This window comes from Rhamphochromis sp. 'chilingali' (assembly GCF_963969265.1).
Source record: "Rhamphochromis sp. 'chilingali' genome assembly, chromosome: 19".
In the NCBI taxonomy this organism is placed as follows: domain Eukaryota; kingdom Metazoa; phylum Chordata; class Actinopteri; order Cichliformes; family Cichlidae; genus Rhamphochromis; species Rhamphochromis sp. 'chilingali'.
Genome location: NC_137946.1, coordinates 18,480,709 through 18,549,308, shown reverse-complemented (window position 1 = coordinate 18,549,308; position 68,600 = coordinate 18,480,709). Strand labels below are relative to the sequence as shown.

Here is a 68,600-nt window from a genome sequence, read left to right as displayed (position 1 = left end):
TTGTTTTCCAAATTACGGTCAGTGTGTGATTTTCGCCAAGCAAAGGAGGGCATCGATTGAATAGTACTGCCATTACCAAGTCATCTCTTAATCATTTTCTACCTGCTTGATAATTATCCAATATATAAAATGATAAAATGTTAGAAGAACTGATTGCAAACTCAAGACGATTGCTTCTAATTGCTGTGTCATTTTAATGTTGAATATATGTTAGATACATGGCACACGTACACTCACAGCCACCTTATTAAGTACACGTTAGGTATACCTGACACAAGTATCTAATCAGCCAATCATATGGCAGCAACTCATCATGATATGGTCAGGACAGCCTGCTAAAGGTCAAACTGAGCATGAGAACGGGGAAGAAAGGTGACTGTGAATGTGGCGTGATTGTCGGTGCCACAAATGCTGGTCTGAGTATTTCAGATTTCAGATATTCCCACACAACCATCTCTAGGGTTTCCAGAGACAGGCCAGAAAAGCCAAAATATCCCATGAGCAGCACCTCTGGGTGAAAATGCTTTGTTGATGCCAGAGATCATAGGAGAATGGCCAGACTGCCTTCAGCTGATAGGAAGCCAACAGTAACGCAAAAGAAAACACTTGTTACATCAAAGACATGCAGAAAAGCATTTATGAAAGGACAACATGTTGAACCTTGAAGCGGATGGCCTATACCAGCAGAAGACCACACCGAGTGCCACCTGTGTCAACTCTGAAAAGGAAACTGTCACAATAATTTCACAACAGAAGATTGGAAGAATGTTGCCTGCTCTATATTTTCTTGGCACACTTAGGGCTTCTTAGCACCAGCAGAATATCACTGAAACACCACAGCCTAGTATTGTTCTAAAAGGCCATGTCACAAAGCTCAAATAATCTCAAACTGGTTTCTTGAACATGACAATGAGTTCAGTGTACTCAAATGGCCTCCCAAGACACCAGATCTCAATCCAGTCGAGCACCTTTGGGATGTACGGGAGATGCACATCATGGATGTGCAGCTGACTTTTCTACTGCAGCTCTTAGATGCTATCATGTCACTATGGACAAAGATCTCTGAGGGATGTGTCCAGCACCTTCTTGATTCTATGCCACAAAGAATTAAGAGTGATCTGAAGGGAAAGTTGTCCATCCTGGTACTAGCAAGCTTATTAAGTGAAGCTGAAATGCAGATATTTTCCATTATGATCCATAAAAGAAACATCTGGTTGTAAAAGGTCCACATACTTGGCTTGCGTGCAGCCAAGTTCAAGGTTCAAGGTTCTTTATTTGTCAGATGCATAGTTATACAAGCATAACACACAGTGAAATGTAACCTGACACTCTCCTCGACATGTGCAAAAAAATGGGGGGGGGGGGGGGGGGGGGGGGGGGGGGTAGAGAAAGAACATTATATTTATAGTATATTAGGTGAATGTGCAGTAGTAGCAGCAAGCAGGTGAATTCTGCACAAGTTATCAGTTCACTGATTATGTTATTATATCACTGTATGTAGGACTTTCATGGGGTGACATTTTATTATTGTTGCATTGTGGTTAGAGGTTGAGGTTATTTGCATTATATTAAAGCTGTACATAAGCCTAATGTCACATGGTATTTGATCTATGCCTTCTGTATCCAAGCCTGGATGCAAGACTTTCTTCTGCAGATGTGCTCCAACCAAAATGTCTTATATCTGGCCACGGGCGATCGTGGCTCAAGAGTTGGGAGTTCGTCTTGTGATCGGAGGGTTGCTGATTCGAGCCCCGGCTTGGACAGTCTTGGTTGTTGTGTCCTTGGGCAAGACACTTCACCCGTTGCCTACTGGTGGTGGTCAGAGAGCCTGGTGGCGCCAGTGTCCGGCAGCCTCGCCTCTGTCAGTGCGCCCCAGGGTGGCTGTGGCTACGATGTAGCTTGCCATCACCAGTGTGTGAATGGGTGGATGACTGGACGTGTAAAGCGCTTTGGAGTCCTTAGAGACTAGTAAAGCGCTATACAAATACAGGCCATTTACCATAAATAAATCCAAGCATTGGCGAGCGTTCAGAGTCTCAGTGTGCCTGTGCAGCATGTGTTTCCCTGCTCAGCACTTGTCTTTGCTTGTTTGACAGTGCAGGTCTGTGTAATATAAACTGCCCGGTCACCTCTGCAGTCCTTTACTTCCTCTATTCAAAGTCTGCTGATCAAATAGAAATGTTACATTCAGTTTAAAGACAGTACACCTCTGTAAGCCTCTGCCCGGGCTCTAGACTGTTCTGCTGTCTCACTCAGGCCACACACATACAACGACACATTTATGGAACTACAATGCTTGGCCACGACAAGGAAACAAATCCTTGGTTGCTTCATAGGTCAAAGGGCTTGATTAGAGATTAAGCAGCACAGTGTATCCACTTTCAGAGAAGATCTCTTTCCACTTCCAGTGACGCTACAAAACAGTTGTCGCATTTCAGCTTTGAAGGGCAGCACTCAGCGGTTAACACTGCTCCATATATAAACGCTGACTGTCAGCCTAGCAGCGCTGGGATAGTCCTCTACCAGTGCCCTCTGCCTCTCCATGTTTCCCGCAGAATATTAACATGCGCCGTGTGTCATCAGCTATTCTTAGATCCTGAAGTAGATTTTGAGCTTAGACTGTGGCTCAAAGATTGGGAGGGGGGGGTTTTCTCTGGAAACTACCAACGCAACACAACACACCCTCACATGTAACACCCTCAGACTGAGAGGACAATCCAGTTTGTCTCTCCCAATGGAGGTATGAGCAATTATTTCCCTACCACGGGCACGGAGTAACATCTCCTTCCTGCTAATATGCTTTCATGCTCATCAGTCCCTCACTGAGAGAGATCAACAACCTAAACAATTGTGTGTTTTTTCCAAAAAAACATGTGTTTATCCAAATAATGAGCAAAACCAACAACCAGCCAGTACAAGGAGCGTTTTATAAGAACAAAAAGCCACTGAATTCAACAAGTTCTTTCATTTTAAATAATCCCCCTGTCATTTTTGTTGTTGTTGTTTTTTGTGTGTGAAAATCTCCAGAGAATCTTTTCCCAGACTGACAACTCTGCTACAAATATCACCAATCCCAAAAGAGCTGCCATTATTATGCAGGATCAGGTCCCCCTCAAAAGCCATAGTCTAAACCTGAGTTGGATTAGGCTCAGACTTACCAGGAGACACCCTAAGCCTGAGCTTATCTACAGCGAACTATTGTTGTGCAGATCAAGCGGAGGTGGGTACACCTCTAATCTGTCCACCTGTCTAACACACTTAGTGTTAAATCAGCACAGGCATCTGGCCTGACATCCCCCTGACAGACCTTTGCTGAAGGCTAAATCTAGTCGTGTCTGTGATTTCAAGTTACTTCATTTATCTGTTTGTTTTGAATCGCTGTCGAGTGCAGTTGGTGGTTTCTCTGGAGTTAAGCGGTACATGCTCGTCACAGTTAAAACCTCCCCCCTCCATGGCTATGAAAACATTTGTCATCACCGCACATTTTTGCCATCTGTCTACCACAGAAGGGGAGTAAAATAAACACTTGGCACTTGTATTTTGTATCGACGTGCACCTGCTGCAGGGAGTGTGGAGCCTTATTTCCACACTCTCTGTTTACCTGTGAATGTGAGTTATTCAGCATTTATTCTCTGTGTTTGTAAGAAACGTCCCATAGAGGCACTGTTCAGTCCATCAGCTGGCTTTGTGCTCTTCCCTTTCTTCACTGCCTGTTCAGCTTGTTCAACACAGTAAGTCTGTAGTGCTGCATGAAAGTAGGCATGTCAGGCACTGCCTGCCGGAATTAGGCGTAACAGGTTTACTCATCAAGCAAAAAAAAAAACGTCCTTGATGTTGGATGTGTTTTGCATTACTCACGCTATGAGGACGTAAATCTGCCATCCTTTGGGGGAAAAATGGACAGGTATTTCCACATACAGTGTTTTTCATTCAACCTGATCACGCAATGCACTTTACCCTAGAAGCCACATTCACAGTGCTTGATTGGCAACAAACACATTCACACATTTGGTTTCACCTGGACTTTAGTATCTCACCTGAAGACACTTAACATGTGTCCTGGAAGATTTGAATTAGACCTGAGTTCAGCCTTGGTCTGAGTAGGATCGGAGTAAGGTTTTGGCTAGGACAATTAAAACAAGGCAGTGTTAAATAAGAGCCAGTGGCATGTTTGCCTAACAGGTTTGAGCTCAGGCAGAGGCACAGATACCCTAGAGGTTGTAAAAGGAAGAGCACCTGATCTAAAACTGCCACAGCTACCTGCTGTGGTGAAATCTTGTGAATAGGTGAGAAAGAATGTGATGTCCTCTGATGCTGCTGCATGTTGTCATGGTACATGCTCGATAATCCAGGGTAAGGAAGGTTGGTTCTGTTGTGTTTTTAGTGGGGGAAACTTTTCATCATTTATCCAAGTATCTTGTTTACTCTAAACTGACTGCATGTTTCCCAGCCTTATAAACAGTTGCGCCCATATATATATATATGATGAAAATATAATACATGAGCTCTAATCAGAACAAGTTAAAATGTGTAGAAAAGCAGGACAAATTTGGAAGTCATCCAATCAGAAGAAACCTCGTGTAGTAACATTAGATGCACACACATGATCTTCCAATACAACAATACAACTAGCTGTCATGCTCTTTGTTTCTCATTGACAAAATGTCAAAGCTCAGGACCAAGAGAAAAGAAGACATAAGGACACATTTCACATTCAATATTAAAAAGCTTTATAAACTGTGGCGCAACTGTCACAGGTAAACACCGGTAAAACTTGCTGTTGACATTGACACTGATATAGTGTACACAGTTAAATGCCACAATGGTGCCATTGGGAAAACCAAACAACCTGGCTAAGCGGTTGGCTCAACATAGAAAAGCTGTCTGGTCAGGACAGGATTTCACAGTGTAGTTACACCTGAGGCCATGGGACACTCTTTCTGAGGATGCACACTTGTTTGAGGGGGGAGTCAAGGGAGGCCATTTATGTGGAAATGAAATAGCCAATGCTGACCCGAAGAGAGAGCCTAAAGGTACATCTTTTACCAACTTACAATGCTACCACTCACAAACTGAAGAGTAGCCATTGATCAACAATCAGTCTGAATGTTAACAATCATGAAACTGAGCTTGTGGTTCAATATTAGGAAATAGTGCACGTTTCTGCCGTTGTGCAACTGTACTGTTTATAAGAGTGGACAAACATACCGTCAGCTGAGACTGAAAACGCTAGGTCAAATGAACAGAATCAGCTTTCTGGGGAGTATATGCAACACCACGTAGATTAAACATTCATGATAGAGGAGATTTATACTGATGAGTTAAATCTACGTCATATGTACATCACCAACCAAAAGTTTTACTTATCGTTATGATGATTTTTATGATCATCTGACGTCTCAATTTTCCCCAAATGTGACACCCAAAATTTCAACTCTGAGGACAAATGTCACAAATTGTTGCACAAAAAACTTTCACAAATTCACGTCATTTGCAAACTGTTTAAGTATGTTACAAAATCTCTCTTCTGACACCACCGTCTGGTCAGTTTATACATTCATCCTATTTACAATGAGTGTTTGTGCGGCCCCACGGGGTTGTCACTGTGACTCATCAATCTGTAACTATCATTACCTGTCTGCTATTTCTGGAGATACATTCATACACACACACACACGCATATATATATATATATATATATATATATATATATATATATATATATATATATATATATATATATATATATGTATATGTATATATATATATATATATATAGAGAGAGAGAGAGAGAGAGATAGATATGCAGAAACACACACACTTTAATGTCTAACATTGGCATGAGTCCCCGTGGGTCAGTCCCCTCTGGGATCATGAAACACCGGCACAGCAATGTTTCACCAAGGTGTGGCCGCACCGCTTTTAGAGCAAACCACAGGCAGTACCAGCCTCCACCTAAACCTCCACCCTCTCCAGTTTTTCCACGTTTCACTCTGCTCTCTCTCACGGTGACTAAAGTAGAAAGGTGAGGTGCTGTTATCAGTATCACTTGAATAACGTTATGGCCACTGTGCGATAAAATTGCTACGGAACAAAACAGCAGCGATCAGATGAGCTGTGGCCCTCCACAGAGAACAAAAGCAGCTGGAAGACAAGTCCAGGGAGGATTCTTTGGTCACATAACAGAAAAGTAGCTTATGTCACACAAAAAAAGGGATCATGTCATCTGCTTTATTCAGTCTTCATCCAACAAACACATGTAACAACAAGCAAATAATAGGATTATGTGTTATTTTTACTGAGCTCAGTCTGCAAGTAGCCGCTGTTTTTCAGGTGTTCACTTGTTTATTTGCTCTGTGAGTCAGCTGGTGGGAGTGCTGTGCTGATGCAGGGTTTATTTTTTGACAGAGACAGGATAACAGATTAATCAACGCTGAGTGTTTGCAGAGCTTAAAAGAAGAAGAAGAAAAAAACAAACAGACAAAGACAGCCTGACTCGCCAAGAACATAATCTGATGGGTTTGTTTGAGGATACAGGAGGGAGGGGGCTACAGTAGTTCTGCAAACTTCTGGCTCCATTCAGTATTTCACACGCTGAAATAGTACAGACAACATCAAGACAACAAGCCAGCTTTTAACGTGTGCCACATTTATTTTTAACGCTTTCTTTCTGGCCGAGTTTTCTCAATAGTGTGTCTTATAGACCATGAAACAGCAGCTACCGTAAATACAACACTATATCTACAACGATCAGGCAGACCGTTATGACCACTGACAGGTGGAGTGAATAACACTGATTATCTCTTCATCATAGCACCTGTTAGTGGGCGGGATATATTAGGGGGCAAGTGAGCAATAAAAGAAGGTGGCCTGGTCTGATGAATTTTTTTCTTCTGCATAACATGATGGTTGGGTGGGTGTACATTGGTTACCTGGTGAACACCTGGCACCAGGAATCACATGGAGGCAGTGTGATGCTTTGGGTAATGTTCTGCTGGGAATGGTTTGAGGAGCACAGACTTAAATGAGTTTGAATATTGACTTGGCCTCCAAATTCCCCAGATCTAAATCCAATCTAGCATCGGTGGGATGTGCTGGACAAACAAGTCTTTGGAGCCCCCACCTCACAACTTACAGGACTTAAAGGATCTCTTGTTAACAGCTTGGTACCAGAAACAACAGCACAGCTTCAGGGGGCTATTGGAATCAATGCCTCTGGGGGTCAGGGCTGTTTTAGTAGCAAAAAGGGGACCAACACAATATTAGGCAGGTGATGCCTAATAAATCCCATTCAGTAAGACAGTTTCTTCATGGAGAGAGGCAACTTCCTGCTTTGGTTTCCATCAGCTTACTTTTATTGACATAAAGCTATAAAGGCACACAATAAAACACAAGGCTGATTAGGCAACAATGTCTAAAAGTAACTGAGTTATTTAGCTCGGTATTAAATGGAATAATATTGCATTTCCCCGTGATTAAACAAAGAATAAAGCAGCTTTTAATTAGTTGAAGAAACAACACCACATGCCAAGCAAAGAAAAGCCAGCATATCTTTGATTTAATACTATGTTTGTGATAGACGAATTTCATTATTCAGGCCTGTAGTGAAATTGCATCATTGCTCCGTCCTTAATATGAGTGCACTGTAATCATCTTGGCTTTTCCCTAACATCCAATCAAGTTCTAAAATGTAATCAGTGTGATGATTTAAGCTGATAACCATTCTGTTAATGAATGCGCTAAATCTGCATCCCAATTCTACAGTGAAGACCTTCATTTAAGAGATTTCGACGCTGTAAACCGCTGGCAAACGCTTTGAAAAAGCACACTTATTGGGTTTCTGATAGCATCCTACTTCTCAATCTCTGCTCCCAGGTCACTAGGTCTTCAGCAAGAGAGGATAGGCAGATGTTACATTGACACTGAGGCCTTTAAAGTTATCTTACGAATCTTTGCACAAATGCATCATCACAAAAGCCATGATTTGGACACGCACCACAGTGTCTCATTACAAAGGTCATCACTTCATGCTTGATAAGCGCTCAGTGTTTTTTTTTTTAACGGGTTTTACATGTGGACAAAGTCTAACCAAAAGAATCCATAGAGGTTTACAGTACAGCAGGACAGGGGTGTTTAATGTTTAACGCTCTAAATGTTATTGTGGAAACAATGCCTGCACATAATTAAAGAGGAAATGCAGCACCTTGACTAGTGATACAGGTGATACAGGTTTAACTTCTGCTGGCTGCCTTGCGCGCGTGTCTGTGAATGTGTGTGCGGTTTTCTTCCATCACTGAAGACAGATGGAGGACAGTTGGCAAATCAGGAAGTGCAGAGGATTAATAAGGAGGAAGTGAGGGCAGCTATGTAGAGACTGAAGAGTGGAAAGGCCAGGTGGCATACCTGGTATGGAGATATCTAAGGGAGAGGGCAGTGAAGTTTTGAATCAGACTGTTTAACACAGGGTGATGTGTAGGAGCTGCACTGCCTTTGCAAATGAGAGGGAAACAGGTGTAAGGTGGATGAGTTTAAATACCAACAATTCAAAGAAAGACAGCACAAGAGAGCTAAAGAAGAGAGTGCAGGGGGGATGGAGCAGGTGGAGATGAGTGATGGGTCATTTGTGACAGAAGGGTAGCAGAAACTCATTGTCAGTGTTTACATTTGGACAAGGATATGAACGATTTTGTCTTGGAACATCAAAGGTGTGCACCTTTAACCCCTATTTTGACATCAGACTGTGCTCCATGTCACTGTTTGTTGTTGTTACAACGACGCTTGTGATTGGTCAGCGGGGTTATATCTGCACTTTCTATTTTTAGCATGCTCTTGACATAATTTTATGGCGTTTTCATGTGGACAGAGATATTTTTAAAAACATTGCTTTGCATATGGGACCTTTTTATGAATGTGGAAAATCCCGCTTTTAAGAAATACTCAATTTCTATCGTAGTGAAAAACATCAACTTTCTCTCATTTAACCGTTTATCTGTTACTTAATTTCTCCACTTTAGAATGATTGGCCACAGGGGAGGTTTTCAGGAAAAGCTGTAAAACGTATGACAATACAGTTAGAAGTCAAAAATCTTTGCTCTCCACATTTTACAAAGCAGTCTAGTGGGCCAGATTGAAGTCTTTGGCGGAACGATTCGAGATATTTGACATTCCTGCTCTACACCATAACCTGACAGATGATAAACAATTCAAATGTTGTTAAGACATCTCACTGAAAACCACAAATTTTAATCGGTAACTGGTGCTCATGCCATGAGTTCATAATTTTTCCCATAATGACTGGCGTGTTGGATCAGTTTTCGTAAATCTACATGACGTAACACCGCCATCAGATTTTGGAGTTCCTGGAGGTGTTACGTCTTCAACGGGAAAATTGTGTTTTCATTACAAATCTGTTTATAAATTCTGTTTTCTCTGTATTTCACCTCTTCCATCTTCTCCTGTGCACTGGCTACAGGTAAACATTGCTTGTGCACATTGTTCACATAAACACAAAGAAATGCATTTCTTCACTCGTGTTCTCACGGCCAAAATGCCAATATTGTTCCACACAAAAGACTTGGGCGCACACACACAGGGAGAAAAGACATGTGAGATGATTCACTCGATACAACCACGAGTGCAGGATGACAAATTCTGTTTTACAAGAACTCAACATTTGTGTCACCGCCTACTTGATCGTTGGCAACACTTTCCACACTTAAAAACAAAAGGACATGCCAACACACATGTAACTGCTGTCACCAAGACAATTTAATACACACATACATGTGTGTTTTAGAGCAGTACCGATAGATTCGTCTCCCACTGTGAAAAGCCTTCACATACTCACATAGTTCTTTTCTTTGGGCTTCAGTGGAATGACGCACATTTTAAGCAGTTTTATCTCAGTCTGAACTATAGAAATAAAGAAAATAAAACATTTAACACAAAATTAATGGCTGATCTTTTATTTTTCTGGAAACCCTTTCTCAAAAAAAGGGGGAAAAATCAGATAAGAATAACGTTTTGGTTTTTTTTCAATAGGGTTCTAAAATTAAAACATTTGCTACCAAACGTTAGTTTCTTTGTTTAGATGTTTGTGTGCTTCTAATGCTTGCTGTAACCGCCACATTTATTCATCGCCCAGTTGTAATTTCCTGCCATTGTGCTTTCAGCATGTATCAGATCATTTCAGGAAAAAAAACTATAGAGCAAAGACGTGTCTGGGGAGTGCTTTGATGATAACTTTGGTTTTCTCACTTTGTGGAGGCAGTGCAGGGATGTATCGCAAGTGATTTCGTGGGATAGATGTGAAACTGGCAGCGCTGTAGCCTACAGTGACAAAGGATTCAGAGGGGAAAGAAGACTAAAAAGAAAACCATAGAGTGAGAAATTACACTGAGATCTTTTATTCTTCTGATGTGTTATTCATACAGAAAACAGGAAGGCTGGGACGAAAGGAAATTCAACAATTACACACCTTTGCAATAGCTCCACCAAGTGGAGATAGAGTTTATAACTAGACACTGTTTGAGTGAGAAGATCGTGACAGAATCAAAGTTAGTTCCTTTTAAGCAGTTCACTACAAATATACTGGAATATACCACAATATCCAAATTCTTCAGCCCTCCTTTGCTTATATTTTGCTTTCAAGGAGCCACACTTGAAATGTTTTAACATGCTCTTGAGCAATAGTTCTCCAGCCTTCACCTTCTGAAGGTGTTTGGACATTCGCTGCTTTCTCACTCACTTTTCAGTCCAGTCCAGTGTGCCTGACTATTTTCAGAGGAATGGGCTTTTTTGTTTACTTTTATTTTGTTTATTTGTTAAGTCACTTAACACTGACCTATGACTCATTCAAGCATAAAAAGGCACCTAATTCTAAACATTAATCACACATAACAGTAAACTTAGCAAAGAAACAATTTGACAGACATAAAATAGCATTTTGGTGCCAACAAGGTGATTCCAAACAAGCCATTTACTGAAGACTTTCTATAAATCAGCATGGTAAATGGACTGGTTTTTATATAGCACTTTTCTACTCTGAGTACTCAAAGCATTTTATACAACTTGGCTCATTCACTCATTTATACAAGCCTAAGTGTTTTTTTTTAATCTATCTATCTTGCCCTACCTCCTGAGCTACAGCCACTCCAGCACGCAGATTAACTACATGGTGTCCAGTGTGTCCTTAGAAATCTGACAAAACTGGACAAGTGGAGTACACAAGAAGAAGTGACAGGCCAGAAAATATCTATTAAAAATCTGCTCTTTATGGAATAGTAAAAAAAAGTCAAGAAAACATCTGACACAGGACCTAAGAGATGCATCTGGCTCTTCAGATGATCCATCTACTGTTCACTGGAGCCTCATCAAGAATGTTCAGTTGAAGGGTGGCCGTCAAGAAGCCATTCATAAGGAAAAGAAATCAAAAGAAAAGGCTTAGGTATTCAAAATGGCACAAGAACAGAAGTGAAAATCAGTGGCAACGAGTCTGATTGATTGATGAATCCCAATCTGAAATATGGAGGAGGTCAGGAGAGAGGTGCAAGAGTGAGTTTCTACAAAACAAGGTGGAGGTTCTGTCATATTTTTGGAGACGCATGTTAGCCATCCTTTTAATCCTTTTGCACAACAACTCATCTAAGCATGTAGACATGGTCAAGACAGCCTGCTGAAGTTCAAACCGAGCATCAGAATGGGAAAAAGGTGACAGTGAATTTGGCATGGTTATTAGTGCCAGACAGGGTGGTGAGTATTTCACAAACTGCAGATCTACTGGGATTTCCCCCCAGAGAATGGTCCAGCAGTTATCTGAGTGAACAATGTCTTGTTTTTGTCAGCGATCAGAGGAGAACGGCCAGACTATTTTGAGTTGGATAAGAAGTAACTCAAATAACCACTTGTTACAACCGAGGTATGCAGAAGAACGTCACCTTAAAGCAGTGCTATAGCAGCAGAAGACTACACTCCTGTCAGCAAAGATTAGGAAACTGAATACCACAATGAGCATCATTTACAGTCAACACACAAAAACAAACCATGTCACAAATTTCGAATGATCTCAAGCTGGTTTCATGAACATGACAATGAGTTCACTGTAGACAAACAACCTCTACAGTCACCAGACCAGGGCAGCTTTTGGATATGAAGGAATTAAGGTAGTTCTGAAGGCAAAAGGGTTCAACCTGATACTTGCAAAGCGTACCTAATAAAGCAACCGGTGTGTGCGTGTGTGTGTACATAACACGCAAACTAAACTAATAAGTACAGCTGGTTTCTAAGGAAACATCAATGAATGCATGCGTGCTGAATCCTACCATGGCAATGTCCTTCTATAAAGTTTCCCTCAGTTACATTCTGAACTTTACACATTTATAATATCAATAATTCTAATAACACACAAATTCACTGTTTTAATTTGCTCTTACAACACAGCACCTAATCTAACAACCATGGTATTCTGTGATAAAAAAAAAAAAAAAGTACACAGTGTTATGAGACCGTCCCAGTAATGGAAAAAGAAAAATGATTTTTTAAGAAAGCAAGAAAAAGTAGCCTGATCATAATATTTAGGTGGTCTCTTCTTTTACCCAGAGGTAGAAACAGTTTTTGAAACTGTTGTGCTAATCTTCTGCAGAGCCCCATAAGTAAACTTCAGGTTTCTGGCTGTGCAGAGTGACTGTAGAGAACAGTGTTACTGTCAAGGAAAAACCATTATTAGGACCAGATCTTACATCAGCGGATGACTGCTACTTCCTACTTAAAAGTGATGATTTTGTGCTTTTTGTTGCAACATTCCTCATCGCTGGGAGCCTGATTGATGTCTGATTGAAGTCTGATTCGGATGTAAAGGTCTGAAATGAGGCAATCAAAGTCTTCTAAATACACACACAAGGGATCAAAACAGAAGCAATGCAAAATAAGTAATGGTAGTAATAAATACTTTTATTTATAGGATAGGTTCAATAAGTGAAAAGGAAAGGTGGTTCACACATACAGACTGGAAAATAAACAGCTTTGAAATCCAACAGCTTCATCTGCAGCGACGAATGATGGCTATGCTTCAGTTTTTATAATACTGCCACAAAATACAGGATTGAGGATCCAAACGAGCACAAGCTGAGGAAGGAAACACAAAACACACATTTAACAGAATACACATAAGGACATAAATCTGTTACACTGAGAGTATAACAAATGTTGTGCCAAAGGAAAGACAGCAATACACACACTGGTGTCACTCTGTAAAAATCCCCAATGCTCTTCTGTGCATCTTCAAATTGGAGTGACCAGGCAGCCAGCTGCAGGCCTTTTCATGTGATAGTATATCTGTACTGTACTGTGGCAAAGTACCAATATATAATATGTGCAAACATACATGCTAATGCAGTACACAAATGAACAACGGGAATTCTAGGAAGCTTGAATGTCATGATTTGGTACGACCACCTTTGTTCTTCACCATAGCCTAAAACTCTCTTAGGCAAGCTTTCTTGTAATGTCTTTAAGTAATCTTTAGGAATAGTTCTCCAGGCTTCTTGAAGGACATTCAAAGCTCTTCTTGTTGGTTGTTGTTGGATGGCGGCTGCCTTTTGTCCCGTTTTCATCTTGATGACCCCACACTGCTTCATTAATGTTGAGGTACGGACTCTGGGGAGGCCAGTCCATGAATGGACTGAAAATCACCACCACTCTTGCTGCTATCCTCCTGTCACTCATCTTGACACTCCTCTTGTCACTCATACACCCTGCCTGCACTCGCTTCATCACCTCTCTTGTGAGCTGTCTGTTGCTTTGGATGATTGAGCCCAAGTGCTTAAACTCATCTACCTCTACTACCTCTGCTCCTTACATCTTCACTGTTGCCTCTAATTACTGTATAATGAAAAGCATTTGCGAGCTGTGCCATAGATGTGGTGCTGGCAGCACGGTGGCATGGTGGTTATCACTCACCGAGAAGGTCGTGAGTTCAATTCCACTACAGTGGCTTGCAAAAGTATTCCCCTAGAATTTTGTCACATTACAGCCACAAACATGAATCAATTTTATTGGAATTCCAAGTGAAAGACCAATACAAAGTGGTGTACACGTGAGAAGTGAAACGAAAATCATACGTGATTCCAAACATTTTTTACAAATAAATAACTGAAAAGTTGGGTGTGCGTTCAGCCCCCTTTGGTGCACCTGTGTGTAATCTAATGTCAGTACAAATACAGCTGCTCTGTGACGGCCTCAGAGGTTGTCTAAGAGAATATTGGGAGCAACAACACCATGAAGTCCAAAGAACACACCAGACATGTCAGGGAGAAAGTTATTGAGAAGTTTAAAGCAGGCTTAGGCTACAAAAAGATTTCCCAAGCCTTGAACATCCCACAGAGCACTTTTCAAGTGATCATTCAGAAATGGAAGAAGTATCGCACAACTGTAAACCTGGCGACCTGTCCAGGGTGTACCCCGTTTTTTCAGGGTACACCTGACCTGGGTCAGGCTCCAGCCCTACCGCGACCCTGAAAAAGGATAAGCGGAAGCGAATGGATGGATGGATGCCAACCCAGCTTCATAATCTGTCACGATCAAGCTCATTAGAGGACATACGGAAGGCGTGAGCTGTTTTAGATTTCTTCCAGCTAAGGCTTTAAGCTTCTACACAAGTTCATATCCGATAATAAAGTCCACATTAGCATTGAACCAGCGGCTTTCAGCTTTAAATCAATATGTAATCCAAGGACTTTTAATGTTTACCCCAAAGTTAAGTATTTATTGACTGGTTTAAACTATAATCGTGAGATTTCATCACCAGTTTGGATGCAAGCGCACAACGTGACCACTAGGTGTCGCCCGGAGCCCGCTGATGGAGCCCAGAGCGTGCCCAGAGAACACCAGGTGGCTGGGATTAGCGGGCTTTTAAGATCCAGCAGTGGCGCTGTGTGGCTAAAGCCTGCAGTACTGTATGCGCACTTCAGGCCTGGAAAAAACAGAAAAGAAAGAAACGAAAAAGAGGCCCACACAGAAACTGATCAACAGCTGAGTGCAACTGCAACTGTTTCTGCATAGTTTCCTTCTTCCTGCCACTCACCACCACACAATCCGCTCCAGTTGGCCCGTTCAGTGGATGTTGAGTGTAAACATTCACGTTTTAACCGCTTCCCACAGTCTGCTGTACACTGAGAGCAGACCATAGTGGCACAGTGAGCACAGAGACAGTGGGGAAATACCCAACAGCGCGAGGAGTGTGCAGCTGTCAAATATTTGGTAAGTGGGTTTGCCTCGAGTCAGCTTTGTGCAGTTTTGAGGAACAATGGGAGATAAAAACAAAACAGGAAAGAATTTTTTTTTTTTAGCAGCTGGATTCAGAATTAAGGCAGTCATATCTAGGCTTCAGAGTAGAGAGGTGACTGGGCTTTATCAAAGCAGTGCAGAGGTCAGCTGCTGCTCTGTGTCTGCCTGTCTTCTGGCCCACTTCATACCAAAGCTCATACAGTAGGCCAAGGCTGACCTTAGTGCATAGACTGAGGACTGATATAGCCCAGTGGAAGACATATCCTAGTAATTTACACCACAGCCCTGCTCCTGCTCTGTGCAGACTTGTGTATACTCTCAGACTGGGAGTTGGTAAGCCCCTTCTTCCTCAATGAGCACTCTCCCAAGGGGAAAGGGAGTGCTGCTGAGGCCTCGATGCACAGCCCAAGTGTGGCTTTTAGGTTCGACTGCACCAGCCATATTCTTATGTCACTGGGTTTTTCAAAGCACATAATCCTTCTTATATAAATGCCCCTCTTTTTTATACCCTAGATGAGACCAAGAGAGTACAGGAGATGAAGCAGCTGGATCTAAATAAAACAGGAAGAGTCAGTGATGCATGTTGGCATGAAGAGAAGGCAGTAAAGCTACAACTTTCAGTGGACCTCCTAGTGTGGCAAGGAGCCTAGCAGCTTTTTTTACACGCAGCCACAGTAGACTTAAAAACAGAGGATACAAACAGTTGTGGTGATGAGTCATACTTCATAGGAACAGCTTATCAAACCTGAGTCGTTAGACGCTTTCCCGCTCTCTTTAATTGCGTCGGGGTCTCATAATGTGGAGTCACTTTAACTTAACCAAGGCAGCAGTGCGAGTTAATATACGTCTCACCTTCCAGAAAGATAACTATTGATCCTCAGGTCTCGAAAGAGAATGATCTGTTATGGTGTTAGTTTTAATTAAATTTGTTTTGATTCTTTCCCCCCCACATAGAGCTGCCATATAATCCAACTCATCTTACTCCTGCTCTACCAGCTTAAATCTCACACGTTTTTTTTTTGTTGTTTTTTTAAACACAACCTGTACACAATACAAAACTAATTTATTTTAAAAAAAAATGTTTATTGACATCAGAAGCAATTTAATTTTCAACAATAAACAAGGTTTTTTTGTCTTATTTTGCTATTACAGTGGTACATAAAGATCAGTAAAACAACTGTGATACGTCAATTTTGATAACATGTAATTTAAAATAAAAACACACAGGTGAAGGAGGGGGAAAAAAAAGAAGCACTCAGATCTAACTCAGAACATTTTTATGTGCTGTGCACCTCTAGCTAAGGTAAATACTGTAAAGCCCACCCCTTTACACTGTACCAGGCAGGATAGTGGTCTAGTAACTACCACTGGGGGAAAAAAAAAAAAAAAAAAAAGTAAGACTGGCAGAAAGATACAGACACGATACTTGTGTAGTGTTAACTATACAAAAAGGAGAAAAAAAAACTGTACAGCATAAAAACAACTGATATACACAGCCTTTTTTGTCATTTTATTTATTTTTTTTTATTTTTTACCCCTTGGATACTAATGAATTTTCTTTCAGTAAGTGAAGTGTGTACAAGGGGGTTAAATGCTTTATAAACAAGAAAATGACCACTTTATGTCACCTGCCACCTACTAATCATCATCCTCATCGTCATCATCCTCTTCCTCCTCCTCATCTTCATCGTCGTCGTCATCATCATCGTCTTTCTTCTCTGCCTTGGCCGGGGCTTTCGCTGGCGCACCGCTGCCTGGTTTGCCCTTTGCGCGATACGCAGCGATGTCCTGCGAGGGAGGAGCGAAAACGCGGTGAACCAGTGTCGAGACACAAAAATAGACAGCTGTCACCGAAGAGCTCAGTCGGCGTTCACATTTTACTCTTACCTTCTCATACTTCTCCTTCAGTTTGGCCGCCTTCTTCTCGAAGGGCTGCTTGTCCTCGGCTGCGGTGCTGTTCCACATCTCGCCCAGCCTCTTGGCAACATCCCCAATTGACAGGCCGGGGCTCTCGCCTTTCACCTTAGGGCGGAACTCTGAGCAGAAGATGAAGAAGGCAGATCTGGGGGGGGGGGGGGACAGAAAAACATTTACACAACTCACTCGCCATACATCTCAAAAATCCTTAAATGTGGTTTTGCAGTACTTACGGAGGTCTCTTGGGGGCATTAGGGTCCTTGTACTTCTTCTTCTTCTTTCCCCCCCTCGCCGGAACGTAGTTCATCATCTCCCTTTCATAGCGCGCCTTGTCCTGCCTGGCCATGTCCTCAAATTTGCCCTTCTCCTTGGCCGACATTGTCTGAGAGCAAAAACAGGCATCTCACCAACTGCACCTTCTGAGGCGTCGCCCTCTGTACCCAAGCTTGCTTATTTCTTGTTTTGTGTTATCTCATTACACAACACCTGCACCTTTTCAGCTAAAGTCAAGAGGTGTAACCAACAACATCCTGCTTGTCATATATCCTTGACCCCTCAGCAGGACTACAAATTTCACTTTCAAAAAAAAAAACAAAACAAAAAAGAAACAAAACAAAAAACAAACCCTAACCCAACCCAAAACAAAACCTCAAGCTAAACTCTACTACCTTCCATCGCTCGGAGCACTTCTTGGAAAACTCGGCAAAGTTAACCGAAGCCTCAGGGTGTTTCTTCTTGTGCTCCTCCCGACAGGTCTGCACAAAATATGCATAGGAGGACATCTTCCCCCTCGGCTTGGTTGGATCCTTCCCCATCCTGGTGACAGTATCTAAAAACAATTAGAAAAAATAAAAATAAAATAAAGAATATCAACAATTTAATGATGCAGTATTCATCTGCAATATAATATTAAAATTTAATAAATAATGCTATGTGTCATTTAAATTATTAACTATAATAAGAAAATCATAAATAAAAGTGACCTACAATGTTTGTCCAACCCACACAATCATGTCTCTACTGACCGCACGCACTATATAAGTCACCCGCCCTCCCCGCTGTCAAACTGCACTAAGTTAATATCACTTAAAGCAGTCCTGTGAAATAACACCGCCCAAAACGGACGGAGCTGATGTAAAAATAAATAAATAAATAAAAAACGTTATATTGATACCATTTATTTATTTATTACAGTGGCCTTAACATAAAATCCGCGGTCAGCTCCTCATTATGGTGTTTCACCAAATGACAAAACACCGCTGCGTATTAAAGAAGGAAATCCCATCATCGCAGCCAGCAGCGATCATTAATGTGCGTTTGGTTTGCAGCAATAAATGTCCCGGAATCGCTCTCAAACACCGAACTGCAAAAGTTCAACTGCATGGTATAAACCTGAACCATCCGTGGTGCTATATGAGTGGATTGGGCGTTAAAAAACAAACAATATTTTTCTTGCCCCCCGTCTTTTTTTTTCTCTTTTGCAACATAAATATCCTCAAATGTAACCTGCAGCAGTAATAAATCACCTGAAAACCCATAGTTTTACTCGTGTTCGTGTTTTTAATCGAAAGAAATAACTTTGACACAAAGAGACACAAATTGGAGAAAAAACACGTATTTATTGCAAATAAAACACTCCAAACTGCGCTTCCGTGACATAAACAATCATCTCTCATAACTCTTCTTTGTCTCTTATTCGGGAAATAATGTGAAAAGCTTTCGAAAAATGTTTTAAAAACTGTTATTTTTCTCCCCCTCCCCTTTACATTTTCCTATTAAATGCTACTGTAAGTCCCAAGTAAGCTGCGTCGAGCGAAGTAGTAATGGCGCAAAGGCTCTCGTTGAGGAAAAGGAGGTCAACAACGACAGCAATATTTCTTCTTCCATTTTGTGAGAATGCCTTCTTCATGAAAGAAAGTCCCCCTCAAATGTCTCCTCCCGCCTCCCAGTTCGCTTTGCTACGCGACAAATATGTCTAGAAAGCCGGCGATCTTGACTAAATATTTCCCCGATTGATTCCTATTGCACTAGCCGCCTTGTATAGTAATACATTGGGTCTGTACTGTGTCTATGAGCGGGCTGTGCTACTGACTTGGTTTCTATGAGCTCCTAATGGCCGCTCGTCTTCATCCACTAACATGGAGAATATGGCTCCTTCTCTTTGTGTCAACGCTCAGCCATTGCACTGCACGCAATAGAGGGCAGAGCGACCGCGGCCACCACTTCATTTCAAGCCCCGATTTAAACCTTTTCCGAGCATCGGAAAAATCTCCCCTTGGTCTCGTTCGAATCACGAAAGATTGAATTTTCTTTTGCCGTCGTCACATCTCATAGTTACGAGTTTGTTTCTCGAGAAAACACGGTTAGAAAAAGTTGAACTGAACTGCGCCTCTGTCACTGGCTTCCCATTGCCTCGCTGCCTTGTTTCCTATGCGAATACAGTCAGCCATTACAGTAAAGCGCAGATCGTGAGGTATTTTTTTTCGCTGTCTTCTCGGGTGAAGTGTGGCAAACAAACATTTGCCCGGGTGTATTTTTAGATGCTCTCTCTTTTTCTTAGGTTTTTATAAATTTTGATGCTCGTCTCCAGACTCCGCACGCTCCTCCGGTCTTCGCATGACAGCCGTTCAGCTTTGCAATGCACTGCAATGCCAATGGCTAGCTAACGGTGAGTCTTCTACCATTGTCGCTAACCGTGTTGTCCGCTAGACATTCCTGATTTTTTTCGCGATAACTACCATTTGATTCGACTCCATTTTGCGAAAACGACACGATTGTATTATACAAAATTATTCTTATTTAACGAAATCGACGCTTTGCGTCGAATTTCGTCAAGGTTAATTTTCAATTCTTCTTTTTTACTGAGCGTCTGGTCCTCACTCCCAGGCAGAGTAATGTAACGATACCTGCTTAGCGCCGGCAATTTTGTTGTTTTTTTAAGGTTCCCCGCAATAAAATTATTTGCAAACAGTAAAAGGTTTCGCGTGTAACCGTGGCAGACATATAAGTAAGATATTTTTAAATGTTACCGTCATTTTCATCCTTACGGACACTTAAAATGTTCGTGTGTGTGATACTTACCCAGTGACTATCGCTGGATCTCAATGGTCTGCAATGGCTGTGTATGAGGGAGCACAGGCGATACGCAGTGTCTTCAGTCTTCAGCTCTCTAACATTACTCTCGGCGGGGCTCGCACGCCATTGGACAGCGCCCAGTCTGGCGTCCCTGCGATTGGTCGAAGGCTTTTCATTGTCCTAATAGAAGACGAGGTTCCATTGGTTGTCTTTTGTGAAACGTCACCGAAGTTTTGTGAGGCGCGTGGATACAAAAATATTTCTGTCCGAGCATGCTGGAGCTGGTAGTAGTGTAGTGTGTTTGCCATAGTATTGAATTCACTACGTTGAGCTCAGTGTACAGTAGGCAAGCTAAATGAATGAGACATCGAGGAGCGCTTGTAGCCAGCGAACGAGGCGGCCGTAAAATGTTGTCAGATTGTGTTGGATGGGTTGTACGTCTCCTTATCAACAGGCTCCTTTGTGCATTCTGCACAATACACGTGAGCTTATTTGCAAATTATGTCTTTAAAAATGTATAGGGAGGACATCGCAAATTCCCGTGTAAAGGGCATAAAGAGCGATTACCCGTCCCATGCGTGATAGTTACGTCCAGATATGAAATTTTTAAAAAAGGATTTAGCTCTTAGTATGAATGAAAACCATAGGAATTCAATGATTGGCCTCCCTTGTGATCAGTGTATTAACCATTATTATCATTTATGCCCATGATCGACAGAAAGTCCCTGCATTGACACTACTAAACCGTGTTTTCTTATTCTCTCTGACAAGTATCCATAATTATTCGTTTTTTAAGCACTCATTCTGTGCTTTTGACTATGTTTACTTACGACCCAATATTAATAGTAGGATAAAATGGAGCTGGAGATAATAAATTATGGTAAATATATTTAATGGGAAATTAATATTAAGATCTGTCAGTTAATGTTTTTCTACACAGTATGTTTTTTATCCTGATATTTCGAGGTCTCATATACATTGCCTGATTAGGAGATGGTCATGTGCTTATTGTTAATTAAGACTTATGAAGATCAAAGGGCGGCTGCTCAGTTTAAAGCAAAAGCAGTAAATGAGCATTTTGACTGACTTTATTCATTCAATTATTTATTTATTTTTGCCCTAAAAGATAGTGAGCTTTTACTTGGAATTTTAGATATAGTCCAACAGGTCTGCATGATAGCCTCATAGCAGAGGGCTTCTTACTCCCAACACCTGGCACGTTGTTATAATAAATATAATACAATTGTCATAGACTCAAATTCCAATACATCCAAAATGGGGGAAAACAAACAAACCCAGGAGTCTGTTTGTTTTGTCTATTCATAAGTGCTTTTCAATCTAACCCACTCTACACAGCAGGTATAGTACATATAGTGCATATGCATGTACAGTGTATATATATTTTCTATATTAATTTTGCAAGCTGTTTTGTTCAAGATTATCCAATATTGTATTAACAGTACATTCCTAATTAATCATTTATTACTGATTGCCTTACAAAATATAGCATATAACTTATTTTATATGAGGTTTTAAAGGTTTTTGTCACTTTTCCCTGTACAATATGCATCTGTTACACATTTTCTTTGTATTACTCTTATGCAGCTGAATAATGTGTCTGGTTAGTACAGCCAAGAGGTGACACAAATACATTTTCTTGTATGTCTGATTAACAGACTGGGAAATATTAGATTCTGAACGCAGTGTGCATGGGGTAACCCAATGAGCTTTAGTGCCAAGTGGTGTTGCTCTACCACTACCATCAGATAAGGAGTAGATTAATTTATTGAGTGTGCCTGTTTAGCATGGCCTACCTTATAACATATACAGACATGAAAATTGCTATTATCCTTGATAATACAGCATAATATGCAGTTATACTGCATTATATTCAGTATAACAGTGTGTAACGTAGAGTTATAAATAATTACCCATTACACTACCAGCACAGAATAACTGCACAGAAGAATGAGCTGTATAGATTCAGATCATCAGTCTATAAAATGCACATTTTGTCACTTTGGGACCTCAGCTCTAGCGCCACCATTAGACAGAGTTATATGGAAAGTTATATGGAAATAAAGGCAAAAAGAGCCTCCACAGAGTAGAAAAGACATTCCAGGAGTGTGATTTTAGTCTGTGACAGAGGCCCTTCCTAAAACGACTTGTTTTGCACTGAGTGGATTCAAGCCAGTAATGTAATTTGACTTGAAAGGTTTGTCTGTGTGTTTGAATATGGCTGGTGAAGGGGGGGTAGGGGGGTGGGGTGCTTAAATAAAGAAGGTGCCCACAGTCTCTCATGATTTCAAATATAACCACATCCCTACAGTAAATATTCCTTTAATTGCGCATGTTTAAAAATGAATGAATTGTTTCTTTATATGTTTAAAGAGAATAAATAAACGGCTCTTCTTCTTAGCAGCTAACATAGAAACAAAGAAAAATGGCTGACAGAGTTTATTCTTATCCTTGAATTAAGAACGGGAAGGGTGAAGTGATTCCAAATGCCAATCACAACCCAGACTCAGGCCACATGTCTGCCAGTGATGCTGCCTGTCTGTGTCTCATTTTGCATCAGGAGATGCCACGGCGGAAAGCTATAGCCTGCTCGTGAGGCTAGGAGGCGGCCGGTTTATGCATTCTAATGAACGCTCCCTGGGAAAAAAAATGCAAATTCATTTTGTCATCAAGAGGAAAATAGAGGACAGGAGAGCAGCAGATACAGGAGGGGCTTAAAGGGGGGGCACATGCCATGCAAGAGGCGGGATTGGGTGGAGGGAGGTGTGTGTGCATATGTGTGTGTGGGTGGGTTGAGCATGTGTGTGTATGGGGGGTACAGGAGCCTGCAAGGGCTGGTATTATGAACTGAAATGGGGGACATATGTAAAATCCATCCCACCCAATCAGCAAAATTAAGCATACAGTGGGCTGGCAAAAAAACAAATCACCAGAGAAATAGTCGCCCTTATCGTTCATTTACAAAATATGCTATGTGAAAAAAAGAGGGGTAAATAAAGACTGTTTTTTCAAATCAGCAGATTTTTTAACACGTTCGTTAAAATATCTGCCTAAAATATTCAGTTCTGTTGGTTATGGTTAATTCAGACAAGAAAAACTCACTTTGTGTGTGTGTGTGTTCAGATAGAGTTGTAACACGGGGCGGAAAGGCTGATTATGTTTCCAAGATGGTTTGTGTTTTTTAAAAGGAAGGAAACCTTCCTCAAAGCGGGCAGAGCAGTGGAGCCGCCGAGGGAAAAGCACACGATACAAAAACTGTAGAATTAAAAATATAATTTATTATATTTAAATAGTTAAAAAGGTAAAATGAATTAAAACAACCTTGGCCAAGGGAAGACACAATAAAAATCAATAACACACAACATTAAAAGTCCAGTGGGATCCACCACGGCCTAAAAGTCACAGAAAACTAAGAAATCCAGCGTAGTAGTCAAAGAGGGAAACCCAGCGGAGTCCTCGCCTTCCTCCCCGCATTCCACGTCCCGGTGCACTGAAGGAAGGGAGGGAGCGGCAGTCACTATTCCTTTGACAGTTTACTTTATAAAAAGGATAAGTCAAAGACTTACCCGGGTGGGCAGAGCTCTCAACTCCGCCCGCCGCTTCCTTAAACTGGAATCGGTACCGCTGTCTCACTGCTCCTGTTCTCTCGCAGTACACAAGCTGGCTCTTATCGTTATTGCCGTCCGACTGCCACTGTCTCGTCCCCAGTCGCTGGTCATCCTTTCCTCCCCAGCCGCTGATCATCTTTTGCTCCCCAAGCGCTGGTCATCTCTTTCTCCTCAGTCGCTGGTCATCTGCTCCTCTCCAGTCGCTGATTGTCTTCCTCTCATCGTCTCTCTCTTTCTGATCATCTCCCCTCCGATCATGTCTCTTCCTCTGTCTGTGTTGCTCGCATTCTGCTCGCATTCTTCTCGCATTCTTCTCGCATTCTTCTCGCATTCTTCTCGCATTCTTCTCGCATTCTTCTCGCATTCTTCTCGCATTCTTCTCGCATTCTTCTCGCATTCTTCTCGCATTCTTCTCGCATTCTTCTCGCATTCTTCTCGCATTCTTCTCGCATTCCCTGTCCGTGTCCCTTGTGAACACCGGCTACAACCCTTTTATGTGTCATTGAGCACTCTGTAAATTACCTTTCCTTTCCTCTCAGGTGTGTCCAATTAGTAAAAACGGGAGAAAGGGCGGAGTCTCTCCAGGACAATTTGCCGGCAACTAAAACATGCAAACTAAATAAAACACTGCACGAAAATATAACCAATGCATGCAATATAAAAAATAAATATGTACACTTCACATTAAAATACAGCACAGCAAAAACAACGTCCGTCCTTCCCTGGATGACAGAGTGAAGGGGAATGACAGAATAAAATAATAAAAATAACAAAACTGCTGTTTAAGAGCAACTAAAACAACAGCACACATTCTTCCCTTCCTTGATGATAGCTAGGCAACTTTTTTTGGAGGTGAGCAAACGGGGCTCTCGGTGTGTCTACTGAGGCCTGGTTACTCGCTCAGTAAGTATTTCAGTATTTTGGGGGGTAACAATTGAAAACAAATGTATAAATAATAGTAACATAATAATAGAAAAGAAAGAGAAGATATCACTGTTATCATTGTATTGATTACTGTGATAATAATAATAATTACAATGAACAGTAATAACAGTAAATAAATAAATAAACAAACTGTGCAACAGACATACCCTATCTCATCCTACAAAAATAATATACATAAATAAAATATTATTAGTATCCTTAGTCGCACAGTGTTGGTGATAGTATTGTGTCAATATAACTTCAGCCCACGTTATTGCAGTTCACTTGAACAGCCGAGTGGCGGCCAGCGGAACCATCAGTGATAGAGGGGGGGAAGACAAAGGCCGCTGCACAAACCCGCGGTTGGGAAAACGTTTGTGACACGAATCGATAGAAAGCTGCACATGGACCCATTACACCGGCGGGACTTAAAAACTATAGCTTAATGTGCACCGACTTCAGTGTAACAGGAAATATAAGTTAACATTTGTTTGGGTACGTATGATTTATTTATTTATTTTTACTAAGAATAATTTTTAGCCGCGAGTTAAACGGTTGCCCGGCCTTAGGCTAAGCGTTTAGCATGCTACCTTCCAGGCTCAAGCTGTCTGATAGTTCAGTCAGGGCATGCAGACTGGTTAACAGACTGATTTTAACGTATTTTTTTAATTTCCCAAATAAAATCACTATATCCTTACAGCATTAACAGGGTAATGGTAACTAAGCATTTTATTACAAAAGTGTGTTTTAAGTGAGGTTTCCTTTTTTTTTTTTTTTTTTTTTTTTTTTTTTTTTTTTTTTTTTTTTGCTTGCTTATGTTAGTGTTAAATAGCTATCAAAGCTAGTTTTGCTGGGAAACTAATTGGTTCCTGGTTTGTGTCGTGTACTATTATTGATCTAAATACCTTTGGAGAAAAATGCGGAGAAAACATGTGGGCAATATGGTTAAAGCCTTGCCAATTAAAGTGTATACTTTATATACTGTACCCTGTGAATGTTCTAGAAAGATGAATGAGACGCTCATAATAAATGAATTTAACTAATTTGGAAACTAATAGATTGACTTTAGGGGTAAACACAAGCATGCTGCAGTCATGCCGGGACCATCCTAGAAAAGTAGAGTCCTTTATTGTAGTTAGAACCTTGTGAGGGTTCTTTTATAAATTTCAGAGAAGATCAATCTCTATACACTGTTGTTTTGGTCAATTAAATGTGACTTATATATTTAAAAATGTATCCAAACCATCTGTAAGAACTTATAGGAAAGAAGGGCAGCTTTCTTATCTGTTTGAAAGATAAGTTCTGAATCAATTTAAATTCCACTCAGTGATCATCACCCGTGCTCAAGAGTCTATTGTTCTGCCTTCAGGCTGGCTGTAGATTGACAAAGATTAAGCATAAACATTACGCCAGTGAAAAGATTAAAGAGGTCACCTTTGAGCATTTGCAAGATTTTTCTTTTTTGGGGGTGTTTTAATGTATTTATTGTGTACATTTATTCCTTTAGTAGGAATGCTGCAGTATCTTGCCTGAACATCGTTATCTGCTAATATCATCCTTGTTGACTGCCGTCTTCCTACTGGTAAATACAGATGGCAATAGTTGATGTTTTTTCTTTTGTCAAATCATTTCGTTTCAGCTAAATGTTTAAATATGGTTGAAATAACGTAAAATAGTTGAACTATATTTTTTATGAGTGCGCTATTTCCCTGCATAAGAAAAAATAAATAGCATAGTATTGTACTGATGAGGCGCAAATTCCTGATTAAAAACAGATTAATGTACCTCTAATGTTATGCATTACCATCACTGTTTCAAGCCTATGAGATATAAAGTGATCTTTTTTTTTCTTTTTCTTTTTTGCAACACAACCAAATTTATTAAAAGGAACAAAACTACTTTCAAAGCAACTTGTACCTTGATAACTTCATAACATACCTGTTTTCTTTTTCTTCCTTAGTGTGCTCGGAGGTGAGAGAGTTTGTGGTGACATGGTTATATATTGTGGATGGCACCGGACAGCCATGGACCCGAATAGCCGCAGCAGCTGTTTGCCAATAACTGGTGAAGACACTGGTTTGGAGGCTTTGGCCTCACCACTGGCGGGGTATTTGGGAAAAGTCAGTAGAGCTCTTGTTCTCCTCTCATTGTCACTTGCGCAAAGCTGAATTGTATTTGAAACTGGACTGTGACTGGACAGTACCAAAGCAAATTCAAAAAACAAACAAAAACGGAAATCTTTGGTTGTAAAAGGCGAAAGTTGGTACGTTACTTGTCTTGACAGGCTTGCAATTGTCAAATCTGTCATACTGTAACATGGGAAACTGTGTACTACTTATGATTTTATTACAAATATGCATCTGCTTTCAAGTACTTGACTCCCCCTGTCCTGCCTCACTTGAACTGCTCCTCACTACAAGCATTTAAAACATAAATCTTGATCGGTCTTGTAAGGTAAATCAAGTAAAGTATTTCAAGTTTCGATTCATGTGTACATAATGTGTAAATATATAAAAGTAAGGCTGCTGACAGATAAAAGAAATGGTTGATTTTAAAAAAAAAAGTAATCAGTTGAAAATATATGCAGTCTAAAATCTAAAATGTTAATGAATCTCATCAGTTAGATCTTTTTCTAGATTTGTGTTTTCTTTTAAGCTGTTGTCTTCAGTTCACCTGTGAACTTGGTAAACTTGGTAGACGTCTGGGGCTTTAACATACACCATGTTGTTCCCCAGGTGCAGGGAAGAGCTGCTTCACTGGACTATTGCCCTTGGTGTACATCGAAGGGGCTGAGCTATGCTCTACGCTCGTACCGAATCAGCCTCCAGGATTCGATCACTGTCTGCACAAACCCACAGGTAAGTCCAACCACTCAAGTCACAGTTTGATATATTTGTTTTGCCGTCATCTTCGGTAACCTCTTTGTATCCATTCTCTCACAGTGCCTCTTCCCACTGGTCAGCCGCTCCTTGGAGGATGTTTTGGCTAGCTTGGATGCCGTGGAGCCAGTTGTTGGGAACAAAAGAAAAAATGCCTCCACACAGGAAAAGGAAGAGTTGATTAAACCTTCATTCAAACATCTTCGATCAAATGAACTTGGCGGTCTCGAGCCACAAGGTGTAACTGCCACACCTGTTAGCTCAGCAGAGGATGGTGCTGGAAATGCTGTCAGAAATGACCAATATGCAGAACCCACGACAGATGAGGAAAAGCTGAATGGATACCACAGGGATTATCGAGTTGCAGAAGTGACAAATAGGGAATCTGTGAAAGAAAATGATCCAGACTGTGCTGCTTATGCAGATGGTCTTGCCCCCTCTATACTCTCAGCTGAAAGCTCCCTGCAACTTTCTTTGACTACTGATGAAAATGAGGCTGTGCTCAGTTCACATTGCAGTGCCCATGGTATATCAGGGATTGAGTTAAACCACGAGAGGAGTCTTCCTGGAATCCAAAACGGCTTTGAACAGGACATTCATTTAAATGAAATCGATATTTCACAGAGTCCTCAAAGTGAGCTGACAATGTGTACAGAAATATCACGGACTGAAATCTGTAAGAATACAGAGAATACATTAAAGGAGTCAGAAGATCTTGTACCTATTCCAGATCAGCTTCTCTGGAGGAACAGTGACAACCTGTGTTGGCTGGACTCGCTGCTTGCTGCTCTGTTCAACTGTAAGAGTTTGCAAAGGTGTAAACCTAAAGACGAACCTCAGCAGTCATCTCTGTGGCAGCTCCTAAAAGGATATGAAGACATATGTGCGGCCATTCAAGTCCACCAACAGACTGGCAGTGGTAAGTTGAAGTGAATTTCAATCTATCCACGAGTGTAATGTCTAACTTTTATTCGTTAATGTCTGTTTTAGAATAGAATAGAATAGAATAATCCTTTAATTGTCCCACAAGGGGAAATTTGGTTGTAACAGCAGCCAAAAAGACACATATATACAAACAAACAGTACGCAGGACACAGAACAGAAACATACACAGATGTTTTCATCTGTTGATTGTTACAGTGAACAGCAGGCTAATAAGATGCATTAGTAGTTATAGCTGTTGTCTAAGGAAAACAAAGTTCTTAACAGAAAGTGGCTGTGACTTTAGCCCCATAGCCCTCCATGAATAGACTTGTGGAAACCCAGCATTTGTTGTATTTGTTTTGCTCATGTGGAAAATTTTTTCTGACTAGATGGCGTTGTGCGGGTTCCAAGTCATGTGCTGCAAAAGGCCACTGCAGACCTTCAGAGTCTAAGAATGTCAGTCTTCAGACTACTGCAACCCAAACTGCACTGCAAACTCGGTAAGCTCAAGAGTTTTACACTTAATGAAGGTTCATGACAGGTTGGTAAGTGTTTTCAGGCAGTCTTAAGTCATGTCTTTAAGAGACAAGTTTTTCAGGGAATGCTATTTAAAAGCGTAAGCAGAGTGGTGTTCTTCTGTTGAAGCATTTATCAGCATGTCTATGTTCAATGAGAACATTGAAAATAAAGGTGTAGCTGTGCTGAGATCCCCATGAGGAATTTCTGTCTCTAAAGAATGTTGTCCTGTTTCTGTGTATTACTGCTACTGGTTTAATCCACACACATCCGGTTGTTCAGTCTGACGTCACTAGCCGTGTCTGGGTCTAAACTCCGCTGCAGGTCCATATATCAAACGATCACTATGGCATTACTGAGAGTTGAAAAACTGTCTAAAGTCTTTCATCTTTAATTAAATGATCAGCGTTCTGCTCTACCAGGTGTAAAAATTGAGTTTAACATCCAGGCATCCATGAAAACGGAATTTATGACATTTAACGGAGTTAGAAGTTAGCAGGGAGTTAGCTCGCTAGCTTCTATCTAAATACAACATAGCATGTCCTGACTGCGGGGTTTTGGAAACAAATTAAAACGTACAGCTCTGTTATCACTTCCAACATAAATGAAGACAGAAAACAGCAGTGACGTTTGTAGGGTTACTGAAGTTGGGCTAGCTGGTATATAATGATGTGCTACGTGACTGCTAGCGACACAGCTATGTTAGCATAATATAAACAAGCTAACTTTTTTTCCACTCGATAAAAGTTAGCGTGAGTGTTCTCGGTGGTCAGGAACAAATGTAATCGCATGGCAGGATGCTGTAAAAGGACCAAACTTCAGCCAGGAGAACAACTGAGATAATCCATCCACAATACGAGGTTAGTCATTCATATACTGCTGCATGGGCTGGGCTGTAGTTACATCCTAAGGTTTTAAAAACTGAGCTTAAATAAATGATTAGTGGTAATAAAAGCCGAGGGAGGTCAACAGTGATCACTGACTGTTTTAGGAGCTTTTTGAGATCAAATAGAAGAAAATACATAACATTAAACATGTTAACAACACAAAAGCCATATTAAACGCAGACTACTTTAGGCCCGGAAGTAGGATTCGTTGCGTCATCACTGAACAACCGGATTATCAGCTCAGTCACACTAAAACCACTCAAAGCCTTAATTATAAGGCAACTAGTGCTGGAGGGGTTGCGTTTGCCCAAACAATACAGGAAGTAGGGTGGGGCAACTAACCAGATTTTATTTTCATTTATGAGTTTGACATTCAGAGATTATGTAAACAAGATAATAGAGATAAAGCAATTATTGTATTTGTTTCACTTTCACTGCTTCTTTTTGTCTGGTGTTATGAAATCCAACATTCATTAACAATGCCAGATTTTCCTGGTTAGTGCTGTTGCCTTACAACAAGAAGGTCCTGGGACTGAATCTACCAACTGGCCAAGCATTTCTGTGCAGAGTTCTCCCTGTTTCCGTGTGGCTTCTCTCCGGCTTTCTCCCACAGTCCAATGATATGCATTTAGTTGGATTAGGTTAATTGGCGATTCTAAATTACACCATAGGTTAGGGCTGCTCGATTATGGCAAAAATGATAATCATGATTATTTTCACTGAAATTGAGATCTCGATTATTTGACGATATTTATTTAACCCTTTAAGACCTACTATAGAACCAAGTCCGCCAGAGCTTATATTAAATTTTTACATGTTGTAGTGCCATTTGTGGGAGCATTTCAATTTGCTATGCAACTGTTATAGCCCATATTTTAATAATATGTATGCATTAAGTCCATAGTAACTACATTAATTGCAAAAAAGTGCAATAAACTACAAAAAAAATTCAAAATCATTTTTGTTTTTTTTACATATATTTCTACTTGGAGAAATTTAAGAGGCTTATCCTTCAAAACTTTAAATACAAAAAAGTTGCAAAAAATAGTTTACAACAACAGGAAATTTATTTTGAGTGTCTTCATAGTTTTATTTTGGAGATACACCAATTTTTATATACTGCAGGAAAAACGAAAAAACAATCCTATGATGCAAATTTGCAAAGAAAACAGCAGGTGCATCAAAATAAACTATTTCCAGCAGTGCAATTTGAGTTCTAAGCATCCCAGCAACTATTCAGAAAAGTCAAACATGACCAGTATAGGTTTTTAAGGCCTACAAGTAAAAAAAACTACAATTTCCGCGAAAATGACGTCACTTCCGGTTTCGGGCAGGAAATGGCGGACATGTGACAGTTCGCGCTGACATCTGTTTAACTGTGGGAAGTGTAACGAACAGCTGATCAGATCGGCAAAGCGTGTTTCTGGAATATTATGTTTTTGTTCCTGCAAGCGCTTTTTATGCAATTTTTGCAAAGCTATATGTGGAAGGAAACCGTGACCGAGGACAAGCTGATGGCATCAGATGTAAGTACAACTCCTCCGGTTTCATATGCAAAACAAATTATTGCGCTAGCTTACACGGTTCCGGTTCTACAGGGATTTAAAAATAGTTACACAAAACGGAGCGTGCTGCTCTGACCGGCTTTAAAGGGTTAACAATGACTTTAAAGAAAATAATATAAAATAGTGTGCAACACCACTGAAGTTTATTTTTTTTACCTCTCTTTTCAACCAGCGGCAGTCACTCTCCTCTCCAAATAACTTCTGCTTAGCTTTCCGAGCTTCCCTCGGGTCCTCTTAATCAGCGGTCTCCAACCCTTTTTGCGCCACGGACCGGTTTATGCCCGTCAATATTTTCACGGACCGGTGTCGCGGATAAATGAAGGAGGGGCTAATAATCGGCTCCGTCATTTTTAATGATCGTTGAAAGCCCAGATCGTAATCGTGATTAAAATTCGATTAATTGAGCAGCCCTACCATAGGTGTGAAAGTGAGTATGAATGTCTGTTAATCCTTCGACAGACTGGCAACCTGTCCAGTATGTACCCTGTCTCACACCTTATGGCAGCTGGGATGTGCTTCCTGCCCCTGAATTGGATAAGTGGAAGAGATGACAGATTTTTCTCTTTCCTTAATAAGACCACCCTCTGCCACTGTGTGTTATATTTTGTTCAGTTCAACCAAGAAAAAGTTCAGTAAATGTGTCTTGTCTCTGATGTCAGACTTGTGTTCTTAATATTGACCAAAATAGTCATTGTAATAGTTTTTGTCATAATTGAGCAGCCTGGTGAGAAGGTCATTCCATAAAAATCTGCATTGTTTTCAGTGAATGCATGCAAAACTTTGCCTTCATAATATGAAAACTGTGCTATTTGCAGAATTTTTAAATGCACAGGTGTTGCTTGATATTTAGCATTTATAATTTACATTGTTCCTGGGCTGATAAACGCATTGAAACGCAATCTATAATTAAAACGTAATCTATTTTACGCCCAGTCCAAGCGTCACAATCTACAGCCAAAATATTTTGTTCAGCACAATTTGTGATCAATTTTGAGCACAAATATCAAGGTAAACGTATCATTGCTTCACTGGCCCAATTTAATGTCTGTTATGTAGAGTAAACGAAACAGTCAGTGGTATCCTGAATGTTTGTGTGTGTGTGTGTGTGTGTGTGTGTGTGAGAACAGATAAGTGTATTTTGGGTAAACTTAGAAGGTTCATATCACCATTTGGGAAGAGGGCCTGTAAGAGCCACAGTCTTAAGAAGATTTAGTTTAAATTTTGCACAGACTGCAAAGTTAGTTTCTAATTTTTGCATAAGAAAAGCGTAATGTATAAAGATAAGTGCATGTGCATTTGATTGTTAATGTTGCTGTCTTTATAATAATGAGTGACAGCGTACAGTGGAGTCAGACAGGGAGCTTCATTAGGTATCGGTGGGTGTAGTTTTTATACCGTGTGACACTATTTTAATAATATAAAGTAAACCTCTTAACAGTGTTGGGAAGGTTACTTTTAAAATGTATTCCAATACAGAATACATGCCCCAAAATGTATTCTGTAACGTATTCCGTTACGTTACTCAATGACAGTAACGTATTCTGAATACTTTGGATTACTTAATATATTATCATGCTTTTTACAACAACGTGAATGTACTACTGCTGTGTGATTTATTACTGTTACTGAAAGGTCCGCGACTCCGAACTGTAGTAAAGGGACCTCTGACTAATACGGCGGGGTCCCTGTCGGCTCGTAGCCGAAAAATAGTTTTACTTTGTTGTGTGGGTCAACTTTTCTTGCGAGAGACAGAGAGAGGCGTTGAAAGGCTGCTCCAACAGAACTTATTGTTTTTGGAGGAAAACACGAACACGGTGTACAGTCCAGTCTTAATAGCTTACTTACATATGGGCTCGTCAGGCACTCTTCTTGGCTGCAGTGGTTATTATTATATTTACATGCTTCCAGCTCCCGTTTTTCCTCGATGACAACTCGTACCTTTCTACTCCCCTTTTTCTCCCTCCTCGCGCTCACAGACCCATAACGTGTATGGCAGTCCATTCTCCCTGCAGCACGGACTACACTGCCCATGATGCTACATTCTTTAGAGCTATGCTTGTAGCATTCTGCCTGTTAGCTTAGCACAACAACAACAACGAAAAGGCGCTCTCTCACCCAGGAAACACACAGTCGCAGAGAGAGAGAGAGAGAGAGAGAGAGAGAGAGAGAGCGTCGCCCTGTAACCATGGCAACCGTAACGCTGCCGCCTGGAACAACAGAACATAGCTGTCAAACAAAACCCAAACAGTCCTGACCCGCGACAAAATGAAACAGGAAAGTACCGCAGTGTAATCCATTTATTTCAACAAAGTAACTGTATTCTGAATACCACCTTTTTAAACGGTAACTGTAACGGAATACAGTTACTCATATTTTGTATTTTAAATACGTAACGGCGGTACATGTATTCCGTTACTCCCCAACATTGCCTCTTAAATCAGAATTACATGTCCTGTCGCTCGCCTTAGACCTAAGTTACAGCTCATTAGTGTCTTGTTTAGATACTCTGAAGCAATACCCTTACATCGGCCGTTCAAAACAACTTGTAGCATCTGAAAGGTCTTTTTACTAGAGGTGGGAATCACTGGATATCCTACCATATGTTATTATTACAGTACTTCACCCACAATACAGTATTATTGGAATGTGTTTATTTATTGTCAGATTTTGCAATATGCTTTTATTGTTGTTGTAATAGTTATTAGTTTAGAATTATTGCATTAAATGTGAGTTCTCAGCGCCAAATTATTTCCATAATAATTTGCTTCAAGTTTCCAGCCAAACTTGAAGCACAGCTGGATCTTGGGTCCCTGAAGGTTCTTATCTATATCAGATAAAATGATGTTGTTATTTTGCCTAGCAACGGGCTAAAATTACCCATTTATAGCATATAAACATCAGCTGCCATGGTTGGGGTTTTTTTTTTTTTTTGGGGGGGGGGGGGGTGTTTTGTTTTTTGTTTTTTGTTTTTTCTCCTCCTCTCCACAAGGTTTCATGATCTTGCTGACAGACATGACACTGAACATGAAGTGTGGCAGAAGAAAAGCTGCATGTTTGTTTATAAATACATGTATTTTATGACCTGGGGTGTTTTATTTAAGTGTAGTTTTAAATATATACATTGAGCTCAAAGCATGCATTAGGTAATGGAGAAGGGCTCCAACTACCAACGTGTCCAGGAAATGTTGCCTTTACATTATTATTTAAGAAAATGCTGATCATTAAAGCATTTTTCAGTCTCTTTGCTGCAACAAGTAAAGTCCTCAGTGTGACTCAGCCTTTAGTCTTCAGCCATTCAAGTTATAATAGGTCATATACCAGACAGGTCTTGCTGCCCAGTTCTGCATGTCTGGTTCTTGTTTGTTCAGGATTTAGCTTGTTGCAGCACATTTTAGCTGACAAAGACTAAACGTTTGCATTAGGAGATGATAGAATTGCCCAAATATATATGTTTAAAGAAAAAAAACAGGGGGAAAAATCTCTAAAGATCTTTGGGGGAAAAAGATCTTTAGAGATTTTTAGAAAAAAGGGAGGGGGAGCAGTTGATAAACACTTTTTCCTTGGCTTTTTGGGTTTCTTTTGCTAGCCATATTTGCCATAGCTTTTCCTGTACATTTGCTGAGTAATTTCTTCCCACATACTCCCCTAATTCAGAAAGTTTAGTTGGACCACAAAAAACAAGATTCCTAGTGTTGACAACTGATATAATCTTAACTTGTTTATTTTAAAGTATTAATAAAAAAGTCTGTTTTCTGGACTGCATTTCTGAATCCACCAGCAGTTATAGTAAACCAGTGTTAGGTCAGAAACGATATGCAAATCTCGCCACGCTACTGTGAGCAAGAAAGAGATGTCTGAGCGAATGCAAACTCGACCGCATAAGGCTCGTGGGGCCCCTCAAACCCTCTGTTCTTGAATATTAATTTTCAACATAGCCTAGTGCTACAGTTTTTTCCAGCAGATCAGTGACAAAAGAAGTATTTTAAGAAGCAGTTGGTCCTGTTCTGGCAAGTTCTTTCTGTAAAATGTAAACACGTACAGTAGTTTACACACTATGTGAAACGCCCCATCTGAGAACTTCAAAAAATAAAATACTTGCCTTAAAATTGTTTTTATTTTTACTTTGTTATGTGTAAAATCCTTTTATATATTTGGCGTTTCACAAGAAAATACCACATACCACAATGCTGTATTGAGTACCAGTCACTCTTTTGTGTAGACTTAATCTTAAACCCTTCAAAACAGTCATTATCACCTGATGGTATCAGAAAGACACAGGTCCGGGCAGGCAAACCTTGGATTTTGCTCAGCTTGTTGGAGCCAAAGTATTACAATGTATAAAATCTGGAAAATGCATGATGTAAGTGCAAAGGGATGGATGGGAATAATGAAGATGAAAGCCAAGCAGGCGATGGCTATCCTGTTGTGATATCTAAAGTTTATCTTAATCCCCATCCAAAGATTATGTTTTTAAAAATCACCTGGAATAGGAGCGTGCATCTGAGCGTGTAACAGTGTTCGAACTCTGACATGTTTTTACTTTTCAGGTCAGAGGGAAACTCCGGTATTTGCTATGCCGCTGCTGCTTGTGATGGATTCTTGGGTAGAGTGTCTCTTCCAGGCAACCTTTTACTGGGAGATGAAGTGCAGCAAATGTAAAACACCTGTGAGAAAAAGGTAGGTTCATTTATTTTTAACCAGCTGAGGTGTACAAAATACTGCATTACACTTTATTCCATAAAACTTGATCTTTGTGTAACTACAGCACAGAATAACTATACTGCTGGGAGCAGATGCATTGTTTATTATACGAATTGGAAGAGGCCCAACTCTGCTTTGGGCGTCTCTCAAGAGGGCAAAGGGAAAATATGAAATATTAAGTAATTGAAGGCAAATTTGTACAAATTCCTCAGCTGCATTTCTGCCAGAAATGTTATCAGATACATAAGAGTTGAAAGCTTAGCTGATGAAAATCAGCATGTCAAATAAATGCGATGCCAGCAATACATTACAAAAAACGTGGTAGTGGCATGTTTTTTTTGTTTTGTTTTTTTAACTAGTTAGTTGCACTTCTCATCATCACTGTAATTGTTTTGTGTCTGAATCCTAAATACATTTTATGCTGTAATTTTTCAGGGATATGAAGACTCTTCCTACTTTAACAAATATTGTACCTGATTGGCACCCACTAAAAGCAGCACACTTAGGCCCCTGCAATGCGTGTTGTAAGAAGAATGAGATGAGGACTATGGTGTGGGAAAGGTAGGAATCAAAAGAATCAAAGTGTTGTGGGTTGGTTGTTTTGTTTTTTTTTTGTTTGTTTGTTTTTGGGGGGGTTTTGTTGGGTTTTATTTTTGGACTTTGGGTTTATGAACATAAATTTGCATCTTGTTGAATTGTTTTAGTCCACTGTCTTCAAACCACAGAGGTTGGTGGAAATTACTGTATTCAGTTATGGAAGGGGTTAATAACTACTTAATGAACACATTAATAGAAGTAAAAGATCAATAAATCTAATCATTGCTTTTACCAATAAACTCACTGGACACCTTATTAACTACCTCGCTAGCATAAATTCCCCACACCATTACCCCATCATCAGTCTGAACTGTTGACACACCACAGATTGTAGATCTGTGCTGCCATGTTTTTTACACCAAATTCTGACCCTTCAGTCTGAATTTTACTGCCATTCTCATCCATAATCTTGTTATCTCTAGAATTGACTACTGCAACTCATTATTATTTGGCCTTACACAAAAATCTATCAACAAGCTCCAACGTGTCCAGAACTCTGCTGCCCGTATTATTACTAGGACTTCTTCTACCCACCACATCTCCCCAATCCTGAAGCAACTTCACTGGCTCCCGGTCAAATTTCGCATCCATTTTAAAATAATTCTTCTTTTTTTTTTTTCTTTTTTTTTTTTTTAAATGACATCAGAAACAGCAGTATGCGACATTACGTGATGGCAGAGCTTCAGTTCATCCTTTGTCTTTTTTTTTTTTTTTTTTTTTTTTTTTTTTTAATAAATAGGACAGGGGGAATGAATGAGAGAAAGAGGGGGAGAGAAAGAAAGAAAACCAAAGGGGAGAAGAGACGGTGAGAAGGGGGGGGAAGAGAGAGAAAAAAAAAAAAGAACTCCTGGGTCACCTGTATGGAGAAAAAAAAAAAACAAACAAAAAAAACAAACAGAGGAGACAGCAAACAACAAAGAGTAACATAATAATAGAGAAAACAAAGCACCATCACAATAAACTAGCTAGTCATAGATATCAATATTTACTAAATAATAAACGATATTGTGCAGCACGCAAGATAGACAGCGCACAGTGTGCTTTGAGGCAGCAGCCAAGAAAGCTTTAGTCCGCATCTGTGAATACCCATGTGTGCATACCTGTGTGGATCAGCATGCTTGCATTCCAAAGGTTTCTCCATGTAATGATCTGCTAGGGAGTGTGGGGGGGCCACAGCCCCGTCCTCCAGGGTGTGAAGCGGGTATGGAGGAGATCAAAACTCCAGACATCCAGAGGCCCCCAGAACACAAGAGACCATGGAAGACCAACAGAGGGGCAGCCGCGCCACTGTTTCAGTAAGAGCTGAGGAGAGTCCCAGATGAGGGCTCGCCCAGCAGCCGCGGAGCAGAAGTCAGGGGGAGTTGCAGTGACGCGCCCGTGAGCTCCGCCGGCCCCCAGCTGCGCCTGAGTGACCGAGCCCCAGGCCGAGAGGCCGGGGGCACCCCACCTCCAAAGGGGCCCGAGCGAGCCCCAGGCCCCGACAAGCGGCCGCCAAGGAGTGAGCCGGTGTGTACCCGGACGCCCACCCCCAGACACAAAGAACCACCAACACACCGACACCTGAGGGAGTCCGCCACCGGCAGAGGAAGTGGTGGTGGGTGGAGATAGGCCTCCAAACCTTGGAGGGCCTGAGGTGTCCCCAGAGAGGTGGCGTCTGATACCCAACCTGACATATAGACACAGACATACAGGCACACACAGACACAAACATCCATTCCCACCCTCATGCTCTCATATGCACTCACTCCACACTCAACCAACGTGGAGACAGACATAAAGAGACGCTGTACACACAATCACACTCCCCAAGCGTACTCTACAAACCGGGTCTAGGTACCCTTGCCCCTGGAGGGGGGAATTGCACCCAGACCCAGGTGGTGTTACCCTTTTCCCTGCGGTGGGGAGAGGCAGACCGCCCCGACTCCGCAGCAGCAGGGAGGCCCCACACCCCAGACCGCAGTCGGACGGCCAACTCCTCCTACTAGCCCTCCCGCTCCAGCAGGCCGCAGAGAATGGGGGTGGGAGAAGACTCCAAACCTCCCTCCACCCGCTCATTGTAGTGTTGATGCATATGTGTTCTAAGGTGCAATTAAAACCCAGGAGGGCATGGAGCTACCTGCCAAGGAGCAGCATTTTAAAATAATTCTGTATACATTCAAGGCTATTCATTCTCTCTCTCCACCGTACCTCTCTGACTTATTACAGATGAAGCTCCCATCCCGCTGCCTCAGATCTTCATCTTCTCTTTCTCTCTCTGTTCCCTCTGCTCGTCTGATCACAATGGGAGGGAGGGCCTTTAGCTGCTCTGCCCCTCGACTTTGGAATTCCCTACCCCCGGACCTCAGAAATATTAGTTCATTCTCTCTTTTTAAGTCCACCCTCAAAACTCATCTGTTTAAAATTGCCTATTCTTAAATTTCTGTACGTTTTAACTTTTATCTTCTATTTTTATCATTGTGTATATTTCCAGTTTTTATCTGTTGTACAGTGTCCTTGGGTGCTTTGAAAGGCGCTATTTAAATAAAATGTAGTATTATTATTATTATTATTATTATTATTATTATTATTAAAACTCATCAGTCTATCCAATCATCTGTTACTCAATTTTGTTAAGCTCGTGTGAATTGTAGGACCCGTTTGTTTTGCTTGGCTGACAGGAGCATGAGCCAGTGAAGTCTTAGGCATCAAGGTTCAAACTGCTCTTCATTCAGAGTTGTTTTTCTTCATACCTTGTTTCTAACAAGTAGTTATTTGAGCTACAGTTGCCCTCCTATAAGCTTAAAGCAGTCTGGCTATTCCTCTGTGACCCCTGCCGTCAAAAAGACATTTTAACCCAGAAAACTGCTGCTCGCTGGATATTTTCTCTCTTTCAGACCATTCTCTCTGAAACATAGAGAGTAAATGAGCAGGTTTTGAAAAACAGACCAAACTGTCTGACGCTGACAGTCATGCCAGTTGAATGTCACTTAAGTCTGCTTTCTTCCTCATTCTGATGCTTACTTTGAACTTCAACAGATGCTCAGTTCGTACCAGCATCTGCACCACCTGATATCATGGTCTTAAATGCAGTGACTTTTTGCCATGTGATTGGCTGATTGGATATTTCCTTTAACGAGCAGTTAATTGTCCAGTGAGTGTATATGTTATGCAGATTTTTTTTTCTGCTTAAATATAAATGGAAATACAATTTGACAAAAAAAATTGAAGTGGGTCATCTGTAGCAGTGGTGTCCTTATGAATATACTGTGAGAGTAATAAAGAGAGTGCAGCTCAGACTTGGGTTATTGCAGGGTATGTTTTTCTTTGCAAAACTAATGCACGGAGTGGTTAAAATAAATAAGATTCTTTTAAAAACACAAAACAAATGCATTGTTAAAGTCTGTCTGGATTTTCACTTTTTTATACCTATCACCACTTTTTGCTTTTTTTGCCTTGCTTTGTGTTTTATAGTCTGCCTCCAGTGTTTGCACTGCACTTTGTGGAGGGGCTCCCTAACAACGATGTCAGTACGTACACCTTCAACTTCAAGGGCAGAAACTACTCCGTCACCACTGTCATACAGTACAAGAGTCACCTGAAGCACTTTGTCACCTGGACTTGCAGCGCTGATGGTACGTATTTGTGTGTGAAATGTGAACAGACGACAGAATTATTTAATGTTGTGCAAATGAGAGAGAATCGAATGTTGAAACTGAGAAATATTTATTTATTTAAAAATATGCCAATTTCAAATGAATCAGAAGCATTTCAAAAGCGGTAGGACGGGGCATGTTTACCACTTGTTGCATCAGCTCTCCTTTTAACGACAGCACGTTGCTGTAGATCAAAAATAAAGTTGTTTTTCCATTCTCGCTTGATTTTAGATGTTCAGTAGATGCTGTGTACAGACTTGTAGTCTTCTTCTAAGAGTGCTCAACATCATCTCTCTTTGTGTCTGAAACAGTTTCTGTGGGATAAATGGTTTCTTTATTGTTACGCAACTTTTTCAGCCTTTTGTTGCCCCTGTCCCAGCTCTTTGATGCATACTTTATTTTTTTTATAAAATCATAAATAAGCATTTCAAAACTAAAGCAATTCTCACTTTAAACATTTGTCATATGTCATCTTTGTAATGCATTTTTCCTTATACAAGTTGAATTTGATTAAGTAGATATTTTGAAGTTGTTAGTGCAGTATTTTTACACAAATAAATGAGGTCAAATTAGGTTTTTTGGTTTTTATTAAACTGGAAGTTACATTTAAGTGCTTTTCTTTGTGGTTGAAACACTTAATGGTTGAGTCTGATTTGACTCTGCCGTAGTTTGCCAACAGCACATTCTGCTGGACAGTTCATGCAAGAGAAGAACCCTATTTGCTGTCTATTTCACTGTCATTTAATAATTAGATTTATTGAATAATTAGATTTTATTTTGTATCTAGCTTACCGATTTTGCAAATGTAACGTTATTGTGATGTGTAGCCATTTCTTTCACAAGTTAGATAATTAACTAGTCTGCAGTATGCTTTGAATAGATTAGACATATGGCAGACTGTGTTGCGCAGAGTTGCTCTTGGAAGAGACCGTAATTCTGCATTATTTATTTTGTTTTATGTTATTTCAGTTTTTCTTATTCATTGGTCAAATAAAACAAACCCTTGACATAGACGACCAAGTTGAACCTGCAGCATTTTGCTGTAACCATTTGTTGTGCTTTTTTTTTTTTTTTTTTTTTTTTTTTTTTAAATTTGCAGGCTCGTGGCTGGAATATGATGATTTAAAATACCCTGACTGTAAGACCCACCAAAAGCTTCAGGTCCCTGCTAATGAGATGCATATCGTCTTCTGGGAGGTGGAAGACGACAAAGAGCTTCACATCTGTTCTTCCTCCTCCACATCTGCACTCTCTGACAATGAGAGAAACAACAGTTTAAATGAAGGTTCGGTAGCGGATGGGGTGTTGGTTCACAGTCCAGATCAGTCTCTTCTTATTCCTCATAACGACACCGACATCATCTGCGCTCTCACTGAAGACACCAGCAGTAGCATGGACACAACAGTCACGGCAGGCTTTGATACTTCCATAGGTGCCACCACTTTGCTCGACACCTTTGAGGGCCTAACCCACAGTGAAATCATTACGCTCACACTGGTTGAAGTAAAACCCGATGTAGAAATGCAGTCTTTAAACAACAACCACAAAACTCTAGATCTGAACACCGCTGGTAAGAATGAAATTCTTGACAGCTCTTCTGCTGCCGAAGGTAATAAACTGCATCACTGTCCCAGTGTTGACCTTCCCTCCACCTCAAGTGATCCCGACTCAGGGGACGGCTCGTCCAGCGATCCGACATTTGTGCCCGGTGCCAGGAGAGGACGAGGGAAAGGAATCAGCAGGGGGAAAACCGTCAGCAGAGCAAAAGGTAAAAAGGTAGCTTCATCAAAAGTAGCTTTGCATACTTCATCATCGACATCTTCAGAGCCCTGTGGAGTAAACTGTGAACAGCCTGTGGTCCCTGATACTGAGGATAAGAGTCCATCTACTGAAATTACACAACAGGGTTCCCTCATGTCTTCTACTGATAACCCACCCCTCTCTGCCAATGAGAGCGATCCCACATCAGCATCACTACTAGATCAGAATTCTCGCTGGTCCTTCCTGCTTAGCAAACATCCACTAAACCAAGTTCAGAAGTCCACTGCTAAGTTTGCCCCTGCATCAGACACACAATTAAAGCCCCCTCCTCCTCCTCCTTTTCACTCTACCCCCAACCCTGTGAAGAGACCGCATCTTCCAATGGCGCTCTACCCAAAACCACAACTCCGGACAGAGGACAGCGAAGATCTGCCAGTGAAAGCTGCAGACATGTACGGGGCATTTCGTGCTAAGAGCTTAAACAACCAGAGACCCCTCCTATCACCTACTGTGCAGTCACAACCAGTCACTTCTAACCACCTAACCACCCCTACAGTGATGTCTAGTACGTCCCTGATTACACCTGGAGCAAAGGCACTCCTTAAAGCCTCTCTAAAGAGACATGGCAGCCATTCCTCAGAGGTTCCTGTAGGCCTCGGCAGCACAGAAGCCCTCAGATACAAACTGCTTAAGCAACTCAAATCAAGGAAGAAGCAGCTTGCTAGAATCAATAAGATGTTGGATAAACATGAGGGACTACAGCTTCGACCGGACAGCACTGACTTGGACTCTCCCAGCACCGTCACCTCAAGCACCTACGATGGAGCCACCAGTGACGACTTCCTGTCGGACTTGCTTTCGCCGGCAACAACAGCCAGCAACCTTTCGCCAGACAGCACGGGCTTCTTCGAGATGTTCGCCAATGGGCCTGACGGAGCAGAGCGTGTGGTCGAAGCTGCTGGGAGACCATCAGAGATGAATGGCGGAACGAACGGGCAACACGACGAAAACTTCCTTGACGAGTTCCTCTCTCAGGCTGCGAGTCATACCCCGACCGACATGGAAACCGAAGCACTCAGCGCACTTGAACTTTTCATTTAAGCTGTGATGTTTACCATTATCTGGAGTTGTTTAACAGCTATACCTTGTCTTTTTTTTTAGTTCAGATTAAAGAAGGGAGAACTCCTCAATGTCTATTTATGTTTCTGTTAATGAAGGTTTGTAGGTGTGTCATGTTAAATAACAGATGAAATTTGGGGGGGTTGTTGCTTTTTTGCATTTTTGGCACTTTGAACTAAGGAACTGGCCATTTGAAGCCAATTAAATTTTGTTTCTGTTTGTGTTGATGTATTACTTAGTTATAACTGTCTTTTAGTGTAAATAATAAATTCTTTATATGATTCTTGTACTTGTCAAAATGTCAGTTATTATGAAAAGGAAGGGGCAGGACATAACCATAACCTCCAACTAGCTTCCTGTTTGATAAATAAAATATTTATGTTCAGATTTTTCAACTTTAGTTACTTAAAACTTTAGTATTAAATGTCAAATGGGCTGGTTTCAGGTCATTCAAGTACCCAGTTATTGGTTGAGTACCATACTGCACACTTGTTGTTTTTAACAATAAACAATTTAATGATATACCATATTCGCAAGAGAATCTCAGGAAATGCTGGTTGGTAGCGGGTAAATTTACTACCAGCCACAAATAATTTGCATTTGGTGGCTGCAGCTTTGTTTCAGAACTGTTTATTGGGTGCATGTTTTACACAGCCAGGTGATAAGCTTTAAATAAGATACAGCATTAGCATTGGCAACCCTTTGGTTGTGTCATTTATTGGTGAGGAAATTTAAAATTAAGCACTTATTAAAGGAAAGCTGTCTGCGTGTGTGGTCCTGTCGTTTTGTAGGGTGAAGTTTTTATATAAAGCACCCTGCGTCTGCTTACGTGACGATATGTAAAAAAAAAAAAAAAAAAAAAAGAATAAACTCGAGGAAAAAGGGCGTTCCCATACCGGGAGTCGAACCCGGGCCGCCTGGGTGAAAACCAGGAATCCTAACCGCTAGACCATATGGGATTTGCGGCCAAGAATCATCATCATATGTATATGACAAATGGATAGCAAACGAATCAGGAGATGATAATGGTACTTTTGTTCCTGGCGACATGACGTTCCTAAAATAACTTTAACGTTAGCGATTCGTTCCCCGACAGCTGACACCGAACAGCATGTTTTAAGCTAGCTCCTTAGTCCAGCTCATCTTCACTGGTGTTTGTAAACCAAAGGCATTATAAACATGTTCGGTGTTACACTGTAGGTGTTAGGAAGAGGTGTGCAAAAACATTTTTTAATTAAGAACGACATTAGTCTCTGGATATCTTCGGGTTTGGGGTTTTGTAGGGCGGAGGATGTCTTTATTTGGATTTAGTCGATACGAGAATGCATCAAAGTCATTCAGTATAAAGTTTTGAAAAGAGATTTAAAAAAATCAGCGAGGACGTTGCATTTCCTTTGAAAGGCGCACGCAGGTGCTATTTGACTGTAAGTGGGTCAAATCAGAATAAGAATAAGCCAGCTCTATTTTTACTCTACTTTTACTCTTGTAGGATAAAAAATGATTACATTGTTTCTGGGGGTGGTACCTTCATTTTAAATGGATGTTGTGTTATACAGTATGCTGTAATTGACGTTTTTCTAGGAAACTAGAAAATAGGTCGGCAATTAATTGAAACATCTGCAAACATACTCGGAATTACTATATATAAGGCAAAAAAGAGTTTGTACAATTCCAACAAACTTTATTCTTCAACACATCCTGAACTCTTTTCGACAAACTTTCGTAAAGTAGCCTTCAGGAATAACTCAGAAGTCTTCCCGAAGGACATTCAAAGCTCTTGTGTGTTGTTATTGCCATGTCTTGACAGCCTCCCTTCCACTGAAACCATTTCTGATGAAACTTCATTGAAGACAATGGGTCGTGAATGGATCATGAAGGGCTAAATGCATCTCTCGGTGCTGTGTCAGGTGGATTTTTCTTCTTTTTTTGACAGTTTCACATACTGTTCACCTGTTGTAAATTTGTCCTCTACTTGCACACTGTGCTGTAAAATGCTAAGTTTTCAGCTAACAGCTCCTTGGGAATCACCTTCTTGGTACAAAAATAAAATGTTATGTATGCCAAACTGTGTCATCTTTGACATGTTTCATACATTTAACTAAAGAAACTGGAACAAATGACAAAGTACCAAAATATACTATTTTTAAAATAATATAAATAACAACAAATGTATATAGAAAGTCTGTCTCTTTTGAGGCAAAATATAAAGAAACGAGGGTTAAATCAAACCTTTTGCACTGTGTTGTATATGTTGACACATTCTCCATACATGGTCTTGATTATTTATTGCCAGAAATACTTTAAGTGTCTGTTCATAACACTACTCATGTATATAATTACTGGGAGTAATGAGAGGTGACACATAGCGTAATAGTGATGCAAATAATTTTGCAAAACATCAAGCCAGGCCTTTACATGCAATCCGGTCTTACACAAGCACACAGAGGAAGTAGCAGCAAAGTTGTTTGCAGCCCTCTGTATTAAACCAGAGCATCATTTACATAAAGGGGAAGCCACAAACAAGTGTGTATGTGGGATGGGACAACATGATGTCATGAAGGGAGAGATCAGGTTTATGATTTGCTACTGACTTTAAATACGCCTGTTTGGATGTGAAAGACAATCTTTGTCTCTTTCAGCCCAGCAAACACCTGCTCCTAAAGCTCACAGGATAATCATGGACTCCAACAAAGTGGTGGAAAACATCTACCTCCTGGTCATCGTCACTCTTGTCAGCGTGCTTCAGAATGGTGAGAAACTCTAACCCAGTGACTGGAAATGTATCGCTCACATCACAAATGCTTAATCTTGACTCTCTGTTTTTAAGCTTTTTTCGCACAGAAGGTGGAGAGGGAATGCAAGAACCATAATACCCGCACATCAGCTTTTGAGCGAGTGTCTTGTGCCAAGTGAGTGCTCTTTCTTCAACAATTAGTTCTCTATTGCAACATCAATACCAGCGAACTGAAACAATATCACATTTGTTTCCTAATAGGCTTTCCATTCGGCCTCATAATCCACCAAATGTTAACTCTATCCAGAGGCAGTCCTCATTTGCTTGAACCCTCCCCGGTTGGGGAAAGAGCTGGCTGGCGCTGACCTTATTTGAATACTTGATGGTGAAATAACAATGATGTGTTGAACTCCAGGCCTCGAGGGCCGGTGCCCTGCAGGTTTTAGATGTTTCCTTGATCCAACACAGCTGATTTAAATGGATAAATTACCTCCTCAACATGTCCTGAAGTTCTCCAGAGGCCTGGTAATGAACTGATCACTTGATTCAGGTGTGTTGACCCAGGGTGAGATCTAAAACCTGCAGGACCTCGAGGCCTGGAGTTCGACACCCCTGATTTAAGGCCAACCTCTCATATATCTGTTCCATCTATACAGTTGCAATGACATGTCAAGAAGTTTGTTTGATTGATCTTCAACATGCTAATTCATTCCTTTACAAAGAAGCAGAAAAATAGTAAAGCAAATTGTTGTTTTTAATAAACTATGCTTCAACCTTTGTGAAGTACTTGGTAATTTGGAAACTATCATTTCAAAGTGTCTTCCACAACAATTACAACAAAAACCTCACAAAATGCTAGATTTTGGGACTCAGGCGTTCCAGTTCTTCTGCCTTTAACTAATCTGCCATTGCTTCATAGTTTCTTCACACTTGCCTTGAAATGTGCTAATAACAGCTTTTGTTTAAACTTCTTCTCTAGTCGCAACTGCATGGATGCTTACCCCACTTTCTTGGCAGTAATGTGGTGTGCTGGTCTGTGTCTCAGTCAAGGTAATCATTCATGAATGTAAAGGAGGCTGTAAACAGTGCACACCCACACAGGAAAAAAAAGCAAACATTTAGAAAAGTGTTTGTTCTCTCCTTGTACAATACAACACAACACAATCCAATATGCCTGAAACGCTGCTGTTTTTCAAAGGTAGAAAGTCAGATCTGCACATGACTTTACTGACATTAACCTTCTGTGGATCATGCTGCTACAATTTAAGGATAAGCTTTAGGCCAAACCGATAAAATAAAATAAAGTGCAAGCACAAGTGCTGACATAAAATGCAGTTCCTCTAGTGGCTACTTGAGGCTGGATCCAACAGCAAGTTAGTCTCCATAATATGGAGTCCAGTCTGCTGACATGGGAATATATGGAGTCCATATATTCCCATGTCAGCAGACTGGGAGCTTAAAATACCAACCTGTGGTTCAAGCCAGAGTTGTGGTCCAGAGTTTACATCAACTCATCATGGGAATGAATGTCATGCTAATTTGGAGCTTTTAATGATTTCTTTCAACTGTTCTTTTTTCTGTGTGTAGTGATTTGTTTGAATTTATTTTGGATTCTTTGTAATCCACACATGGTCAAAAGTTTAGATACAAGCTCCAATATATACCCCACTAAAATTTAACTAAATGTTAATGTTAGTAATTTGGACCTCAACCAGATGCTTTTGGTAGCCATCAAGAACCTTCTGGAATAACTCTGGTTGGATATTTGACAAGTCTTGTTGGAAGGATTGGTAGATTGCATTTAAATTGGCTGATTTCCTGGCACCATCCTGGCTTAGGGTATAGGGTTGAGGTCAGGGCTGTTAGCCTGTTCAATGTTAGCCATTTAGCAAACACACATCGAAATCAGTTTCGATGTGTGTTTGTTATCGTTGTCCTGTTCAAACACCTAACAGTTTTTCAACAACTGTGTTTCAACAAGTTTTAACCGTCTTGCTGCTGATTTAAGATGACGTTCAAGAATTTGGATGTAATCCTTCTTTTTCATTATTCCATCCACTTTGTGAAATATACCAGTACTGCTGGAGGCAAAACTCCCTCAGAGCGTGATGCTACCACCACCATGTTTGACCTTTTGCCATTGCGAGCAAATAGCTTATTTTATCTCTCGTCTGACCACTAAACTTTTCTCTTTACTTGTTGGCCTGTTTCTCTGTATTGCCTGACCTTACCTAAAATACCTTATCATTAGTGCTGTCAGCATTAATCTCGTTAAAATGACGTTAACGCCATAACCGCATTAACACGGGAAATCTCCGTTAGCGAGTTACTGCGGATCGCCCTGTGCAAGCGCTGCACAACGTCAACGCGTTAGCACGATCGTTAACGCATTAGCGCCATGCAGCCCCTCGCACGGGGCGATCCGCAACATTCAATAGTATAGGATTGGATAACTGGATTTTTCCTCGAAAACAGTGCGTGCAGTGTGAGTTGGTCAGGGTGTTTTGTACTTATGAGCTCTCTCCAGTAAAATGCAAAATGGGCCTACGCTCTGTTTGGGTGCAGATGTCACAAGAATGAAGCACACTATTAGCTGAAATATTACTGTTTGTGCCACAGAGTCGAGATTGACTAAGTGGAAAAAGACCTAAACCATATAAGACCCACAGCGTATTATGAAACCAGATACAGAATCTTTTTCTGTCCTCTGTTTGAAGCTCCCGCTGCTTTCGCTGGGATCATCTATCTCGTCGTCAGGCAGAAGTACTTTGTTGGATACTTGGGACAAACCTCTCAAAGGTAAATTCCTACAGACCCAGTAGCATGTATTCTATGTGTTTAGAAGCAGTATCGCATTAATTTTTCACATCTGTACAGCACCCCAGGTTACCTGTTTGGAAAACGGGTCATCACCTTCCTTTCCCTGATGTGTGTCATTGGCATTGCCAACTACCTGCTGGTGCGCTTCTACGGCAGCGACTATAAAGAATATGTGGAAACCATCACTAACGCTGCAACTGCTCTTCTGCTTATCCCTTAAATGAGTTTGTGTCATGTAACCTTTCCACATGAATAATTTAGCTCCTGGATCTCTGTTGCATTAAAAAACACTGTTTAATAGATTCATTGCATTTTTTTGGAAAAATAATAAAATAATTCTCACAAACAAATATTGATTTGACATTACAAAATCTGTAAACATTTTATTGTGCAGCAGCACAAATTTGATCACTATAAAACCTCTCAAACAAAACAACAATTAAAAATCATGTAAAAACAAATATTTGCACACACAAAACGACCTTTATGACATTCAGAAAGTCTTTTTCAGTCCTTGTCATTAGTTTCCACCCACTGAACAGACAGAAATTCTGGACTCAGATCCTAAAATCTCCAGAGGAAAGGCGTCAGTCTGGCAGGATGATATTTCAACCATTCATCTATTTTACTGAAGATGCAAAAACAAGCTCCGGTTAAAGTGAACAGTTAAACTCAAGTTTGCATCGTTCTTCATCCTCAGCTGGCTCATGTCATTCTCAACTGTAATAAAAACAGATGCAAGAAAAGCAAAGTTAGACAAAAACCTAAAGAGACTCAAAAACATGGATTTAGTTTAAGATCTGATAAGAACAATTAGAGACACACCTTAAATGTTCTTTTGCTGAAGCCAAGCCAGTGTGGAAAGTCAAACAGAGCATCAGAATAATATTTGAGGGTGAAGGAGGCGTCTCTCCACATGGGCTTGACCTTCATGAGGTCGTCAGATATGAGGTTTTTTGCTGCCCAGCTCTCCATTTCTTCAGTCAGGTCAATCTGAAATGAAGGGAAAGGTAACATATAGTGATTCTGAATAAAAGAGGCTCGTGCAACAGAAGCACCATGAAGTCCTGCTCACATCCACTCTGTAGCTTTCTCCAGCAACAGAAGAGATGGTCCCATCCATGCCTCTCTCCAGCTGCCACTTGGTGAACGGCTCGTTGCCATCGATGCACACCACATACTGCTTCACCACTGAAAGTTCATGAGGAAAGAGTAAAAAAGTCAGAAAAGGAGAGAGTTTGCGCAGAAACATGGTGTAAGAAGCAAGCTTTCACTGTAATGTGAACTCCACCCAAATCTGGAGGCCTGCATGAGTCAGCTGTGCCAGCGAGCAGCCCACAGCTGTAACATACGGAGTTGTTTTCACCACTGTCAGCTCTTTGTACTGTGTGTAATTACTGTTAGATGACAGCTTGTGTGTAGGGAAACACTTACCGCTGAGTTCTCTGGCTGCCTTTTTGTTGCTCACTGAGGATTGTTCTTCGCAGGCTGAAATCAGCAGATAGATCTCCTTGGACAGCAGACTCTTCCTCGTGCTGCTGTATTCCCACAAGTTGTGCATTTTCACTTTTCTGTGGCCAAAAGCAAAACAGAAAGAGTTTCATATTCATTGCTTGTGCATATGAACGCATAAATAAATGAATATACATTTGGGTGTGCATTTCTGTCTTTTCTCACCTTCCCAGCGAGTTGTGGAAAACGAACTTCTTCCCGCAGGACTGGAAGTCGTCGATGAGCACCAGGCTCTTCTCCTCGTTGCAGCGGACTCGGTAACCCGATCCGAGAGTCTCCACAGAGAAACCTGGCGGTGGATTTCTCACAAACTCCTCCACTTCTGTCACTCTCATCCTGCTGCCCGACTGCTTGTTTACCGGCATGCTGTCACGTTTTCTTCTCTCACCTCCTGCCGACGTTTATGTGGTCTAGTTCTTCTTCTGTATAGGGTTGGCAAACAGCAAAATGGTGTAATGTGGTCTAGTTGATGGACTTCTGAGCCTTTAGTAACGCCCACCGACTGTTCTGTTATTTGAGGTTATGGATGTTATTTGACTGGAGGCATAACTCACAGACACACGAGACGCGCCATTACTCCATGAGTGTCCTTTATTATTTTTCCATCCCCCCCTACAACAACAACCCAGCAGCAACGTTCCTACCACTTAACATTTACCTGATACTACATCCCCCCTACTAAATAGGATGTGATGCTGGAATATAACCAAGAAAACAGATTAGACCCGCACGCTTTAAAGTATACTATTACTATGTCCTTGTGCTTTATCTGGTAACAGCTTGTTTACTGAACTCGCTTGGTTTCAAACCAGACTACTCAGAATGTCCAAAAATAAACTCTCAAAGTATACAACTCTGAACACTAAGCATAAGTGCACATTTCTGAACTATTCAGTGCAGCTACAAACAACATGTTTAAACAGTGCAACCATTTGCTTTATTTCTCATTGTCTCTATGAGGGATGGGGTAGACTACCCAGCCCTCAGCCTGAGTGTGGGGATTATTCTGCCCCAGTGCTCACTCAGTTCCAAGCCCTATGAGCAAACATAGTCTTTTAGGTATGCTGGAGGCCTCCTAGACCTGGGTTGGATTTGGCTCCCAGCTTCAGGAGTCTGCTGGCTGGCCTCCTGTGAGATAGTGTCTGGAACCGACACAATCTGTGCAGCTGGAACAGAGTTCTCAGGTGAAGCCTCTGGTGGATCGCCAGAAATCTCTGGTGCCCCAGGTGTCCATGTAAGATGGTAACGGTTTCTTCTCAGCGTGCCCTTTGCTGTCTCGATGATGTAGGACCTCGGTGAGCCTGCCATGGACACGACTGTCCCTCTAGTATCCATGTCTGAGACCCACACTTTGTCTCCAGGATTGAGCTGTAGCATATCATGTGCTCTGTGTCTGCGGTTGTAGTTTTGTCTTTGCTTTTGTCTGTACGATTGTTCTATAGCTTTGAGCTTGTCTGTGTCCGTACCTCTTGGATGTAGCTGTGATGGGATGACAGGAATAGTTGTCCTTATCCGTCTACCCATGAGAAGCTCCGTTGGGCTGTAGCCATTTGCCAATGGAGTGGCCCGGTATGCCATAAGGGCGAGATAGGGATCGCCAGACTTTTTAAGAAGACTTTTGATGGTCCTGACTGCCCTCTCGGCCTCCCCATTGCTCTGAGGGAAGTGGGGACTGGATGTCTTATGGCTAAAACCCCATTCTTGTGCAAATCTTTTGAAGGAATCAGACGAAAACTGAGGTCCATTATCAGAGCGAACCCGCTCTGGTATGCCATGACGTGCAAAGATTGATTTACAGTGCTCGATCACTGCCTCTGATGTTGTAGATGTCAGTTTGGCAACTTCGAAGAATCTGGAAAAGTAATCCACAATGACCAGGTACTGTTTATTCTCTATCTGGAACAGATCAGTTCCCACCATGGCCCACGGTCTTTGTGGGAACTCGGTAGGTAGCATGGTTTCTTTGTGGTTAGTCCGCTCACGGCAGCAAGTGTCACAGGTCCCAATCACTTTTATCAGCTCACTGCTCAGGCCTGGCCACCAAACAGATTGTTTAGCTCTCTCTCTGCATTTCGTTATTCCTAGGTGTCCCTCATGTAGTTTAGACAGAATGTCTGCTCTGAGCGATGTGGGAATCACTATTCTGCTCCCATAAAGAAGCAAACCATTGTGGACTGTGAGGTCACCTGAAAATGGCAGATAAGGCTGGAAAACCCTTCCGATGGAGTACTTATCTGGCCATCCTTCCACACAGAACTTCTTCAGCTGGCTTAGAATGCTGTCATTGTCCTGATGTGTCTGGATTTCTCTGAGTCGTGGCTCTGTGGCTGGCAGGCTTGCTATGACGGACTCCACATACAAGTTGATTTCTTCCTCCGGCAAACCCTCAGTTGTGTCACATACAGGAGCTCTGGACAGTACATCTGCTGTTGCAATGTCTCTACCAGGAACATGAGATATGGTATAAGAGAACCTCATCAATCGCATGCGTAGACGTTGTATACGAGGTGGAAGCTCGTCCAGGCCCTTGGAGCCAAGCAACGAGACCAGAGGTTTGTGGTCTGTTTCAATGTGGAATGTTTTCCCAATTAGGAACTCTGCAAACCTCTCACAGGCCCATGTTGAAGCGAGGGCCTCCTTCTCAATTTGAGCATATCGCTGCTCTGTCGCGCTGAGAGCTTTTGAAGCGTATGCTACTGGTTTCCACCCTAGATCGGCGTGCCGCTGGAGAAGCACTGCTCCCAAGCCATACGAAGATGAATCAGCTGATACGCACGTTTCAGCATTTGGATCATACAGAGCAAGCCCTGGGGGTGTTGTCAGTTCTTTTTTGATGCCGTCGAAAGCCTGCTGCTGCTGTGGCCCCCATGACCACAGGTTGGACTTCTTCAGTAGATCTCTTAGGGGGCGCGTTTTTTCCGCCAGGTGAGGAAGAAACTTTCCTAGGTGATTCACCATGCCCAGGAAGCGTCTCACCTCACTTATGTTGCTGGGCTCATCCATGGAACTCACGGCATGCGTCTTGTCAGGATCTGCGCTAACCCCCGATGCCTCAATGACCTGCCCCAGGAACTTTATCCTGTTCTTGGAGAACTCACACTTGTCGTTCAATGTTACTCCAGCCTCCTGCAGTCGAACCAGTGCTTTTCGAAGTCTCTCATCATGCTCTGCTTGTGACGTCCCCCAGATGAGCACATCATCCATCTGGCAGAGGACTCCTTCTAAACCCTCAAGAATGCGTGCCATCCGTTTCTGGAAGTGTTCTGGGGCTGATGAGATTCCAAAGCACAGACGATTGTAACAATACCGACCAAAAGGTGTAATAAAGGTCGTGAGCAAAGAAGAGTCCCTGGATAAGGGAATCTGCCAAAATCCTGCATTGGCATCCAGCTTTGAAAACACTTTTGCTCCTGCAAGCTGTCCTAGTGTGTGTTCTACTGAAGGGAGTGGATGCTTCTCTCTCATGACATATTTGTTTAGTTCAGTGAGATCGCTGCATATTCTCACTTTGCCTGTGCGCTTAGGAACCACCACCATAGGCGCGCACCAATCAGTGGGCTCCTCCACCTTGGAAATGACACCCTGCTGCTCCATCCTGTTCAGCTCTTCTTTAACCTTTGGTAAGAGTGGAAGAGAGATTCGCCTAGGGGTCGAGAGGGAAAACGGCTGTGCCTCTGGTTTCAGAACAATATTGTACTCCCCCTCCATTTTGCCTAAGCCGTTGAAAAGCTTGGGGAATTCTTGTTTGACAGCGTCAATAGAGTCTAAGCTAATATGATTAACTCTAGCAACCAGCTGTAGTGCCACTGCAGCATGCCCGCTCAGCAGCGGTGTGCATAAACCCTTTACGACATAAATGTCTTCTTTGGTTTTGTGGTTGTTCTTGCTGAGAGTGGCTGTGAACATGCCTTTTACCTTCAGACGTGTTCCTCCTGGGCCCTGCAGAACCCTTTTGGGCTTATCCAATCTCCCCAACTGATGCTGTGTGTAGAAAGTCTCTGGGACTGCTGTGACATCCGCTCCGGTGTCGATTTTAAAGAATGTGTTGCATTTGTCCACATGTATCTCTGTTACCCATGGACTCTCTTTGGTGTCCGCAGAGAGGGAACCCAAGAAAGCGACCTCATCATCTGTATCGCTGTTCTCTGAAACTGTTGCAGCATTGACTTCACACAGTTTTTTGTTTCTGCACATCCTGGCAAAATGTCCTTTTTTCTTACAGTAATTACATGCGGCTTCCCTCGCAGGGCATTGTTGAAGATTGTGACCTTTTATGTCTCCACATCTTCTGCATTGTGTCTTTTTTTCTTTCTGTGTTTTGGCGGTTTGTTTATGTGGCGGTGTCAGCTGCTTGGGACGTGCCCCTTCTTGCCGTTTAGCATGGACGCGGTTCAGTTGTGAGTTGGTAATATCCATTTTAAAGTTAGTGCTTAGCATCTCTTGTTGCTTCTTTACAAGCTCACTTTGTCGGGCTCTGTTAAGCGCTTTCTCTAGCGTTAGTTCTGGATCCATTTGTAGCTGTTCTGACAATCGTTTGTCTTTCAGACCCACGACAAATCTGTCTCGCACCATTTCGTCATGCAAAGTCCCGTATCCACAATGTTCTGCCAGACAATGCAGTGCAGTATGGAAGTTGTCAACTGACTCACCCGTCTCTTGTTGGCGCTGGTTAAACTTCGCTCGCTCAAATATGATGTTTCTTCGGGCTACGAAGTGAGCATCCAACCTCCTTTTAACGGCCTCATAATCGCTCGCCTCTTCGGGAGTCAGGTGCAGGGATACCAATATGTCCTCTGCCTCCTCGCCCATAGTGTAGATAAGGGCGTTCACTTGATTTTCGTCCGCTTGCGTCTCCAATCCAGACGCGATGCGAAATCTGTCAAAACGCTTTATCCATTTGGTCCAGTCGTCGGACCTAAAAGTGAACTTCTCCGGCGGGGTGACTTGAAACTGACTCATGACGCCACGTCTCTTTTCGCGCAGCTCCTCTATGGCCGACCTTTAACCTGGCACCGACGCCGAAACCTTTCACTTATGCCCAACTAACGTTTCCAATTGTCTTCTGACACCCTGTTCCGTTATTTGAGGTTATGGATGTTATTTGACTGGAGGCATAACTCACAGACACACGAGACGCGCCATTACTCCATGAGTGTCCTTTATTATTTTTCCATCCCCCCCTACAACAACCGGGCCGGGTCGCGGGGGCAGCAGCCTAAGCAAAGAGGCCCAGACCTCCCTCTCCCCAGCCACCTCCTCCAGCTTATCCGGGGGAATACCAAGGCGTTCCCAGGCCAGCCGAGAGATATAATCTCTCCAGCGTGTCCTGGGTCTGCCCCGGGGCCTCCTTCCGGTGGGACATGCCTGGAACACCTCACCCAGGAGGCGCCCAGGGGGCATCCTTGTCAGATGCCCGAACCACCTCAGCTGGCTCCTTTCGATGTGGAGCAGCAGCTGCTCTACTCTGAGCCCCTCCCGGATGGCCGAACTTCTCACCCTATCTCTAAGGGAGAGGCCAGCCACCCTTCGGAGGAAGCTCATTTCTGCCGCTTGTATCCGCGATCTCGTTCTTTCGGTCACTACCCACAGCTCGTGGCCATAGGTGAGGGTAGGGACGTAGATCGACCGGTAAATTGAGAGCTTCGCTTTTACACTCAGCTCCCTCTTCACCACGACGGACCGGTGCAGCGTCCGCATTACTGCAGCTGCAGCCCCAATCCGTCTGTCGATCTCCGGCTCCCTTCTCCCATCACTCGCGAACAAGACCCCGAGATACTTGAACTCCTCCACTTGGGGCAGGAACTCATCCCCGACCCGGAGTGGGCACTCCACCCTTTTCCGGCTGAGAACCATGGCCTCAGATTTGGAGGTGCTGATCCTCATTCCCGCTGCTTCACACTCGGCTGCGAACCGTTCCAGTGCGAGCTGGAGGCCCTCACCCGATGAAGCCAACAGAACCACATCATCTGCAAAAATCAGAGATGAGATTCTGAGGCCACCAAAGCGAAAGCCCTCCGCCACTTGGCTGCGCCTAGAAATCCTGTCCATAAAAATTATGAACAGAACCGGAGACAAAGGGCAGCCCTGGCGGAGCCCATCACCCACCGGGAACGAGTCCGACTTATTGCCGGCAATGCGAACCAAGCTCTTGCAACGGTTGCAAGAGCTTGGTTCGCATTGCCGGTGTTGTGCCAAAAAGTGATTGTCTGCTAGAAACTGATTGCCGTCCGCGGGAGCGCGCGCAGCTGCTTAAAGCTTCAGCGCCCGGATTACTTGCGTTGCCAGCTACTTTCGTGAAACTGATATAACGTGGGGGGAAAAAAACCCAAACACATTTATGCCTTTGTTATTAGGCAAAGGTATGCATTTATGGAGCTTTAACGTTTCTTGTAACCGAATTATGACGCTTATCAGAAGGTTGCTTTCAGTGTGTAGCGCAGTCACGAATGACTACACGCATCACGATGGAATAATTAATGCCCACAGGTTTAGTATGTCTACTCTCGTTGTTCATATTTGTTATAAGACTGTCGAATAGTAGTTAAAACAATAAAGACCTATTGTGCCAGTATCACCATGACTCTTTCTTGTTTGTTCAGAATAACGACTGAGAACATGGCATTTTAGCGCTACCAAAAAGTGATTGTGGCCTATAACTTGTCACTGAAACAATATTTCTGCTTCAAACTTGGCGGATGTCATTCAGAAGGGTCATATGTCAAATATTACATCTCAAACAGTCCCTTAGAACTGCTGGATAACCTGTAAAGGAACATTAACATTGATAATAAGCCATTTTCGACCTGCCAAAAAGTGATTGTGGCCTATATCTTGTTAATGAAATACTATTTCTGCTTCAAACTTGCTGCATGTCATTCTGAAGGGTCCTATGTGACACATTATATCTCAAACAGTCCCTTAGAACTGCTGAATAACCATTAAGGGAACGATAAAACTGATAATATGCAATTTCCAACCTGCCAAAAAGTGATTGCCGCCTATATCTTGTCACTGAAACAATATTTCTGCTTCAAACTTGTTGGATATCATCCAGAAGGGTTACATGTGACATATTATATCCCAAACACTCTCCAAGAGCTGCTGAATAACTTTTAAAAGAACATTAATACCGATAATATGTCATTTTCAACCTGTGCATAAAACGTCAAATTTCAAAAATGTTGTAATTCAAAAATAATACAAAAAAAGGATAATGGCCAAATGGAAACAGGTGGGAGGAGATCTGCTTAAACACATTGGGAACACCAAGTAATAGGAAAGACAAAACAAACGGTAATAAAAATGTCATTCCAATACAGCACTTATTAATTGAAGCGAAAACCAAAAACAAATAACAATTACATCCAATTAAAGAAGAAACCACCAGTTAAAATAAACTAACAAATAGACCAGAAACAGGGGGTATAGCGGAAGCTCAACACCAGTTAACCATGGAACAACATATATATTAATTCTTTGCATACAGTAACTATGCTAACATGTTAGGAAACACAAAATAATTGAATCATCCTACAAACAAATTGCAATCAAAGCTGAACTCTAATGTTGTGAACAACACAGAAACACACACAGCAACACGAACATAAATTAATGATTTAATAAACAAATAAACAACCAATAAATATTATAGGAGACAACGATACAAAACAAGAAACATTTCAAAAACATTTCAAAAACATAACTTAACCATTTTACCACTACTGTAATAAGTAATAAGTTATAGATATCTATACGATATGTACATGAACACACATATGTACACACTAAATATACATATACTGTATACCTGCATGTCCATAAACATAGAAGGTGCATTGTGCATGAATGGTAACCATGGATGTCCACAAAGTCCAGTGAATTATGACATCGTGCTTGAGGAGTTATAGAGTCTAACTGCTGTTGGGATGAATTATCTGGGAAAGTGCTCCTTCCTGCAGCAAGGATGTTTCAGGAAGGAGCTGTGATAGTTGTCTAAATTGGTTCATATTTATCATAGTTTCATAACAGTTTTCATAATTATTTTCCCACTTTAGTTGTTACTCCTGTTCCATCTTTGCTGGGGTTTTGTTCATGTTTACCTGCCTTAATAAAATCACTTGCTTTTTGTTCTAGTCTCTGCTCTGTCTCCTCCAGTGTCTCCATTTGTGTCATCGTTCTTGTTCAACACAAGCACTTACTGTGATTTTTCTAAAAATAAATATGATTCAAATCTTTGGAATAGCAAATGTTACTACAAATAATGACTGCATTGTTATATATTTTATTCACAGTTTGCAGAGTGCATCTTAAAAGATGTTCCAGTAGAGTTTGAGAACTCTGCTTCAAGTATTGCAAGTTTGAGACAACAGATTGCAATATGTCTTCTTGAGAATACAGGTATAGTTACAGAGATGTAATATTTGACATATGACCCTTCTGAATGACATCCACCAAGTTTGAAGCAGAAATAGTATCTCAGTGACAAGTTATAGTCCACAATCACTTTTTGGCAGGTCGAAAATGGCATATTATGGGTATTAATGGTCCTTTAATAGTTATTCAACAGTCCTTAGAGACTGTTTGAGATATAATGTGTCACATGTAACCCTTTTGGATGATACCCAACAATTTTGAAGCAGAAATGTTGTTTCAGTGACAAGTTATAGGCCACAATCACTTTTTGGCAGCTTGAAAATGGCATATTATCAGTTTTATTGTTCCTGTACAAGTTATTCAGCAGTTCTTGGAGAGTTTTTGGGATATAATATATCACATGTAACCCTTCTGGAATATATCCAACAAGTTTGAAGCCGAAATATTGTTTCAGTGACAAGTTATAGGCCACAATCACTTTTTGGTAGCGCTAAAATGCCATGTTCTCAGTCGTTATTCTGAACAAACAAGAAAGAGTCATGGTGATACTGGCACAATAGGTCTTTATTGTTTTAACTACTATTCGACAGTCTTATAACAAATATGAACAACGAGAGTAGACATACTAAACCTGTGGGCATTAATTATTCCATCGTGATGCGTGTAGTCATTCGTGACTGCGCTACACACTGAAAGCAACCTTCTGATAAGCGTCATAATTCGGTTACAAGAAACGTTAAAGCTCCATAAATGCATACCTTTGCCTAATAACAAAGGCATAAATGTGTTTGGGTTTTTTTCCCCCCACGTTATATCAGTTGCACGAAAGTAGCTGGCAACGCAAGTAATCCGGGCGCTGCAGCTTTAAGCAGCTGCGCGCGCTCCCGCGGACGGCAATCAGTTTCTAGCAGACAATCACTTTTTGGCACAACACCTGCAATGCGAACCAAGCTCTTGCAACGGTTGTATAGGGATCGAATGGCCCGTAGCAATGGGCCAGACACCCCATATTCCCGCAACACCTCCCACAGGACACCCCGAGGGACACGGTCGAATGCCTTCTCCAAGTCCACAAAACACATGTAGACTGGTTGGGCAAGCTCCCATGCACCCTCAAGTATCCTGGAGAGGATAAAGAGCTGGTCCAGTGTTCCGCGACCAGGACGAAAACCGCATTGTTCCTCCTGTATCCGAGGTTCGACTAACGGACGAATTTTGCATAATTGCAGCTGAAATGTATCATAAAAATGCAGTGTCTGTACACGATTAATTAAATATGATTATACGTCTATCTGTGAATGTTTAGAGGGAATAACGTGGTTTGAACTGTTGGCGAAATAAAACACGATGAAGACGTCGCGCTTGAAATTAATTTGATCCGTTTTTATTAGAATTGTTTTCTAATTGTGTTTTGTAAAATAGGTCAAGCAATTAATCATAGCCCAAGGGGTGTTAAACATAGAGCACCGGGGCTAGAATTGAATCTGGCCCACTGAAGCTTTGGAAAATGTATTTCTGGTTTTTCACTATCTAAAGTGAAAATGCGTGTGTGTGTGTGCGTGTGATGTTTTCATAGTGGGCCCACAGTAACAAAAAAAAAAAACCCTCATAATTGTTTTTTTATTACAGGACATTCTGATCAGTTTGCAATCTCTCCTGTATTTTATAGACCTATTACTTATACTTTATGAGAGTCATGTGGACAAATTTATTACATTTACTACAGCAGCGTTTTTTCAGCGTGTCGACAAAGTGAAACTTGGTGTGTTGAAGTTGTACTTTTTAAATTATTAAAAGATATCTGGGGGATTCAGTGTGTAGTTAAACTTCGGTACACTGTCAGAAACGGGAGTTTCACTGTGGTCTGGCCGTCATATATAGGTTAACTGAGAAAATATGAGTCCTTGTGCTGTTATTTTGAATTCACTTTTGTTTACTTTCCATTTAGTAGAGTAGAGCATGATGGATCAGCTTTTATCAAATGACCTACATACATATGCAGGAGTACGCCTGCACAAACAGAGACTCGGTGACAATGCAGAGCATTTTAAAACATTGGTGGTTAATGAATAACCTGCAACCTGTGTTTCTGCTTCATTCCAACACCCTGCCCCACTTATGGGAATTTCTTATCACGTTGCAGGCCCTGTGCTCAAGCTTTGTTTGTCTCTATGAGCAAGTGGTTATATTGTTGCTTTATTTAACTTCAGATCACATTTACAAATCACATATCGCTCATGTTTTGCCATTCCTGCACAGGCTCCAGTCTCTGTTCAAACTTGAGCCACTTTAGAAATAACTAGTTACGCTAACATGCATTGAGAGAGTCACAGTGCTAACCACCTCACCGCTATGCTGCCAATATCGATTTTGATTTACCTGGTAAGGTGGGGAGGCGAACTCTGAGCGGGCTCTCACTGCTGGGGTCAAATGCACCCACTGGGGGACAGTGTGAGGCAGACTGGATCAAAGCACTCACTTGATCTTGATAAATTCAGGAGTTTAAAGCAATTTTGGCAAGTGATTTTTTTTGTCTCTGTTTGAAAGGAAGCAGACATTGGTTCATCTCTTTTTATTGCTGTTAACTGATTATTTGTATTAAACTGTTCATTAAAAAAATCAGAATATCTGACAGCAGTGTTTTGGAAATAGGTTTTCATTATTTTTTATGTTTTCCATTGCATTCTGTAGACAAAACATTTACCCAGCAAAGTGAGAGCTCAGTTAGTTCAGTGCATTAAATGATCAAATGTTGTTCTGTAGGAGAGACTTTAACACTCCAGAGGCTTATACACTTATGTCAGTGCGCCCCAGGGCAGCTGTGGCTACAATGTAGCTTGCCATCGCCAGTGTGTGAATGTGTGTGTGAATGGGTGAATGACTGAATGTAGTGTAAAGCGCTTTGGGGTCCTATGGACTAGAAAAGCGCTATACAAATGCAGGCCATTTACCATTTATAAATGAAATCTAATAAAAGAGGAAATGGAAAAAGAAACACCAAAATCAAAGTAAAAATATATGATCAGAGACAAGAAACACACAAAAATGTTATAATTCTTCATAAAAGCAAAAAATAAACACATACAGTGCTGGTAGAAGAAATAAGGACTCTCCATCATCATGCAGAAAATGTGAAGTCTCTGAGACAGCAGGCATAGTTATCAAATTCATCTGTAACGAACAGTGAATAGTTACAGTATGACAATAATACCTGATGTTCCACACATCATCCATTACATGAGTTTTCACAGGTACACTGCAGCAGACACAAAGTTATCTCTAATATTTCTAACTCACCTAATGGCTCATGTCTGCTTTCTGCGTCACAGAGGCAGACATGAGAGTAACACCTGTCCAGTATTGCCCTGTAGTAGCTGGGATAGGCTCCAGCCCCGTCCCCTGCAAGCCTAATGAGGATAAATAGAGGGAATGGATGGATAATGGCTCAATCTTGAATGAAAAGACAAAAAATAGGGGAAAAAATCAGCCTGTCATCTACACTTTATTTCATTTGCCCGAACATTTTCTATCATGTAGACAGAAAAGCCAACAGATCTCATGTTTCACAAGCAAGAAATGTATATTTTGTTAAATGATTGCAACTAATTGCATCTAAATAATCACTGATAAGACCCCTAAATGGTGCTACTCCCTTCATAACCTCTTTTTAAAGGCTATGGATCAAGTGACCTGGTGACCAATTGGTTTGAGTACATATCACAGGCTACAGTGCACGTATTGTTGGGGATAAGCGAACAACATTTGCACTACTTTAGCTAAATTCATACTTTTACACACTTCCGTCATTAATCATTTTCCAACTACTGCCAGTCACCGTTCCTCCTTGGCCGTCCTTTTACTGAATGCCATTTCCTGCTCTGTTCCCACGGTTCCTGTGTGTCTCTGAGTAGCAAAGGCAAACACGGAAAAAGGTTTGTGAAATTCTCTGAAGTACAGCGTCAACCATACAGAGATATGCTCATCTCTGATGGTATAATATCCCTGCTGTCTTTTTGTTTTTGTTTTATTTAAAATAAATAAATAAATGAGTGTACTGAAGGAAACTATAAGACAAAAAACATAAATAACGCGTCTTGTGAAGTATGTGTTTATTACACGAGACCGACTTTGTCAAACGTGCTTTATTGTTTACTGCACTGTATTAAGAGAGTGTTGTCAGCATTTCCTGACTTTCCTTCTCATCTTTGTTCCTCAAACACTTAAAAAGTTTCAGGCACTCAGAAATCTGTGTGCTTTGTTGCTGTCACAGCCATTTCAGCTCTGCTGTCTGTAAATGATCTGTGATTGTTTCCTAGGCTCTTGTCGCAGGTGACCTCAAAATGTGCTAATAACAGCTTGTGTTTACGCTTGTTCTGGTCGCATTTGCATGGATGCTTATCACACTTTCTTAGTATTAATGTCATGTCTGATTCATAAATGAATGTAAAGGACAGTGTAAACATTGCACACCCACACAGAGAATTTAATTTATGATATAAAGGCAAACAGATGAGAGCAGCGTTTGCTCTCTGCTTGTAGATCATAGTATGTTTCTGAGAAGAACAAAATCACACCTGCTTCTGAATTTAGTGGTGCTTACATTATATGTCCAAAGGTGTGTGGACACACAATATATTCATATGTAAAAAGGTTAGAGAAGTTATTTCAAAACGATAGACAAGACAACTATGTTACTACAATCTGTTGCTGAAAAGCAAAGCCAGCAAAGAAGTGCAAAAACCTGTAGTTCCTGGAGTGGAGTCAATACCCATAGGCTCCCATCTCAAAAGCCTCAATTGTCTATTTTTGGCTGCTCCTTTATTTACCAGGGGTCACCACATTGTTTAGATCTACATCTTTAATCTGGCAATATGTAAACCAATATATCTACGACTGTTGTTGTGATTTAGTGACATAATTAAAATTGCATTGAACTAAACAACCTTATCGCACATGTTTACAACCTGATACAAAGAGTTTTATCTCTAAGGGTAGTTTTCCCCTATTCAGGAATGATGGGTGGAGATCAATTGAAGCCTTAATCGTAGCTTTGTTTCATAAGCTGCTGTAGCTGATCGGTGCCTCCTGGGCCTCACTTTCACAAACTAGCCCCTCTGACCTGGACCTCTCACTCATCCTGTTGCTACCTTATCATGCTTTAGGTGAAATTAGTTGTACAACTTTTTTAGTCTTCAGCAAAAACCTGAGCCCCTCCTATAATGTTGATATCGCAGGTCCAACATGGCAGAACAATAAGTTCAGGTGGATGTCGGAAGAATTTACTAATGTAAAGCTGCAACACTTACGATCGCGTTGGAGTCAGGTCAAAATAGATGCAGTCTAAATTTTTTTAGACATGTTGTACTGATATTAGAGGGGGTGATTAGAAAATGCTTTCCCGCTAGAGAGAGAATTTGTGTTTTTAGAGATCAAAATGCTACTTTTGCGGTGGAAAAAGCAACTGACTGTCGCCAGAGAGCTTTAGAGACAAAGCAATAACTCTGAGTCTTACAACATTAAAATAACACATCAAACACATTCCTGTTTACGTCAACTCTCTGCCAAAAAAAATGTAAAATACAACTACATTTCGTTTGGGTCCCATTGTCACAAGAAGCACACCATTACCTGGAATATCATTGTTCATAGACCCGAACCATAAAATACAGACCCAAAGGGAATTCTTCATTATGCACTGAAATACGAGATTTTTTTGCTATTAAAGCATTTATTGCTTTTTTAAAGAAAAACAAACAAGCAATTGTCATGAACAAATATCTTTTTTTAGTGCAAAAGTACGAGCATTTCATTTTGCAGCAGCACAGATTTGACTACTTTAAACCCTTCTTACAGTACATACAGTAGTTAAAAATCGTGTAAAAAATTAATATTTACAGGCACACAAAAGAAGTTTTATACACATATTGTGTTAAAACAATCTTTATGACATTCAGAAAGTCTTTTTCAGTCCTTGTCAGTAGTTTCCACCCACTGAACAGACAGAATATCTGGACTCAGATCCTAAAAAATCTAGAGGTAGGAAAGCCGTCGGTCTGGCAGGATGATATTTTAACCATTCATCTATTTTACTGAAGATGCAAAAACAAGCTCCGGTTAAAGTGAACAGTTAAACTCAAGTTTGCATCGTTCTTCATCCTCAGCTGGCTCATGTCATTCTCAACTGTAATAAGAACAGATGCAAGAAAAGCAAAGTTAGACAAAAACCTAAAGAGACTCAAAAACATGGATTTAGTTTAAGATCTGATAAGAACAATTAGAGACGCACCTTAAATATTCTTTTGCTGAAGCCAAGCCAGTGTGGAAAGTCAAACAGAGCATCAGAATAATATTTGAGGGTGAAGGAGGCGTCTCTCCACACGGGCTTGACCTTCATGAGGTCGTCAGATATGAGGTTTTTTGCTGCCCAGCTCTCCATTTCTTCAGTCAGGTCAATCTGAAATGAAGGGAAAGGTAACATATAGTGATTCTGAATAAAAGAGGCTCGTGCAACAGAAGCACCATGAAGTCCTGCTCACATCCACTCTGTAGCTTTCTCCAGTAACAGAAGAGATGGTCCCATCCATGCCTCTCTCCAGCTGCCACTTGGTGAACGGCTCGTTGCCATCGATGCACACCACATACTGCTTCACCACTGAAAGTTCATGAGGAAAGAGTAAAAAAGTCAGAAAAGGAGAGAGTTTGCGCAGAAACATGGTGTAAGAAGCAAGCTTTCACTGTAATGTGAACTCCACCCAAATCTGGAGGCCTGCATGAGTCAGCTGTGCCAGCGAGCAGCCCACAGCTGTAACATACGGAGTTGTTTTCACCACTGTCAGCTCTTTGTACTGTGTGTAATTACTGTTAGATGACAGCTTGTGTGTAGGGAAACACTTACCGCTGAGTTCTCTGGCTGCCTTTTTGTTGCTCACTGAGGATTGTTCTTCGCAGGCTGAAATCAGCAGATAGATCTCCTTGGACAGCAGACTCTTCCTCGTGCTGCTGTATTCCCACAAGTTGTGCATTTTCACTTTTCTGTGGCCAAAAGCAAAACAGAAAGAGTTTCATATTCATTGCTTGTGCATATGAACGCATAAATAAATGAATATACATTTGGGTGTGCATTTCTGTCTTTTCTCACCTTCCCAGCGAGTTGTGGAAAACGAACTTCTTCCCGCAGGACTGGAAGTCGTCGATGAGCACCAGGCTCTTCTCCTCGTTGCAGCGGACTCGGTAACCCGATCCGAGAGTCTCCACAGAGAAACCTGGCGGTGGATTTCTCACAAACTCCTCCACTTCTGTCACTCTCATCCTGCTGCCCGACTGCTTGTTTACCGGCATGCTGTCACGTTTTCTTCTCTCACCTCCTGCCGACGTTTATGTGGTCTAGTTCTTCTTCTGTATAGGGTTGGCAAACAGCAAAATGGTGTAATGTGGTCTAGTTGATGGACTTCTGAGCCTTTAGTAACGCCCACCGACCGCCAAGTTTGAAGAGACAAACTAATATGATTTCCGCTCCCTTTGAGCCAGAATAAAAGCCTTTAGTTACCACGTTTTGGTGGTGATCCATAGCTGCAGTTGTTAGTTGATGAAATGGAGAAATAAGAAATGTTTTTTTTTGTTTTTTAAAAAAAACCTCAAACTGTGCTACCTTTTCAAAAGGAAAGAACCGCTTTTTCCTCATTTATATTGATGTAATAATCCAATTGAGCACACACAAGTCAATATATTAAAACCTAAATTAAATTAAAATGTAATGTTATGCAAATGTCATTAATTTATACATTAAATCACATTACATTTATGTAAATAAATACATAAAGAACAAGAAAACAGCAGAAACTTCCCTCTTCCACAAATGCTATTATTTTGAAGGAACGCCTCTTCTCTTTAATTTTGCTTGATATGAGATCATTTCAAAGCCAAACTTTATCAGCTGACCTGCTCACACACATAAAAGAGACTAAGCCTCTGACAATGTGAGTCACAAGCAGAAATTAGATATAAGCTCGTCTTCCCAGAAAAGGTGGCGTTGACCAACTGACGGTGACACAAATCTAACCCTCCTATCTAAGGTACTGTGCAACAGTCTGGAGCCACGCATCATTTGCTTTTAATTTGCTTCCAAGGAGCCAGACGTTCGTTAATTTATTTTATTTTAACTCTTTATTTCTTAATGTCATTTTTTAAAGAGTCCTCTCGAGCAGTCCTCCTCTGGGCTTTATGGTTATAAGGAGATTGTTAAAGCACAAAAAATGGCAACTTTTAATTGGTATCTTTTGACACTTTGTCTCAGGTGTCTATTCCCGATGTATTGAGTTGAATGTATGAAAAATTCTAAACATAACATAGTTTGACAATGTGACTGCTTAAGAGCTATTAGCTGCAAACTTGGCATATCTCAGTTTGGTGTCCTGTCAAAAAGCCATTCTTAAGGAAGTGAAACAGTGAGAAAGGTGTGCCAAATTACACAAGAACTAGACTGCAAACCAGAGGCAAAAGGTCTTATGAAGTGATTAAACTTGACATTTAACATTTTTGGATCAAACCGTCATCAACACGTATTGAAGAGATCTAAACTGAAGAGAGGTAAACTGTAAGACTCTACAATCATCTGTAAAACACAGAGGAGGCTCTATCATGGTTTTGGGCTGACCTGGGCCCTTTGCTCTGTGTCATCAGATTTTGATCTACCAGGTAGTACCAGCTGGGAAGCATCTGAATGGCAACAAGGTCATTTTTTCACCATGACAATGATCCCAAACACACTGCCAATGCAGTAAAAGCATACCGGGATAGAGAAACCTTAACAGTGCCAGTCATGGATTGGCCTCCCCAGAGCCTGGACCTCAACATTATTGAAGCAGTGTGGGATCATCTGGACAGATAACACAACAAAAGGCATCCAACATTCGTAGTAGAGTTTTGAATGTACTTTAAGAAACCTGCAGAACTATTCCTGAAGGCTAATTAAAGAAATTACAAGAAAGCTTGGCTAAGACAGTTCAGCCTGTGCTGAAGAATAAAGGTGATTATACAAAATGTTGTGTTTCAAGGCCCGTTTTTTTTCATATAGTATCTTATTTCCATGTATGCTGGCACATGTTTCGATAAACCACTGCGCTATTTTCCCATTTTCTTTGCAAAATATAAAGAGACAGTGGCCCAAAACCTTTGCACAATACTGTACATAACTAATACAGGTGAGAATGAGGGATGTCACAGAGCTGTTACTTATGTTGACCTCTATAAATGCACGAAGGCATGTAAAACAGCATTTGTTCTGTTTGAAATTAACCTCAGGTGGACTATTGAACTGAGAAAGAAGCTATAAACACTTGAAGCTAGTCACATACAAGCCTTTGCTGCACACTAACACCCAGTGGCGGTCCTAGCCTGTTTGGCGCCCTGGGCGAAGGATTGTACATTAACATAAAACACACACACACAGCCACCAGACAGCCATCATAATTTATCATACAACAGGACAAATCAACAATTGACAACGACTAATTAATATTAAAATCTGTAACATAATGTATTGTTTGGAGTTTAGTCTGTTAGTATTTTTACCATTTCTTCTTGGAGCAACTGTAACCCACATAATTTCCTTAGGGATTAATAAAGTATTCTGATTCTGATTGTTTCAGGATGACCTGCCATTATCCAATGACACATCTGCTCGCCTGTATCTTTTGCTCGTTTCTCCTCCTCTTCTTTTCTCTTTTTTCTAAACTGAAGACATGATGGCTTTGAACT

General features: G+C 41.2%; 5 protein-coding genes across 7 annotated transcripts; 2 read left to right on the top strand and 3 right to left on the bottom strand.

Moving 5' to 3' along the window:
* Positions 1–16,637: 16,637 nt before the first annotated feature.
* hmgb1a (high mobility group box 1a) lies at positions 16,638–20,437 on the bottom strand. The gene is made up of 5 exons (XM_080867502.1): positions 20,281–20,437; positions 17,868–18,028; positions 17,433–17,581; positions 17,170–17,344; positions 16,638–17,070 (listed from the first exon to the last, which is right to left on the bottom strand). The coding sequence occupies exons 2-5, from the start codon at positions 18,012–18,014 to the stop codon at positions 16,921–16,923; spliced, it is 621 nt and encodes a 206-aa protein (XP_080723628.1). The 5' UTR covers positions 18,015–18,028; positions 20,281–20,437; the 3' UTR covers positions 16,638–16,920.
* Positions 20,438–25,161: 4,724 nt separating this feature from the next.
* On the top strand, positions 25,162–43,688 carry uspl1 (ubiquitin specific peptidase like 1). 3 transcript variants are annotated; one of them, XM_080867500.1, is made up of 10 exons: positions 25,162–25,319; positions 26,335–26,406; positions 26,785–26,944; positions 27,560–27,682; positions 27,767–28,622; positions 29,017–29,127; positions 36,143–36,272; positions 36,732–36,857; positions 40,344–40,504; positions 41,625–43,688. In XM_080867500.1, the coding sequence occupies exons 3-10, from the start codon at positions 26,816–26,818 to the stop codon at positions 43,385–43,387; spliced, it is 3,399 nt and encodes a 1,132-aa protein (XP_080723626.1). In that variant the 5' UTR covers positions 25,162–25,319; positions 26,335–26,406; positions 26,785–26,815; the 3' UTR covers positions 43,388–43,688. The 3 variants fall into 3 exon arrangements, with proteins under 3 accessions (XP_080723626.1, XP_080723625.1, XP_080723627.1); XM_080867499.1 differs by having other exon boundaries at positions 26,332–26,406; XM_080867501.1 differs by lacking the exon at positions 26,335–26,406 and having other exon boundaries at positions 25,163–25,319.
* Positions 43,689–45,283: 1,595 nt separating this feature from the next.
* Positions 45,284–49,259, top strand: alox5ap (arachidonate 5-lipoxygenase-activating protein). Its single transcript, XM_080866665.1, has 6 exons — positions 45,284–45,312; positions 46,045–46,155; positions 46,233–46,314; positions 47,119–47,189; positions 48,857–48,938; positions 49,017–49,259. Exons 2-6 carry the CDS (start codon positions 46,083–46,085, stop codon positions 49,177–49,179), a joined length of 471 nt encoding a protein of 156 aa, XP_080722791.1. The 5' UTR covers positions 45,284–45,312; positions 46,045–46,082; the 3' UTR covers positions 49,180–49,259.
* A 285-nt stretch (positions 49,260–49,544) lies between these two features.
* On the bottom strand, positions 49,545–50,960 carry LOC308386849 (mesenteric estrogen-dependent adipogenesis protein-like). The gene is made up of 5 exons (XM_080866656.1): positions 50,637–50,960; positions 50,394–50,530; positions 50,035–50,150; positions 49,785–49,952; positions 49,545–49,679 (listed from the first exon to the last, which is right to left on the bottom strand). The coding sequence occupies exons 1-5, from the start codon at positions 50,834–50,836 to the stop codon at positions 49,665–49,667; spliced, it is 636 nt and encodes a 211-aa protein (XP_080722782.1). The 5' UTR covers positions 50,837–50,960; the 3' UTR covers positions 49,545–49,664.
* Positions 50,961–64,605: 13,645 nt separating this feature from the next.
* LOC308387257 (mesenteric estrogen-dependent adipogenesis protein-like) lies at positions 64,606–66,307 on the bottom strand. The gene is made up of 5 exons (XM_080867208.1): positions 65,983–66,307; positions 65,740–65,876; positions 65,381–65,496; positions 65,131–65,298; positions 64,606–65,025 (listed from the first exon to the last, which is right to left on the bottom strand). Exons 1-5 carry the CDS (start codon positions 66,180–66,182, stop codon positions 65,011–65,013), a joined length of 636 nt encoding a protein of 211 aa, XP_080723334.1. The 5' UTR covers positions 66,183–66,307; the 3' UTR covers positions 64,606–65,010.
* Between the last annotated feature and the right edge of the window lie 2,293 nt (positions 66,308–68,600).

Bases quoted from the DNA above. Each gene is read 5' to 3' on its own strand.
- hmgb1a (XM_080867502.1), bottom strand. From the start codon at position 18,014: ATGGGGAAGGATCCAACCAAGCCGAGGGGGAAGATGTCCTCCTATGCA. The intron at 17,582-17,867 runs GTAGTAGAGTTT...TTTTGCTCTCAG, and splicing joins AGTGCTCCGAGCGATGGAAG to ACAATGTCGGCCAAGGAGAA. The intron at 17,345-17,432 runs GTAAGTACTGCA...CCCCCCCCCCAG, and splicing joins AATGCCCCCAAGAGACCTCC to ATCTGCCTTCTTCATCTTCT.
- LOC308386849 (XM_080866656.1), bottom strand. From the start codon at position 50,836: ATGCCGGTAAACAAGCAGTCGGGCAGCAGGATGAGAGTGACAGAAGTG. The intron at 50,151-50,393 runs GTAAGTGTTTCC...ATGAACTTTCAG, and splicing joins GGCAGCCAGAGAACTCAGCG to TGGTGAAGCAGTATGTGGTG. The intron at 49,953-50,034 runs GTGAGCAGGACT...CCTTCATTTCAG, and splicing joins GAGAAAGCTACAGAGTGGAT to ATTGACCTGACTGAAGAAAT.
- LOC308387257 (XM_080867208.1), bottom strand. From the start codon at position 66,182: ATGCCGGTAAACAAGCAGTCGGGCAGCAGGATGAGAGTGACAGAAGTG. The intron at 65,877-65,982 runs GTGAGAAAAGAC...TTTTGGCCACAG, and splicing joins TTCCACAACTCGCTGGGAAG to AAAAGTGAAAATGCACAACT. The intron at 65,299-65,380 runs GTGAGCAGGACT...CCTTCATTTCAG, and splicing joins GAGAAAGCTACAGAGTGGAT to ATTGACCTGACTGAAGAAAT.
- uspl1 (XM_080867500.1), top strand. From the start codon at position 26,816: ATGGTTATATATTGTGGATGGCACCGGACAGCCATGGACCCGAATAGC. The intron at 28,623-29,016 runs GTAAGTTGAAGT...TTTTCTGACTAG, and splicing joins CCACCAACAGACTGGCAGTG to ATGGCGTTGTGCGGGTTCCA. The intron at 29,128-36,142 runs GTAAGCTCAAGA...TTTACTTTTCAG, and splicing joins CAAACTGCACTGCAAACTCG to GTCAGAGGGAAACTCCGGTA.
- alox5ap (XM_080866665.1), top strand. From the start codon at position 46,083: ATGGACTCCAACAAAGTGGTGGAAAACATCTACCTCCTGGTCATCGTC. The intron at 46,156-46,232 runs GTGAGAAACTCT...TCTGTTTTTAAG, and splicing joins TGTCAGCGTGCTTCAGAATG to CTTTTTTCGCACAGAAGGTG. The intron at 48,939-49,016 runs GTAAATTCCTAC...ACATCTGTACAG, and splicing joins TTGGGACAAACCTCTCAAAG to CACCCCAGGTTACCTGTTTG.